This window comes from Lactuca virosa, chromosome 3, assembly GCF_052849685.1.
Source record: "Lactuca virosa cultivar CGN04683 chromosome 3, Lactuca_virosa_CGN04683_v6, whole genome shotgun sequence".
NCBI lineage: Eukaryota > Viridiplantae > Streptophyta > Magnoliopsida > Asterales > Asteraceae > Lactuca > Lactuca virosa.
Genome location: NC_136428.1, coordinates 19,949,449 through 20,021,537, shown reverse-complemented (window position 1 = coordinate 20,021,537; position 72,089 = coordinate 19,949,449). Strand labels below are relative to the sequence as shown.

The window sequence follows — 72,089 nt, the reverse complement described above, 5'->3', positions numbered from 1 at the left end:
ATAAAGAATAAAAAGTGATTATAATCAAAGTACAATCGATACATTCAAATAAACTATTTTGAATATAGTTTGCATACATTACCACGTACTACCCTTGGTTGATAAACTATAATATGTATAGTTTATGATACATTACATAACACATACATTTAAAAAGGGTACATTTATACAAATGATATTTTCATTAAGCAAGGTACGGCCATACGGTACCAAGTTTTCATAACACGTAATTCCGTTAATGACTTTGTGAGACATTTACTTCAAATTACTATTAAGTCCTGTATTGTAACCAGAGTCTCCTTGAGGGAGAGCGTGATACTTGTGTATAGATCTATATTGGGTTTGACAAACCAACACCTAAACTGCATGCAACAGTTAGACCGATAGGTCTGGGGTGACAAATGTCATAACATTTCCGACGCCTGAAGAACGTCGTTTTAGGCAACCTTGGTCATAGTATGGTTATAATAAACTCACATAAAGTATTAATAAACATTGGAATTTACGGGAACTTCATTAAAATTTAACGAGTTTATGTCGATTTAAACTTGCATTGTTTTACTATAAATATGACAAATTACTTGTACATTTCGGTCTTTGGGTTTTAAGACTACATTTACACATTAAGGAAAATATTGGATTTTCTAACACAAATACTACTTTTACAAACGAAAGGCTTTTAATAATACCAAACAAAAGCTTATGAACTCACCAACCTTTGTGTTGACACTTTTTCAAACAACTTGTATTCTCAGGAAATCATTAAACAGGTAATCAAGTGCTTTTGAGGATGGGACGCTAAGGCGTCTACTATTTCATATTTTATCAACATATTGTAATTGATTCGTAAACATGTAATTCATACAATGATGTAACTTTTTCAATTATATATATGTTGGTTGTGTTTGCTTGAATTACTATTACAATTGTTGTTATGATACTATACATGAAGTCCTCCACCCCCGGACGTTTCCGCCATCCTTGGTTTGGGGGTGTGACATTAGGCCCGAAGTGCTGGGCGAATGATGTAATGTAGACAAGGTCGGTGTGATATCAGGAGCATTCCACACATGGGCTGAGGGTCGGGGAGGGCATTCCAGACTCATGTTGTGGGCTCGGAGGCAATCCATACCTATGTTGAGGACCTTGTAGGGGTATTCCAGTCATAGGCTGTGGGCCCAGTGATAATGATTGTTCATTTTTTCCGTTGTGGTGCTTTCGGTATCGGTGCATTGGTGGAAGTCAGGACGCCCGCAATCGGCTAGGTGGATAAAGGGAAAAATTAAAGGATTGTCCGTTGTCAGTATGTGAGTTCTTCTTAGATGGGTTCGATTAGTGGAAGACCATCGTTTTTTGGGTCGACTTTTATCAAGAATCTGGTAGGTGGTCGGGGTATATGCTTTCGGGTATCTGTAAATTCTTGCAGGTCGGATAGGTTGATCGGTTCGAGTTGTGAAGTTGAGTCCTTGTGGGTGCAGTTGTCTTTGGTTCTATCTGTCTTGGAGTCTGTCTTTGTTCATGGTTTTCAATTTCAGGTATAGCAGTTGGGTACTTGTTGGCTTAAGGAAAAGTTGAGGTTCATTCTTAGTTAGGGCTTGTGATATCTTCTATTTTGGGTTCGACATCAGTAAGGGTGGGCGGTCATCTGAGCGGGGTGACTTCTCCAGTCATTTTGGGATTCATGGAGTCCATTCAGGATCGTTTAGTTCGGATAAGGAGATAGCAAGGAATGATTATGAGGAAGAAATCTAATATAAGTGGGGGAGAGTTGTAATACCCAGAAATTTGAGGAGCAACTTTGAATATAATTCCCTTTTGAGAATTTGACATGGCGTGTTGGAGGCACCAACACGTCATGTCTGGATAAGAAAAGGTAAGGGTTTCATTTGGGCAACACGGCGTGTTTCCTCTTGGAACACGGCGTGTTGGTGGCTGGGAATGAAACCCTAATTTTTCGGGTTTTGCCCCTTATTTAAAGGAAAGTGGAGGCTAGGGTTTGTTTACCGTCAGCCCCCATCAGCCCCTAAAACCCTAATAGAAAACCAAATCATCTTTTCCTCCCATTTTGAAGCTAATTTGGTGTTTTTGAGGAAGAAGGTGGAAGAAGGAAGTAAAGATCCAACAAGCAAATCACATCCTTCAGTTTGGCACTCTTCTGGACCTTGTTAAGTGTTCAAGATCCGATTTTTATCATTTAAAGTTGCTAGATCTCGAGTTTTGTCCCTTGTTCTTCTTATTCTTGGATGTTGGAATGGGTAGATCTCATAAAGCTTGCAACTTTATGAATCTCCAGGTCAAGGTGACCTAGTAGTGCCTTGGATCTGATCTATAATCGAGTTATGATGCCATGCTTAGAAGTTAGGTCATAAACCCTCATTTTCACCTAATATGGGTTCAAGACATACATTGGACATGTATTTCTAAAAAGCACCAACCTTTGGGATGGTTTAGGTGTTTAAATCTCTTCTGGAAATGATGGGTTTCAGACTTCAAGGATTTAGTGCTTATTGGATTAAGCCCTTGAATCTTTAAGCCTTGTGGTTGGGTTTTTGGACCCTTGGAGTGGTTCCAAAGGATAAAGTTGGAAACTTTATCCTTCTTGATAGCATTTGGGTCTAGATCTGAGCCTTGGAGTCCTTGGAATCGAAGAATACAACTGAATGTATTAAGCTGCTGGAACTCAGGCAAACACGACATATTTGCAAGCCAACACGGCGTGTTGGCCGGAGTTTTCCCGATCGTCTGAATGTTATCGAAACACGGCGTGTTTTCTAGTAAACATGGCGTGTTGGGTCAACATGGACTGTTGACCTTGACTGTTGACTTTGACTTTGACCAAGTTTGACCTTGAGGGTATTTTGGGTATTAATTGGGTTTTGATGGAATTGGTCACTTGGTGGTTATAGGCATTTGAGTTGAGAACTGAGATTCGGAGTCGGGCCTTATCAGTTATGTGTTGCTTGTGAGGTGAGTTTTCCTTACTGTATTTTCGGGTTTAAGGCACCAAGGTCGGCCCATTGGTTTGGTAACCTAATATTCGTTGATATGTTGAGTATGGAATAGATGTGTATGCTAGTTTTCGATATGTTAGTACGGTAGATCTGTAGGACTACCTATGATTCTATCTGGATATTTATCTGTATATGTTGGTTATCTGTCGGCATATTGTGTTGGTTTGAGGTTGTACTGTTTCGTGCTGTAGCCAACAAACCCTGGAGCATTCTAGATATGAGCTTAGGGTCGGATAAGGCATGCCAGACTCACATTGAGGGCTCAGTAGCATTCCAGATACGAGATGAGGACCCGATGGTATGCCAGAATCATATTGAGGGCTTGAGGGTATTGGAGCAATCCAGATATGAGCTGAGGGTTGGGAAGGGAATGCCAGACTCATACTGAGGGCTCAGTTGCATTCCAGATACGATATGAGGACCCGGTGGTATGCCAAACTTGTAATAAGGGCTTGAGGGTATTGGAGCAATCCAGATATGAGTTGAGGGTCACGTAGGGCATGCCAAAATCATATTGAGGGCTCAGTAGCATTCCAGATACGAGCTGAGGATCGGTTGGTATGCCAGACTCATATTGAGGGCTAAACATTGGTATTCCAGACCGATGTCTGATTGGGTTGGGAGCAAGCCAGACATAAGCTATTGGCCCCGGGGGCAAGCAAGAATTATGATGTGGGCTCAAGAGTAAGCCAGATATGAGTCGTGGGCCCGTTAGGTAAGCCAGACTCATACTATGGGCTCATGGGTAATCCATAATTCTAGTTGTGGACCCAATACATGTTGTTGTTGTATATGTGCTATTTGTTTGTGTGTTGGTACTTTAGGGTAAATCACTAAGCTTCATGCTTACAGTCTTTTTATGGTTTCAGGTTCTTCAGATGATTCGTGGCAAGGAGAAGGTGTGACTGTACACATCCTTGGTTTTACAACAGATTGGATCTTGGGAGACTCTGATTTTGAATCTTGTTCTTGAAACAATTTTTTGTAAACACTTTTGTTAATAAATGAGTTATTTTGAAAAGTTTAAATTTGTTGAGATTTTTGGGATTTTACAATTTGGAATAAAATGTTGCTAATGAACAGGGAGAACGATCAAATGGAAGGACGGTCAAAGCATAGTGATTCATTTTCTGCTTTCGATCCCCTAGCTGCTCCCTTACCACCGATTTGGGTATTTTTTTTTCTATTTCAATTTCGATAAAAATTCCAACTAATCAATCTATAACATTCAAATAGGGTCATTTACTCATTTCAACTTGAAATTGATATTAGTTTCCCCATCAATTACACCATTGAAACTAGAAATTCAAGATTTCTACTCTTTGAATTAATGGAACATCGTGGGGTAAAAGAGTTTAGGGATTTTTTTACTGTTGTCTGTTATTAAGTTGAGTTGATTTCTTCGTGCAGTGTTCATACATGCTCTTTAACGGATCACCTGGAACCGACAAAACCACCACTGCTCTCGTCATTTCTCACTAGCTCTACGGGTACCTATATTCGAACTTCTTTTTTTGTTTTTTTACCTTCTTTCTCCTCATCTTCTCATCAATTTACTTTTGATGATAAGCAAATAGGTAGAATTAGAAATGCAACACAACAGTTTTATCTGAAGAGATAGATGATTGTTAATGAATGTTATTTCTTTTGTTTTATAGTTGATGTTGCTTCTGGCGATCAAAGGTATACAAATACAATTTACCTCAAAGATACTTTAGTTAAATATGACTTTCTCAAAGGTACTTAGTATTGATTTTCATTTCTTGTAGGAGGTAGTCAAAAATCCTGTTAGAAAGTTACAAATGGAAAAATCAAAGAAAAAGGATGATGCCCATGTTAGAGTTAAAATGATCAATAGATTCTATATTAAATGACAAAGTAAGAAATGAACTAATGATTTGAAATGATAATGATTGAAGTGAGACATATTTTCATTCACTCAGCATAAAAACAATTCATTTACAAGTTCGGAACTACTTTGTCTATGTTGTCTAAAAAGCGTATCTAAAAGGTAAGAACAGTACCCTATTTATAGACAAAAAGATAAAGATTCCGAAAACAGACATGCCCCATTTCGGAATCGGAACTAGGCTTAATTCCGAAAACTATCGATTTGACACAACACAAAAATGACTTAACAATCTCCCCTTTTATGTCAAATCAGAATGATGTTGAATTTATTACTTCAGATTTTCAAAAATCTTCGCAATAATCTTCAGAATAGATCCCCGAACAGAGAGATACCAGCGGATCATATCAGAACACATTTCACATCGGCAGCAGAATTGGATTTGTTTGCTTTAGCCGAATATAAGATTGGTTTCAGAGCTTTTGTAGAATACAAGTGTTTATCTCTCAGAAAGAACATGCAGTTCTTAATCACTTCTCCTTCCTTCCTCTTGTAGACAATGCTCCAGCATTTCTTGTTAATCAATCCCCCCTTCAGATTTTCAATGTTTTTAGGTTGATCAGCAGGAGACAATGTAGGTTTTCTTTTAAGAACTGAAGCAATTTCCACATCCATCTTCGCCATCTCCTGGATGTAACTTTTGATCATCCTTCTCAAGTGTTCATAAATTAGCTCAAACTTCTTCACATCCTTTGCAACAATGTAGAATAAAGAAATCCAATCATATAGGTTTATAAATGGCAGATTAGACAATGTGAACTCATGAAGAATATGATTGTGACCCTGAAATCCTTTGAATTGTATATTCAAAAAGTCTTCTATTTGAACAGGTAGCCCAACCTTCAGAGCCATTATTTTGTTCAGACTCCAAGAATCATACTGAAGTTTAGCATATTTCATGTAAAATGAGAAGAGATTTTTGTTTGTTGCGCTGTTGGAGATTAACGATTTCTCTATCTTTTCAAAACATCTGAAGAGAAAGGCCCATGGTGTGATCGGAAAATCAAGCTGACACTCAATTTCAATCTTGATGTCAAAAGAAATTTTTGGTTCTAACCAAAAAGTATTTGGCTCATCAATAGCTTCCTTCTGCACTCGTTCAAGAGTCCAGGCTGGGAATAAGGCTTTCTTATTTTCAAGAATCATTTCTGAATTGCTGGCCTCAGCCTCTTCAGCTTCTAGTTTTTGCCTGAGGGCATTGAGTTATCAAGTTCTTTATCCCTCTTTTCTCTTTCAAATTTTTTTTTTCTGAATCAATGCTGGATCTTCTTCAGTATCTTTTTCCGAAATGATGTTGACATTCCCTTTCCCTGATCCCGAAGAAACATGGTCCTTCGGACCAATCTTGACTTCTTTTATATTTTTTATTTTTCGGCTAAAGTTTTCTTTTCCAGTCTGATCGAATCAGTGTCTTTAGTTTCCATGGGGCCCGTCTAATACAAAATGTTTATGTTTACCTCCTTTTCTCCCCCTTGTTGTGAAAAAGCCTTGTTCTTCGTAACATTCTGAATTTCTTTGAGCATCTCAAATATAGGCTTCAGCTTCTCATTGAGAATCTGACCAACATAATCAGCCAATGCATCCATGATCTTGTTCTCAGCAGCCAAGTCATGTTGTAGCCGGAGGATTCGTTCGAAAAAGGAACTGTAAAGATCAGCACTGTCTTTTTGAATTCCAAATCTGAGGTTAGAGAGAGCTTCTTTTTCTGCTTGTAGAGATGTATGAAAATCTTCAATCACCTTGTTCATATCAGCAGTATTTTTATCAGAGGAGGTTCGGAAGTCAGACATGAACTCTTGAACTTCCTTTATCAGATTATTGACTTTTCGGTGGCTTCTGTAATTTTCTTTTCTGATGCTTGAGCAGTTTTTGTTGTTTGTTCAAGAACCTGAGCATTTATTGATGTTAGCATTTCCACCGTTGCTTTATGATTCATCAACAAATTTTCCCATTTGGTGGAAGAAAAGGCATTCGAGTTTTCCAGAATGGAATCAAGCTTTTTAGGCAGCTCCTTGAATTGACCTTTAGTCATGGGGGCATCATCATTATCACTATCGATATTGACGGTAAATGGGTGGAAGACAAAATCATCAAGAGGTTCCTGATCATCCCCAAACATAATATAAGCGTCCTCATGGAAAGTTGGTGGAACAGAGGAATATGGTTCCGAAGACACACCGATATTGGCATTTGGCCCCATATCAGATGTGTTACCAGGGATGCCTGAAGTCCTAATCTCCTCCGAAACGGATTTGATAATAGGAACTTCTGGTGAATTTGTGACAATGGTTCTGGTAGGAACAGTCGAGTTTGTGAAAATGGGAGTTGAAAATGGGATAGAAATTTAGGGTTCAGATGTTTCAACAGAACTCGTCATTGGTAGTGAAGGAATGGAGGATATCGGAATGGACGTTGTATTGGGTGAGGTTGAGATGGGAAAAGTTGGTGGATTGAAGGGAGGTGGAGGAGGAGGAGTGGTGAGATTCAAAAGTGGTTTCTTCATGATATTTTCAAAAATATCATATTTCGGAATGGATGAGATTGGAGGACAAGATACCTTAAGAACTGTTTTGATAGTGGGTGGTTCAGAAGTATGAGCAGTAGCTTCTACATCGTTTTTGAAAATGTTATCCTCCTGAACTTCTGTTACAGTTCTTTCTTTGGATTCTTCTTGAAGAACCGGAGATGGAGACCTTGGTTTCGGAACCGGCTTCTTTGATTTCTTTGTAACTTTGATGCTTTTGGAAGGGATAGCCTTGGCTTTCCTTTTACCACCTCATTTCGGTTTATCACCTTCATCAATTATCTTTTGTAACTCCGTAGAGATTTGATGAACACCAGAAGAGGGAAATTTTTGATAAGCCCTAATAATGGCGTTGTCCAACGGAACTCTCTTTAGCAATACTTCCGGAATTGATCCAACAAATTCAAAATTCCTGGGATCCGACATGACAAATGCAGTGGTCTGGAGCATCGGAGTTTCAGCAATAAGAGAATCTTTCATCTGAGGAACCTTGTAGTGAAGAAGTGCTTTGTTGACAACAATCGACCAAAAATGAGCACATGAAATTTCGGTATGATGTGTGGATGAATTGGTGCTTTGAATGAATTGAGCCCAAACAACATACCTAAAGTCTAAGTTTATACCATTATATAACCCGTAGATCAAGGTATAAAAGAGCTTGCTCGCACTGTCAGAACCCAAAACCCTTTGTGACAGACTTTTGAACAGTAAAGTAAACAACCCATTCCACATTGCAGGTAAGAATGATTTTCTGAACTTCGATAGTACGGAGATGTCACCAGTGTAGCCCATTTGGAAGAACATCTCGATTAAGTTTGTGGCAGGAATTGAGTTAGGATAAACACTAACATCAGGAGTAATGGGCCCCAGAAGTTTGCAGAAATTGGCTTTTGTAATCGATGTTTTGTGGCTTGAAACTTCAAAATAGATGACTTCTTCAAACCTGTTGTAAATCACAATTGAGAAAGCTTTGGAGAGATGAACGAGAGGAACATCTTCAGACATTGTCAGTGCTTTCATCAATGGAGAGAACTTCAAACACTCGATTAAGGGTCTGATCAGAGCATTGTAGAGGGAAGCATCAAGGTCAATGATAAGATTTTGGTTGGGTTTGACGTTCAACATGATCACAAAGGCAGATTGATCAGCAAAATAAATGTTCTCTAAGGAAGCCATAGAAATAGTGAAGAAGAAGATGAACAGTAAGAGAACTGTGATTTTTCTTGAAAACTCGTGAGCAGTGTTTGCGGTAAGAGACAATGAACCATTTGTGATGCTTAAATATCAAAGATGTTGAGTGGAGAGAGAAACTGTCATTTCACGTTGCCATAACGCCGAAAAATCAGCCAATAAAAATATGCCAGCTCATCTATCTACTGTCAGTGACCGTTATTGTAGACACGCGGATGTCAGGGAAATTGAAAAGTTGCGCCATGATTTGAATTTTCCAATACCATGACAAGGTATTTTCGGAATCACCATTTTCGGAATTATCATGTTCGGAATCTTCGATCTAGCCTCCAGCTTTGCATAAGCTAAAATAGTATCCATTGGAATTACGACCAACATTCGTTCTTCAGAAATCAAACAACCAATCGTAACCGAAACCAGATTTTGTAAAATTACAAGGATTTTAGTGCAAGAGTGTTGCAAAGAAAAATAATTAAGCAAATGCAAAATGTGGGATTTGTGATATCAAACATGTTTGATATGAAAAGCAGGTGGATCCCGGAAAGCGATCTCTTCCTTCTAAGTCAGGAGAGACTCTGAAATGATTGTGTGGTTTCCCGTGAATTACGATCATCAGTTTGTTGAGAAACTATGAAAGGATTTTTCTATAAGGGTTAATGGGTGGCTTCAACTTCAAACATATTTCAAAACTTAACATAAGTACGAAGATCTGAAAGAAGTACTTGTTTGACTAGTGTATCCATAAAAACAAGTAAGCTTTGGATATTCTTTGTAGTAACTTAGTGTTTCGGATAAATGTTCATTCAGAAATCTAAAAAAATTAAAAAACCTGGATCTTATGGGAAGAAATGACTTGAGACAAGAACATTTCATTAAGACCACTCAAAGGAAAAATGAGATTTTGAACATTCAAATGTACAAACCAAATGGTTTTATCCGTCAATGCAGTGGGTAAAATATCTAGAACAATGAATTATTCACCGTCAAATCAGTGGTTAAAACTAGAACAAAAAAAATTGTTCACCGTTAATTCAGAAAAGGTAATCGGATTTTGGGTTTCACTCAAAATCATGGTAATAACGATTTCAAGATCATAAACACAGATGTTGTGTAACCTAAACCTCAATGGCAAAACCTAAGAGTCTAAAGGGTTACAATTGTGAATATGAAATAGATGGAGAATAATAGATTGGGATCATGTTAGCAATGATTTTGCGATCATTTACAAGAATTTTTGTAGACCTATACCGAAACTGATTGTGTTCCGATAATCAAGGGAACTACATGAAAGTCGTGATAAGATATGGTAGAAAGAAGTGATGATGTCATCCGTCAATTCCTTGTTTCAGACTAAAATTCACGAATGAATTTACCATCAATTTCATGAAAATAAAATATTTTTGAGATTTTGATTTTTCAGAAAACTGCGATAAAGAAAAATATTTTTGAGATTTTTGAATTTCTGAAAAATAAAATACAGAAACGAATAAAATATTTTTGGAATTTTGTTTTTCTGAAAAGAATAAGACAAAAAAAATATTTTTTGGATTTTTGCTTTTTTGAAAAGATTTACTAAGATAGTAGATTCCGAAATCTAAATGAACAGTTACTTCAGACCTACTCCGAGGATCAGAACAAGTCGAAAGTGAATAGTTGATTATGATAGCTTCTGAAGATCAGAACCATTCGAAAGTGAATAGTTAATTCTGACAGCTTCCGAAGATCGGAACCGTTCGGAAGTGAACAGTAACATGAACAATTACAGTGTTGATTTCGGAACAGATTCAGATTCGATCATTCCCATACCTTGTAGAATCCGACTGAATGATACTTCTGGTAAAGCTTTAGTGAAGATATCGGCTAGCTGATCTAAGGATCGAACAAAGTGAACTTCCACATTCCCATCTTCAACATGGTCATTGATAAAGTGGTACAGAAGCACAATATGTTTTGTCTTGGAATGTTGTACTGGATTGTGACATATACAAATGACACTTTCAGAATCACAATACAAAGGAATTTGTTTCATATTGATTCCGTAGTCCCGTAACTGATTCTGAATCCATACCACTTGAGATTTGCATGATGTTGCAGCAATATATTCTGCTTCAACTGTGGATAAGGACATACATGTTTGCTTTTTGGACTACCAGCTAACAAGCTTTCCATCCAGAAATTGACATCCTCCTGATGTACTTTTCCGATCAAGACCACAACCTCCTAAGTCAGCATCAAAATAGGCTTGCACAAAAAATCCCGAATTTGATGGATACCATAAACCTAGTGAAGATGTTCCTTTCAGATATCAGAATATATTCTTAACCGCCATCATGTGAGGTTCTCGAGGATTTGCTTGGAAACTTGCACAGTAACAAACAACAAACATTATGTCTGTACGACTAGATGTTAGATACAATAAAGATCCGATCATCTGACGAAATAATGTAATATTCGATGCTGGTTTGTCAAGTGAAGGTGTGAGTTTTGTTCCGAACGCCAAAGGAACTTTGACTTTTGAATCACCCACCATTCAGAATTTGGCCAATAATGTCTTTGTAAAAGCTTCTTGATTCATGAATATTCCTTCCGAACTCTGTCTTATATTTAAACCAAGGAAAAAATTAATTGGTCCCATAAAACTTATTTCAAATTTTGTCTCCATTAATTTGCGGAATTCAGGAGTTAAGCTGGGATTAGTGGATCCGAAAATAATATCATCAACATAAATTTGAACTATCATTAAATGGTCACCCTCTTTCTTCCGAAAGAAGGTAGGATCAACATAACCTTGTTTGAATTTAGATTATTTTAGGAAACAAGTTAGAGTTTCATACCATGCCCGTGGAGGTTGTTCAACGTAGACTATTTCTTCAATTTCTCCATTTAGAAATGCACACTTCACATCCATTTGATATACTTCAAAGTTTTTGTGAGCAACATAGGCTAGAAATATGCGAACTGATTCAAGTCTAGCCACAGGAGCAAACTTCTCTTCGTAATCGATGCCTTCTTCTTGACAATATCCTTTAACTACTAGACGTGCTTTATTGCGAATAACATTCCCTTCTTTATCCATCTTGTTTCTGAATACCCATTTCAGACCAACCACAAATGCATTTTCTGGAGTAGGAATCAATCTCCATACTTTGTTCCGATCAAATTCATTAAGTTCTTCTTGCATCGCATGAACCCAATCTACATGATCAAGAGCAATTTTAATAGTTTTAGGTTTAATTTTTAAAATAAAAGAATTAAACATGCAAAATTCCAATTTAGAAAATAAAGCAGTTTGCTTCTCCTTTTGTTGAGCACGTGTGAGAACCCTTGAAAAAGTATCTCCGATCACTTGTGATTTCGGATGATCTTTAGTCTATTTTGTCAATGGTGGGAAATTTTGATCATAGACCGGATCAATCTCAGCAACGACTTCTTCAAATTCTGATTGAACATATGATTAATTTTGTTCGCTATTCTCCCCCTGGAAATTTGCATTTGAACCATCATTCATATTTGAGCTCCCCCCTGGAGTTCAACATCTAAATTGATATTTGGACTTGAACTCTCCCCCTGGATTCGAACATCATGTGGTTCTGATTGAGTTGGTATTTCAGTTGCATTCGGAATAGGTTGCTTGTTACGAGTCTATATTTCTTCAACAGCATCATCAACAATCTTTAGTAATTCATCCTCATGATTATCCTTGGTGTTTGATTCCAAAGAACTAGCTCTTTCAGGTTCATCAAACAAATTTATAAAATCCTCATATAGATTCATAAGAGGAATAATCTTAGAACTTGTTGATGGAAATTTATTTTCAGATTGACAATCTTCCTTTTGATATTTCTTTATGTAATTATCATCAAACGTAACATAATAGATTTCTTCTATCTTCTTTGATTTCTTGTTCAGAACACGATACGCCTTTGATGTTAATGAGTATCCCAAGAAGATTCCTGCATCAGCTTTCACATCAAATTTGTTCCGATGTTCTTTGGAATTAAATAAAAAGCACATGGATCCAAACACATGAAAGAATTTAACGTTAGGCTTTCGATTGTTCAGAATTTCATAAGGAGTGATCTGAAAATGTTTGTTAATATAAGAGAAATTCTGAGTAAAACAAGCAGTTGCAATAGCGTCAGCTCAGAAATACAGAGGAAGATTTGCAAACGAGAGCATTGTCCTTGCAGCTTCATAGAGAGAACGATTTGGTCTTTGAACTACACCATTCTTCTGTGGAGTGTAAGGTGAAGAGAAATTGTGAGAAATTCATCTGCTTTTCAAGAGTTCTTCAAATGCATAATTTTTGAATTCTGAACCATTATCACTTTGAATTTTCCGAACAGGCTTTCGCAATTGTAGCTCAACTTGCTTGATGAAATCAATCAGCTTCTGAGTCACTTCGAATTTCTATTTAAGAAAAAATACCCAAGTAAATCTAGAAAAATCATCAACAATAACAAGAACGTATTTGTTACCGCCAATGCTTTCAATAGCTGATGGACCACATAGATCAATATGCATTAATTAAAGTGGTTCAATGATCTTGATATTCATTATAGAAGAATGACTTTTTCTGCTTTGTTTTCCTAGCTCACATGCAGCACACAAGTGTTCATTTTTAAATTTTAGAAGAGGACGACCTCGAACTAGATCACCAATTACGAGCTTGCTTATATCCTTGAAGTTCATATCAGAAAGCCTTATGTGCCACAACCAACTATCATCCACAGACGCTTTCGCAAGTAAACAGATAGATGGTTTTCCTTGAATCAGATTTAGATTGAGAGGATACATTTCTCCTTTCCTTTTTGATTTCAGAAGAACAATTTTAGATTCCTTTTGAATGATTTCTGAACCTTCTTCATCAAAAGATACTTTGAGACCTGCACCTACAACAAATTGAGAAACACTTATTAGATTGTATTGCAAACCTTCAACATAAGCTACCTTCCGAATTGAGAATTCCCCATTAGTTATCATGCCATATCCCTTTATTTCTCTAGTGGCATTGTTTCCATATTTCACTTTTCCTCCATTTTTCAAAGTCCAATACTCTCTTAATTCCGATTTACTTCCTGCCATGTGACGAGAACAGCCACTATCAATATACCATTCCGAATCGTACTGTTCGTCAAGCATCACCTGCATAATTTAAGCATATTTAGGAACCCAAACCAACGTGGGTCCATGTGAGAATTTCGTTTTAACATGATAAATCTTTGCTTTGTCAACCCAAAATGATTTTCTGATCAAAGTATTGTTCATCCCTTTTTCTATTTTAAAAACTTCAATTTTGTTATCACAAAGATTTATTTCAACAAAATCAGATTTTCTTTGAATACGTTCTATGTATTTTGAAGCCATCTTTTCCGAAAACTTATTTTCTTCCTTTTTCAGTTTTGCTTCATATTCTTCAAGAGTGATTTCTGGATCCGAAAAAACTCTAGTTTCAACATTAAAATCTTCTGATTTAGCAATCATTTTTGAAAATTGTGACTTAGGTGAAGAACTTGATTTTGGTTTCTGAAATTGAGATAAATCATTACTTTGATTAAAAGATCTTCTTGATTTGACAGAAATTTGATTTGAATTCATTCCAATTTTCTTCCATAATTGTTTTCTTTTATCCAAATTCTTTTTGTATCTCACATTCATTTGTCTTTTCTTTGCTATTATATCCTCAACATATTTCCGATTGTTTGCTTTCGGTCTTTCTTTTATAATAGGTATTTCATTATTTTCCAATGAAGTTTCACTCGAAACTTCTTTTGTACCACTCGGTCCAGCCTCATTATAACAATAGTTCACATGAGTCAATGGTTTAGAAACGTATTTTCCTTTTGATTTCCAGGAAGTCTTTTCTGAAAGACCTTTTGTTTCATTAGCATTGTCAATTGGCTTTGACCAAAAATATTCATCACATCCTTTTGCATTATCAAGATCAACTATGGACGTTAATTCAGAAGTGTCATTTTTGTTCAGTCACTTCTTTTCAAAAACTTGATTTGGTGTTTTCTGAATTCTTGGAAAAACTGTTGCTTCTTCTTTCAAAATTTCTGAACCTTTATTTTCAACAATTTGAACAAATTCGATTGAGTTTTCATAAACTAACTTTTTCTTTGGTTCATCAAGATTTTTCACAAAAGTGAAACAATTAATTTCAACTTCAACAGTTATTTCACTCACTTAGCTTTCATCAAATTCAAAAATATTCTCAGAATTAAGAGTATTATCCGAATTCAATTTCTTTCATAATAAGTTATATTTCTGCATAGCACTCATTTTGATTTCTTATTTATCTTCTTCAGTTAAAATATCTTTCCACATGTTTTTATGTTCTTTGGACTTGATATATTCTTCAATTTTCTCTAGTCCAACTCTGCAAGAATTAGAAATATCATCTCCTGATGACACAATTGATTCACATTTATAACATTCGACATCAATCTCATCTTCTTTTAGTTTAAGAAAATGCAAAATCATCTTATGCAAACCCTTACCTATTTCACAATCTAAATGAAGCTGAGTTATAATGAAGTATAAACGTTTAGCAATTAAACAGAAAATATTTCGTTGTTTCAAAAGTACTCTACTATCTCTCTTAAGCAAAATAACATCATCTCTAGATCTATTAAGCTCAACCACCAAGGCTTCTATTCTTATCTATCTCTCCTCATTCTTAAATGTTATCCTGTTAAGATTATCATTCAGATTAGAATTACTGAGACGAGTCCTTTTCAAGTTATCACTAAAATCAGAAATCGTATAACGCAAATCATTCAATTCGGATTCATAATGTGATGTAGGAATGTTAAGAGATTTAAGAATAGAGTGTATCCTTTCCCTTCCGAACTGCTATTCTGAACCATCAGACACTTTCCTGCATAGCCTTGCTTTTAAGATCCATGAGACACTCACCATGAGCAGGTTTCCTCACTTCATCATCTTCTGAGTCAATGGACCACTCTTCAACTTGTCCACCGTCACTATCCTCTTGTATCATCAGCACAGGTTCCGCAATTGTTGCAGTTTTCTTTCGAAGTTCTTCAATTTTCTGAGTGTAGTTAGCTTCATCTTTATCTTTCTCCTTCTTTTCATGTTGTTTACGTAGCATGCACTCTTTTGCGAAATGATTCTTGTTGGATTAGGTGTCTAAGTCATAACTATAATTGGTATGTACTTGACCTGATAGTAGCATGGTCCATTTTGGGTTGCCTTCCCCAAAACAATTTGATAGGATAGATATTTGAGATATATGTTATTTGTGATTTATTAATATATTATAAGAATAATATATTAATTGAGAAATTATATTATTTAATTGGTATTGATCAAGAATTAGTTTGGAATTACTTTAGTGATTAAAAGAGACTAATTAAATTAACAGGGGCTGATTATGTAAATCAGTGAAACATATAATTTGGGCTAATGATCCATGATTAACTAGTAATGGACTAAGTTCATATAAGAGTCCATGAAGTGTTATTGGATTAAAAGCCTAAGTGTATGAATTAGGGTTTACAAGTGACCCTTGGAATTCTACACTATAAGTATGTTTACTTAGCTCCAAAATCGACACACAAGTGATTCCAAGAAGAAGCTAGTCGATTTTGGTGTCTCCTAAACCTCTATCATATTATTCTAATTGTTCTTGGTGTTTGTGACTTGATTGAGGCATCACACTTGAGGTGCTAAGCTCTTATAAGACCAAGAACTACAAGCTACAAATAAGAGGTATTCTTTTAACTATTTTTTTATGTTGTATATCTCCAATTGCATGCTAGTTAGGGTATATGCTTTGGAAAATGAAATTACATGTATAATTAGAGAAAACTTAGATCCAAAGCATCTAGGGTTGTATGTTCACCATAGGAGTGTTATAGTACATAAAACCCATCAGTGGTATCAAAGCCTAGGGTGTTTTCTGTTATATTGATGCAATTGTGTTATTTTCAAAGCTGAAAAAATTGCAATTCTGGATTCTGCCAGGAACAAAATCAACGAGTCCCATAAGGGAACTCGATGAGTTGGATCTTATGATGATGAACTCGACGAGTCCATTTCCTGGCTCAACGAGTTGGATCATCTGTTAGCATAATTTTCGAGTTTTTTTCCTGCTTTGGATTAGGATCATTACCACAAACTGTTTTGGCTCATAAAATTTGATTTTACTAATATGGTAATGATTATCCCCATCCAATAACATGATGATTGTCAAAATTTTAAGATAATTAATTGATTTTGTGAAAAACTAATTATTTGTAAAATTTGAAATTATTTTGCTATATGAATAGTATTAGGTCAAATTGGTAGATGATAAAATCATATGATAATTCTATTAGTTAAATTTGATCTAAGTGTTTCTTGAAGAGTTTCATAACTTGCCCTCAAGTTATGGAATTTGAAAAGTCTCATCCATGAAACATTAACACCTTAAGTTATGAAATTCCAAAGGTCTTGAAGAGTTTCATAACTTGCCCTCAAGTTATGGAATTTGGAAAGTCTCATTTATGTAACATAAATTCTAAAACTCAAGAGGTTTTGAAGAGTTTCAAAACTTGTCCTCAAGTTTTGGAATTTGAAAAATCTCATTTATGAAACTTTAATTCCAAACCCTAGAATTTTAGAAGTTTAAAATTCAACCCTATACTATTATAATATTAAAAGTTTGATACTTATATATGTATAAAACAACTCAGTCTTACCGTTACTAGGCCTCATTCACGAAGCCGATCTATAAGGGGGTATAAGGAAACTGCCTATAAAACGATAGTTGAATGGGTGTCCGCTCTCACCCAACGCTTCCTTTATTGGTGGAGGGTCGTTAGCCGAACGGGTAGGACAGGGCATAAATCCTCATTAATAAGTGTAATGATATTATAAAGTAACTAAACTTTTATAAATTCCCAATCTTAGTTACTTTAAGAAAAAATGTGAAAATGGTGCTATTCCATGAAATTGCACTTTGCACCTTGCCAAGTCGTTAGTGGACCGTGTGTGGTTAACCGGAACACTAATTTGGGACTAACAAGGGTGGCAAAGGGTAGCTTCATGTTTATCATAGATCAATGGAGCGTGTGTTGTTAACCGGCACATTGATTAGGTGATAAGTAACATCAAGAGTACCAATCACATTTGCATGGTTATTCACACCTTGTTTGTGATCCTGGGTAGTCACAAACTTGAAGGGCATAACCAAGATTTAAACATGCCATTGAAAAGTTCAATGAATCTCAAAGAATCTAGGAATTTCAATTCATTTAAAACCTAATCTTCATTTTCGTTTTTCATGGTGGAAATTGGTAAATCGTCATTTACCTACCTTCAAATATTTTACAATTGGATTACGACATCCCTTTTCCGAATTGTGAAATATTGTGTTAGGTCCTAGCCTTAATACTTCATTTGGGTGTTATATTAAGGATCCTTATCTAATCTAAACTTTATCTTTCTTTTCAGATGTCTACTTCAAACACTGCTTCAAAACCAAACTCTTCCGGATCTTTCTCCCTCATGAACTTATGTGGGAAGGTCATCTTTGATGGATCGAACTTCAATGACTGGATTCGAAACATTCGCATGGCCATTCGATACGAGGAAAAGGAATATGTCCTCGATAAAGAGCTAAAGGAGATTGATGAAAACATTGCCACTCCTGAACAAATTGTTGAATATAAGTCTCATGAGAGGGACGCGACAAAGGTGTCGTGTATCATGATTGCTACCATGACTGCTGAGCTTCATAAGTCCTATGAGGAGTTTTGGCCCAATGAGATGCACCAACACTTGATGGAAAAGTACCATCAAATTGCTCGACAGGAAAGGTATGAAATCATTGCCTCCATGATCACAACGAAAATGAAGGATGGTGAGTCTATCACGGCCCACTTGCAAAAGATGCAAAGGTTTGTGGACCGCTTGCTGAAGCTGAATGTCAACTTCGATGAAGAGTTGTCCATTGACATATCCTACACTCTTTGCCTTCTTGTTATGATCAGTTTTGTATGACTTATCATATGAACAAGGAGGAGGTCACTCTAAGAAAGCTTCAAGGCCTTCTGATAACTGCTGAAAGTAGTTTGAAAGGCAAGTCTGTTGTACCGACTGCTACTGCTGCAGCCCCTGTCTTGGCAATTAGACATGGGAAGGGAAAGAAGAGGAAGGCTCCTTCTAAGAGCCACAAGGGAAAATCCCATGATGAATCCTCTTCAAGTGGGACCAAAGTTGGTTCTGCTAAACCCTCTTCCAATCCAAAGGAAGCGGAATGCTTCCATTGTCATGAAAAAGGGCACTGGAAACGAAGTTGCCCCAAATAGTTGCAGGAAATAAAGGATGGGAAGATCAAGCCCACCTTCGCAGGTATTTACGCTATTCTATCTAATAACTCATCACATGCTAATTCTTGGGTCCTTGATACAGGATGTGGTTTTCATATTTAGTCTGATTTGTAGGGTCTAAAAAGAAGTAGGGATGTGGAGCACGAGAAGATGAACTTAATCATGGGGAATAGGAAAGCGTCGCCTGTCATCAAGATTGGAGTTTATTCTTTATTGCTTAGTAGTTGGTTAAATTTAGAGTTGAATAATTGTTGCTACTCGTCTGATATGGCGAGAAATATTATTTCTTTTCATGGTTTGTATAAACAAGGTTTTACTTTTTCATTTAATAATGAGATTGGTGGTATTAATGCTTATTATAATGGTAAATTTTATTTTGAAGCATTGCCTTGTAATGGTATATATGAAACTATGATGGTTGTAGATAACTTAGGAAATAATGTGTTGCATATCGATTCGTCCAATGGTTTGGATAAAGCATGCTTGTGGCATTTTCGTCTTGGACATGTCAACAAGAAGCACATAGCCCAACTCCAAAAGGATGGAGTGTTGGAGTCATTTGACTTAAAGTTGGATGACACATGCGAATCTTGTTTGCTTGGAAAGATGACCAAGTCACCCTTCACTGGTTCTTGTCCAAGGGGTGAGGGTTTGTTGGATCTCATACACACCAATGTGTGTGGACCTTTCAGATCCGCCACAAGGGATGCTAACCGCTTCTATGTGACTTTACCGATGATTATAGTAAATATGGGTACACCTACTTAATCAAGCATAAGTCAGAAACCTTTGAAAAGTTCAAAGAGTTTAAACAAGAAGTGGATAATCAATTGGGTAGGAAGATAAAGATGCTCCAATCCGATCGAGGTGGTGAGTATCTTAGTATCGAGTTCCACGGCTATCTTAAGGAATGTGGAATTGTTTCACAATTGACGCCACCTAGGACACCTCAGCTTAATGGTGTTGTTGAGAGGTGCAATCGAATCTTGTTGGACATGGTTCGTTCCATGATGAGTCGAGCTTCATTACCTATCTCATTTTAGGGGTATGCCTTAGACACTGCCGCCCATATCCTTAATATAGTCCCAACTAAAAAGGTTGCCAAAACACCTCACGAAATGTGGACAGGGAAGGTTCCCTCGTTAGCACATATCAAGGTTTGGGGTTGCGAGACTTTCGTAAGACGAGAGACTCACGACAAGCTCGAACCTCGTAGTGACCGTTGTATTTTCATCGGCTACCCACAGATATCCTTTGGATCTCTCTTCTATAGACCGGGTGACAATGTTGTCTTCGTTGTGATGAGAGGGGTTTTCCGCAAAAGAGAACTCATATGTCAAGAGGACAGTGGGAGGCAAATTGACCTTGAAGAGCTTCAAGAGTTAAGTGATAAAGGAACCTCAAACACCAGCGCTCAACCCGAGGAGGAAACTCCAGTTGAACCAGTTGACGAGTCCTTATCTCTGAAACGTTCCAGTAGAGTTAGAATGACACCTGAGTTTTATGGTTTCCATATTACTACAGATGGTGATACATTTATCAGTGATAGTACACTGGTAAATTTGGATGAACATAACAACTACAAGGAAGCCATGGCAAGCCCCGAGTCTGCAAAATGGAAAGAGGCTATGAACAGCGAGATTCAGTCTATGTATGACAACCAAGTTTGGAACTTGGTTGACAATGTACCAGGTCGTAAGACGGTCGAGTGCAAATGGATCTTCAAGAAGAAGACCGACATGGATGGGAAAGTACACACATATAAGGCACGATTGGTTGTGAAGGGCTTTACTCAAACTCATGGAGTTGACTATGACGAGTCCTTCTCACCAGTGGCCAAAATTAAATCTATAAGGGTTATGCTAGCCATAGCTGCATTTCATGATTATGAAATATGGCAAATGGATGTCAAAACCGCTTTCCTTAATGGGAAGTTGGCTGAAGATGTTTACATGAGTCAGCCAGAGGGTTTTGTCGATGCAAAGTACCCTAATAGAGTGTGTAATCTTGAGAAATCGATTTATGGATTGAAACAAGCATCTCACAGATGGAATCTTTGTTTCGATGAGAAAGTCAAAGAGTTTGGTTTTTCGAGAAGCGAAGATGAGTCCTGCGTATATGTTAAAGCTAGTGGGAGTATAGTTAGCTTTCTTGTATTGTATGTAGATGACATACTGCTCATAGGAAACGACATCCCAACCTTGCAGGGGGTTAAGTCCTGGCTTGGGAAGTGTTTTGCTATGAAGGACCTTGGGGAAGCTGCTTACATTCTAGGGATAAGGATATTGAGAAACAGGAGTAAAAGACTAATAGGTATTAATCAAAGTACCTACTTGCACAAGGTGTTGAAATGTTTCAGCATGGAGAATTCCAAGAAAGGAGAATTACCTATCCTGAGCAATACAAAACTGAGTAAGAATCAGAGTCCGAGTACTGATGTTGAGATAGCAGAAATGAGTCGAATACCATATGCTTCTGCAGTTGGCTCGATCATGTATGCTATGACATGTACTCGCCCGGATGTGGCTTTTGCTTTGAGCATGGTCAGCAGGTATCAAGGGAATCCTGGTAAAGCTCACGGGACTGTGGTAAAGTACATTATCAAGTACCTCCGAAGGACAAAGGACTGGGTCCTTATCCTCGGTGGGAGTGATGACTTGAGAGTGACAGGGTATAGTGACGCCAGCTTTCATACCGACATAGATAATTTACGCTCTCAGTCGGGCTGGGTATTTACCTTAAATGGAGGATCAGTATCTTGGAAAAGTTCCAAACAGGAGACTGTAGCTAATTCAACGTGCGAATCAGAGTACATAGAAGCGAGCGAAGCATCGAAGGAGGCGATATGGCTAAGGAACATCATCGGAGACCTTGAAGTTGTACCAACTGTAAAGGAGCCTATGGAGATTTTTTGTGACAACGAGGGTGCGGTTGCCTTAACCAAGGAACCAAGGGATCATGGTAGATCCCGACACATCGACATAAAATATCACTTCATAAGACATCGAGTAGAAGAAGGATTCCTCGTAGTGAAGGGGGTATCGTCAGAGGAGAACCCAACAGATCCCCTTACGAAGGGACTGAGTGGGGTTAAGCACTTGCAGCATACTAGGAGTATCAGGCTGAAGGACGATATTAGTTTTAGTGACTAGATAGATATTTAGAAACTTGTAATAGCTAAAATGTAATTGACATTTGATGATTGAATAAAAGGAGTTTTATTTATAAGTAAAGATACTATCTTGTGTCAATTGGTTACCATTGTTTCATTTTTGCATGTTTTGACTTCCAGTATAATAAAATTATTCAAACTATCTACAGTCGATCATACTTTGGAAGTAGGTTATGAGACTAGACTGTCATGAATGGGTTTGTAAGATTGTCTAAGGAGTTAGACATAGCAAAGGTTTGCTACAACATTCATGAGTGCTCTTGAAATAAAATTTGAGTATTGGACTAAATCCACGCTCACATGAATCACTTCATGGAATTTATCAGGAGTGATTGTGAGACGATCATATCATATAGTCTTCAAACCAAAATATATGAGTTGTTAATTACGAGTTGGTTGTGCATTGATAGTACGAAACCGCATCAGTAACTTGATGTTATAAAATGTATTATTGTGTATGATTTAACAAGTAATTAGTACAAGCATATAAATCGAAGTTTATATGTTCCTTTTATCCTAAGAGGATTAAAAGCGATATCTTGGGCCCCTCGATGATTTTGTTTTGACTTATGTATCGGGCCGGGCCCGGTTAGGACTCAATTAATGTGTTCAATTAAGTTCTATGTCAAACAAATCAGAAATTGGGAAACAAAATGTTGGACAATGAGTATGACTTTATTCCATGTCTTTGTCCACACGATATCTTGAAGAATAGAGGATTATATGATCCCTTATCTAATGGACGCATTGGAGTTCGACAACGGCTTTTAAGAGCTACGATTGCTAATCAGATTTTGAAGTCGTGCTTATAGTTATAGTTATTAAACTTATCAAAGTGGGAGACTGTTGGATTAGGTGTCTAAGTCATAACTATAATTGGTATGTACTTGACCTGATAGTAGCATGGTCCATTTTGGGTTGCCTTCACCAAAACAATTTGATAGGATGGATATTTGAGAAATACGTTATTTGTGATTTATTAATATATTATAAGAATAATATATTAATTGATAAATTATATTATTTAATTGGTATTGATCAAAAATTAGTTTGGAATTACTTTAGTGATTAAAAGAGACTAATTAAATTAACAGGGGCTGATTATGTAAATCAGTGAAACATATAATTTGGGCTAATGATCCATGATTAACTAGTAATGGACTAAGTTCATATAAGAGTCCATGAAGTGTTATTGGATTAAAAGCCAAAGTGTATGAATTAGGGTTTACAAGTGACCCTTGGAATTCTACACTATAAGTATGTTCACTTAGCTCCAAAATCGACACACAAGTGGTTCCAAGAAGAAGCTAGTCGATTTTGGTGTCTCCTAAACATCTCTCATATTCTTCTAATTGTTCTTGGTGTTTGTGACTTGACTGAGCAATCACACTTGAGGTGCTAAGCTCTTATAAGGCCAAGAACTACAAGCTACAAATAAGAGGTATTCTTCTAACTATTTTTTTATGTTGTATATCTCCAATTGCATGCTAGTTAGGGTATATGCTTTGGAAAATGAAATTTCATGTATAATTAGAGAAAACTTAGATCCAAATCATCTAGGGTTGTATGTGCACCATAGGATTGTTATAGTACATAAAACCCATCAATTCTTGCCATGACAATAGCTGCAGTCATATCCATAATCACCTAGCAACTTCTTCTCTTTCTTCTCATCGTCATTTTGAGAATTCTTATAACTCTCCTCTCTTGGCTTCTCGTAATTGGAATTGCCTTACTTATACTTGTTTCAAAAACGAGAAACATTATTCTTAAAGAATTTCTTTAGGTTAGACACCATTAGTGCTTTATCTTCCTTAGAGAGATCATCATCGGAAATGTCAGATTTGGAATCATTAGCAACTGACTTATTTTGCTTATCACCTTTAGCAACCAACGCCAACGATCCAACACCAGAGACTAGCTTCGCTTCTTTTATGACTTCATCTTAATGAGATTTCAGAATTCCCACCAGTTTTGCCAGAGAATAGTTTTTGAACTGTTCATGAGCTTTAACAGTAGAAATTATCGATTTCCATTCAGATCTGAGACCGTTCATGAACGTTACTTTTTCTTCAATAACTTGTCGTTTAAGCTTATATTTAAGCATTCTGCTCAACAAGTGATTAAAGCGATTGATAGTTTGATCTAGATTTTCATCTGGTTTCTGCACAAAGGATCCAAACTCTGAAAAAAGTGTCGTTTGCAGAGAATGTTCCAAGTCATCATCACCAGAATATAATTCCTTCAGTCTGTCCCAGATTCCTTTTGCAGTGTCGTATGAAATGAAAACAAAAACGGAATGTGTTAGGTGGAAGAGAAAATCAAATGATTCTCATTGCCTTCAAATTACACAACAGCTTGTCATTCTCATCATTTGGAATTCCTGTATTTTCAGCAATGATTGCATCATAGTCAACCTGAGTTTTGACTTCTTGTCTAGTACCTGAATACTTGTACGTTTCTACCGTCATTGCATGCCAAATGCTAGATCCATGTGTTTCGATTCCCAGCACATAATATTCGAAATGAAGAGCCCAAACTTCGTAATCTTCAGGAAAAAGGATAGGAATCCTTGTTGTTGATCCAATACTACTTGGAAGATTGAATGAAAGAGAGTGAAGATCATCGTTAGGCATTTTAGCGAAAGTTCAATGAAATTGAATATAGAATCGGATGTGTGAGCTTGAATCGAGTCTAAGGGAAAATAAAAGATTTAGATCTGAGATCTATAATCAATATTCAACAAAGAGATTGCAAAATGCGGAAATGATTGAGCGAACAAAAATAGATATGAGAAAACTGAAAAACCCTTAACTCGACAGAAGAATAACGATTAGATTACACTATCTCTTTCTCTGATACCAATTGTTAGAGTTAATATGATCGATATATTCTATATTAAATGACAAAGTAAGAAATGAACTAATGATTTGAAATGATAATGATAGAAGTGAGACAGATTTTCATTCACTCAGCATAGGAACAATTCGTTTACAAGTTCGGAACTATTATGTCTATGCTGTCTAAAAAGCGTATTTAAAAGGTATGAACAGTGCCCTATTTATATACAAAAAGATAACGATTCCGAAAACAGACATGCCCCCATTTCGGAGCTGGAACCAGGCTAAATTCCGAAAACTATCAATTTGACAAAACACAAAATGACTTTACAGCCAAGCCTTTGGAGATCGAAAACTAATCTAAAACCAAGAAATGGCCCAACTTTAGGATGGTATTTGTGTATATATTTGCAGAAATTTGATATGTAATTAGATGTTGTTTGTATATATATTTGCAGAAAGTTGATGTTATTGTTGCCGAAATTATATGTTATCCAAGAAATGGCCCAACTTTTCATTTTTGAAATTTTATTTCCTTTTGGTGTAAGTAGATCAAAATACCAGAGTAAGATTTCAGCATTACACCCCTTGTTGTAAGTTCCTCCCATCCTATTCCTATCAGAGAGATATTAATTTGTTCTATGAAAGCTTTGATATTGATTCATGTTTTTTTTTCTAAAATAAAAATCAGTCAGCCAAGAAACATTTGACCTTCTTCTTAAACCTCTTAGATTTATATAAGTTTTTTCATTTCTATTTAACATGTTTCTTTGTTTAATCCTTGTAGAATGGCAAGATAATGACTTTAGAAGAAAAGCAGGTACTTTGTTTTATGTTTTGGAATTTATAATGTTAATATTTGTCATTCAGTCTCATACTTTCATTTTATTTTTATATATATACATATATATATACTTATGATTCTATGTAAATATGATCTAACCAACCTTGGAGTGTGGTATCTCTGCAACAAGGCTGATAGGAATAAGTTATCTGACAAGGCACATGTGATACATAGATAGATATTGCTGTTCTTTTTTGCAACCTACTTTTAGGTTTTTTTTAATATATTTTTTTGTAATAATTGCATACAGGAACAGCTGAGACTTGCTAGCAAATCCGTTGTTGGTCATGTCACAATCGGGTCCGGGGAATTACGGCTGCTGAATCTTGAGGTTCAGTTCAATTAGTCAACAAACTCTATGTTTTATTTTATAAAGATTCCAATTTCCATCACTCACTATATATTTGTATGTGATATTATTATTATTATTATTATTATTATTATTATTATTATTATTATTATCATTTTCCGGGAAATTGTTGAAACTATAGTCCAACTAAAAACAAATTGCCAAAAAATGGCTTCTCTGCAGATGCTGACAATAAGTTAAGATCAGTGACCATGTATATAGGATGTGTGATATTTTACACCTACTCAACTTTTTCTCTGAGGGGCGATATGGTCCAGGTAGATACTTAGGTGGCTACTTTTGGGAAAAACAACATGTGACATCACTGAATGATTCGTTTTTGTCAAACACCATAGATACTAACAAGAGATTTAAAAAAACGATCATGATCTCACCACGATTGATATTTAGATCTTTGGAGTCTCTGTAGTTGACACCATGTAACATTATCACTTCCTTTTGGGAAGAGACCTTTAGTTTACTTTTTAAATCTGTAAATGTAGATATCGAATTGGTAATGAATTTAATTGTGGAGGTAATATGTAATCCATAAAAAGAAATCAAATTCCCCAAGTCATTGTTTATTCATTTTACCCAACTTTACATATTTGTGTGTAATCCATTGTCAGGTATGAAAAAGATAACAAACAAGGCTTTGTCGAATGCTAATGATTACCATGCAAAATACTTTAGTAAATATTAGTTATATACCGTTTTCGACTTGGTGATATAATTGTTTGGTGTACGTGGAATATTAGTTACATACCGTTTATAAATGAATACCTTCCAATCCCCGCAAAACGGGAAATCTTCCCTAGTTTTAAGAAAATCCATAATTAAAAAATTATTTTGTTTATCCGGTTAACCAAACCGATTAAACTCGATATTATTTCGCTTGACTACTGTTAATTTAAAATAATCTTCTTTCGTTTGATTACTTACAGTTAATTTTAAATTATATTAAAAATTGATTTAACCTAATCAAATAAACCAAAATATGATTACACAAGTATGTTATACTTTCGAGACTATTCTAGCTCTCATAATCTTCTTTACAACCATTTAACCATTTTGAGACTTAAGTTATTTATTGTAGAACGACTTGACATTCACTTGGTCATTTCTAAAAGAGACGAAACTTCCTCCATTGCCATTCTTCACAGTTCACACCTAAATCACATTCTTTACACCCAATATCTGAAAATTCAACAATGAATGTAGCATAAATAGGAACCATATTCATATGACAACTACAAGATACGTTAGTTATACATACAAAGAAGACCAGTTACAATGATTGGTGAAAGATCAAAGGCTGTCATTAATCAACCAAATAGAATTTGTAACTACAACATACCAAAAAACCTCTCACAATCGAACGATATGTTGAAAAACAAAGGCTTACCGGAGACTCTTACCCGTAAATAGTGCTCCATTAGAAATGTTATTTGGCCCAAAAACGCACTCTTTGTGATATATATGCTCAAAAAAAGATTTGACAATTTTTTTTGTTCATTTTGGAAATTTGCATGTACACACAATCAACAGTTATATGGACTGTTGATGAGCACAATCAACAATCACAACTGATGATTGTGCTTATTAGCCGTCCATATGACTGTTGATTGTGCATAAATCCACATTTCCAAAATAACAAAAAAAAATCATCAAATCTTTTTTTTTAGCCTAGATATAGCTTAGACGTGTCATTTAGAGAAGATTGATGTTTTTAGTTTTGAAAAATGATGAGCTGATTATGAGTTCACAAGTTGTCACAAATCTTTTGATTCTCAAAAGAACCTGGATCTCTCTCTCTCTCTCTTTATATATATATATATATATATATATATATATATATATATATATATATATATATATATATATATATATATATATATAAAGAGAGAGAGAGAGAGAGAAGACCTAAACTTTGACTCTTTTAACGAATAAGCCATCATTGTTTTTTTATTTACGATTAAGACCAAAAAAACCAGGCAAACGTACGCGTTAATCACGTACAAAGCTCATTTTTTATTAATAGGGTTAAAGTTTAAGGATTTTTTTTGAAAATTTATATTTGAAAAAAGTGCATATCCACCCGCACATGAAATTTTTTTTTTTTCGATTTTTTTTATACGAGCCATACCAAATGCACATATGGAATTTGATATAGAAATATGGATAAAAAGTTCTTTATTCCCTCCCACATTCTCTATTGAGCTTCGTTCTAGTAATACGTATGTATATTATGGTAATTTAAGAAACCAATGTGATATTTGTTTTTTTAGGAAATTAACTTTTTGACCTCTTATGTCTGCAGACGATAACACATTTAAGAAAAATATCAATGTTTTAAAAACCGGTTTTTTAGTTGAACCGATATGGTGACCGGTTTCCGGTTTAACCGGTTCGACCGCCTGGTTAACCGGTATCTATAATTTTCATATTTTTTTCTATTTTTCTATACATACATACATATATAAATCATGAATTTGATGTTTACAAGTTTAAACATTAAAAATATATATAAAAATAAGTTGTGGATCAATGCAAATACTTTAAAATAACACATAACCATAACTTTTAGTGTTTTACATCAAAATATATACGTCAAAAAGAAAATAAAATATAATGCCAAAACAAAACATAGTTTTAAATTAATACAAACACATCAAAAACTTTATAATATTTCCATATGTTTTTATTTAGAAAAAACTAAATAGATTTGAAAAAAATCACAAAAGTTTATTATGCAAATGATTCTTTTCCATGTAGTTTTATTCGGTTTAACCGGTTCAACCGGGTTTTTTCTAAAAACCGGCCGATTCAATCCGGTTCAGAAATCGACGTAAAACCGTTAATAGTTGAACCGCTCCCTCCCCCTGTTCCCGGTCCAACCGGTTCGACGGACCGGTTCAAACCGGTTTTTAAAACATTGAAAAATATTGTTTGTTTTTCAGAAGACAAAAGACATAAAAGCTTTTTCGACCTTTTTTTTTTCACAGAAAATAAGAAAAATAGTTTCTAATTTCTAAACATGTTTTATAAGTTGTAATCTTAATATGATATTTTTTTTCTGCTACCGTCACCATCACCGTCGCCACCATCTCTGCCACAACCACCACCGCCACCAATAGCCCGTAAACGTTAAAAACAAACATTTTTTTTGAAGATTGAAAATATAAAAAAAAAACTTTTGATCTATATGTTCTTTCGTAGAAATAAAAAAAAATTCCAAAATATTTTACTTGTTCAAAAATAAAAACAAATAACAGCTTGATTGTTTATATTACAAAGCGTTTTTTTTTTTTTTTTTTTTACTTTAGATTATCATCTCATGTAGTGACGAGCACCTTTAGAGTTAGTTTGACTTTTGTAGACGATAACGACTAGTCAATATTCAAAAGAGCGCTACAAATGGTTTATTCGAAGGGTAAAAGAAATCTGGTTACAATATCATAAATTAAGGGAAAACTATTGTTGCTAGATATCTTTTGGTAAAATCTCACTTAAATATTTTATCAAAAAATATAGTACAAATTCTGATGCAAATATTTAAAATGCTATGTTTTGTTTTCAAATTCGTTTTGAATTCCTAAGTCTATCTTTTTTTAAGAATTAAATATAATATGTTGAGAGTCGATACCAAATTACATTGGACTTAACTGAATAACTATTTATTTGGTTTTTAAATGAATTATCTAGTCAAACATATTATTTTTTATAAGATTTATTTGTTTAGAACAACAATACAAGAAAATATCACAAATAACACATATAAAACAATAAATATGAACCAACAAATGTCCATATTTTCAGACTGTTTTACTTCACAGAAGTAATAAATGTCGATGAAAAAACATAATCCGTTAGTTATATTAATGGACAATATTAATAATCCAATATTTTTATCCACTCTATTCGCTGACCCAACATTTGTAATCAATTTATAATATTTTAAAAAAAAAGAAAGAGAGTTAAATAGGCACAAGTGTCGAGATGGATTAGATTAAGGGTTTGATCAAAGCTAATCTAATCGATGGATCTATAAATACGGAAAACCCGATGCCATTCTCAACACAAACATCATCACATACAGCGAGAGGGCACTTCTTGCTTCTCTGTATCATATCACTCTCCTCCCAATTTCTTTTATTCGCTTAATGCTTTGTCAATTAAGAAGAATAAATATATCACAAGAACGACTAATCACCTTATGAAATAAACAAATCCCTTCAACCGTTTCCTCGATTTCCGTCGATTTTCAGGTATTTCTCTCTCCCTCTTTGGGCGTGTTGGCAAAATTCTTTGATCAATGTGTATGTCTGTGTGTATGCATCTGCATGTGCTCATCGATTTGAAGATTGTACGGTTACTTACAAAATGTATGGAGTGTGTTTGTTCTTGATTCATACTTACCGCGTGGGGAAGGGGGGAGTTTTACGTGATTTTTAGGGAAAAAATTTCCATGGTTCCGTGTAGGAGACAAATTGGGATGTGGGTAGTAAGGTAATTTCACAGAGGGAACCCTTTTATTGACTGACATGCAAATTTCGCATTGATTTCAAAGCAGGGTTTTGCCGAATAATCGTGTGAGTAGTTTGCAGTTGTAGAATTCTATTTTAGGGATTGAAAAAACAAGAATGCAGAAATTTTCTTGAACGTCTCTTTCCTTGATTTTTCCAATTTCTTTTCTTTTTTGTTCATCTAGTACGTAAGAAACTCTTTTTTGTGAGAATTTTGATCGAAGTTACTCAAGAACATACTTTACAAATTGAGATATGAATCCATGACTGCATGTTGATCAACCCATAAGTTTAGTATTGTCCTTTAATCTTTACATTTTTTAGAAGCATGTTATTTTATAATCTTGCTTTACATGTGCAGTTAACATAGGATCATATGGATGAATTATATAAATAATAAATTATATGGGAGTCAAAAAGTTCTGTCTTTTAGAGTCTTCAAGAAAATCCCAAGAAAGTGCTTTAAACTTTTTCTTTACATCGGAATTAGTCGCACTTTAATACCGTTTCGATTTCTCAAAGCATGCCCAAATTCAACATATAAGAAGCAAACTTGATGTCCACAAATTTTCTTGAAATCTGATCAAACTCATATATTTCTTGATGCAGGCGGATCTGTTCTTGTGTTCATTAGCAGCGTGAAAAAATGGCGACTGAAAATCCAGGTCAATGCCCAGCCCCTATGAAGGCTACATCAGAAGGGGTCTTTCAAGGAAACAACCCCTTGGATTACGCTCTTCCTCTTGTAATTGTACAAATATGCCTTGTTCTTGTGCTCACTCGTGTTCTTGCCTATCTTCTTAAACCATTAAGACAACCTCGAGTCATTGCTGAGATCATTGTAAGTTTCTATTATCATAAATTCATAATCATCCAGCTGTTTTTATTTTGAATCCTTTGTTGTTTAAGCAAACAATTTAATGAGCTCGTGCACAACTATTTAGCTTACACTTATTTTTTGTGGAACGTGCCATTGATGATTGATTATTATATTGTTTTATCACGATCTTTGTGGGAAATCGTTTAAAAAAAAAGTAGGGGTTCTCCTTTGGGTTTGCTTACTTTTTACACGATCCCTTGATTAAAAAACAAACACCAATAATGCAACATAGGGAACAATAAAAGAAAAGAAACATGAAATCTATTGTATACTTTATAGCATAGTCAAAAGCACTTCCACATGGTCTATTGATGTGATTTCACTTCTTTTATTTTTCATATAAAAAAACGTTACATTTTGACTTCAAATTTTTTGGTTGTTGTACTAGCTATTTTTTTAAGGGTCCAAATACACATTCAAAGAACTTTTCACTTTTTCATAGTTGATACAACAAACTGATTTTTCGAACTATGCAACCATGTTTAGTGAGAAAAATTAATTGTTCTGTAAAAACTTTTTTACCAATTTATGTTCATATTGTTTTGCAGGGTGGGGTTTTATTGGGTCCATCGGCTCTAGGGCGTAATACAGACTACCTTCATGCCGTTTTTCCTAAAAGAAGCTTACCAGTGTTGGACACGTTGGCTAACTTAGGGCTTCTGTTCTTTCTCTTCCTCGTTGGACTTGAGCTCGACTTACAGTCACTTCGTCGGACCGGAAAGAAAGCTCTATGCATAGCTTTGGCCGGAATCACATTTCCGTTCGTCTTGGGAATCGGTGTTTCCTTTATCCTCCAAGACACAGTCGCCAAAGGCACAAGAGAAGCCCCATTTATCGTTTTCATGGGTGTCGCGATGTCCATCACCGCTTTCCCTGTCTTAGCGCGTATCCTAGCAGAACTCAAACTTTTGACCACCGACGTCGGTAAAATGGCCATGTCAGCAGCTGCGGTGAATGACGTGGCGGCTTGGATCCTACTCGCACTTGCAGTCGCACTCTCGGGCAGCGGTCGGTCTCCCCTCGTTGCCCTATGGGTGTTCTTGTGTGGGTCCGCTTTTATCCTTCTGATGTCGTTTATGATCCCACCAATTTTCAAATGGATGTCGAGAAGATGCCCGGAAGGTGAACCGGTGGACGAGCTTTACGTCTGTGCAACTCTCGGTGTGGTTTTGGCTGCCGGTTTTGTGACGGATACCATCGGGATTCACGCGCTTTTTGGGGCTTTTGTGGTGGGCGTTTTGATTCCTAAAGAAGGCGCGTTTGCAGGGGCATTAGTGGAAAAAGTTGAAGATCTTGTTTCGGGGCTGTTTTTACCGCTTTACTTTGTGTCGAGTGGGTTAAAGACGAATGTAGCCTCCATCAAAGGGCTTCAATCTTGGGGGCTACTTGTTTTGGTTATATGTACGGCTTGTTTTGGGAAGATTGCAGGAACTGTTGGTGTTTCTATGTGGTGTAAGGTTCCATTTTCAGAGGCTCTTGCTCTTGGGCTTTTGATGAACACTAAAGGGTTGGTTGAACTCATTGTTCTCAACATCGGGAAGGATCGTGGGGTATGTATTTTTTTTCTCTTTCTTTTGTAAAATGTAATGTTTTTTTTATGTGTTTTTGTTTCTTGATTTATAATTTTTTTTTTCAGGTGCTGAATGATCAAACTTTTGCGATATTGGTTCTGATGGCTCTTGTGACAACATTTATCACGACGCCTTCGGTTATCGCGGTATATAAGCCTGCAAAAGCACCTACAAAATCGGAATACAAACAGAGGACAATTTACAGGAAAGGATTTGCCTCGAGCCAATTCCGTATGTTCTTCACATTCCATGGAATCAGAAACCTACCAACAATTGTCAATCTTATTGAAGCCACACGTGGGACTGGAAAGAAGGAGACGCTTACAGTCCATGCGATGCATCTCATGGAGCTTACAGAGCGATCTTCTGCTATCCTCATGGTTCACAAAGCCAGAAGAAACGGACTCCCGTTCTGGAAGAAAGATCAAAATGTTGATTCCGACCAGATTGTGGTGGCTTTTGAAGCGTTTCAGCAACTCAGTAAAGTGTCAATTCGACCAACAACCGCCATTTCTGCTGTTTCAAGCATGCATGAAGATATCTGTAGTGGTGCAATGGCTAAGAAGGCAGCCATGATTGTTCTACCTTTTCATAAACACATGAGGATCGATGGTCAACTCGGTACAACTCGCGCAGAATACAGGTAGTTAAATTCGTCTTACTACATACATACATATCCAATTAGCGATGGTTTTTTTGACAGTTTTTAATTTCGTTTTCATTTTTTTGTAATTTCAGGCATGTTAATCGGATGGTTTTGGAGCACGCACCATGTTCGGTGAGTATCTTGGTTGACCGTGGGTTTGGAGGGAACTCACATGTTTCTGCAAGTAACGTTGACTCACAAGTGACTGTTTTGTTCTTCGGAGGTCATGATGACCATGAAGCTTTAGCTTATGGAGCTCGTATGGCGGAGCACCCAGGGATCAACCTGGTAGTGGTCCGGTTCATTCTGGATCGTGACATGGCCAATTCAGGCTCAGTGGGTGTTGATATCGATGAACCCACCACTATCGAGGCACGATCAATGGATGACGATGTGATTGCGGATTTCAAGGAGAAGGTTATGAAGAACACCACCATTAAGTATGAGGAGAGGGTGGTCGGAACTGCTTCAGGGGCAATCGAGGTGATTCGTGAACATAGCCGGTGTCACCTGATTCTGTGTGGGAGGATGCCGGAGGGTGAGCTGGTGGCGTCCATGAGGCAGAAGAGTGAGTGCCCGGAGATGGGACCAGTCGGGAATTTGTTGATCTCGCCGGAGATGTTGTCTCCGGCGTCTGTGTTGGTGGTGCAGCAGTATCATACTCAGCTGTCGATGCACTCTCTGGCTTCTTTGAAGGAAGATGAAGTGACCACTGATCAAGGAGAATATGACTCTAATTAACTATAAGTTTGTTGTGGTTGATTCGGTCTGGACCGGGCTGGATCTCGTTAAGATAACTAGACCGGAGTTCTGGTCTGCTTCAAGTTTATGACCGGACCGGTGGTGGTGATCTAGCGTTAGTGTATATGAGAGGAAAATAAAAAAAGGAGGACGTACATGTGTAACAATTTACATTTGTGGGTTTCGTTGGATGTTGGTTTATGTAAATCTTTTTTTATTTTTGTTTTTTTATTCTGAAGATTTCGACTACTCTGTAATTATGCGCAAAAAGTTGTACATTATTCTGTATGTGTTTTATCTCATGGATGAAGCTCAAGAAAAGACAACTTTACATCTTTCGTGTTTCGTCGCTCGAAAAGTTATTCTGTTTGTTTTGTTTTTTTTTTTCCTGTAAAATCCATTTTTTATTTGTGGTTTTATATATATATATATATATATATATATATATATATATAGATTTAGGTTCTATGGAAAACAAAAAACCCTAAAAAAAACCTTAAGAATCATTAAAATTAATAAAAAAATACTTAGAGATCACAAAACTTTTTTTTGAATTTTTTTATCAAAAAATGGCAACTTTTAGGTCAAAATTGCTGAAAAAAATTTGTTTTACAAAAAAAAAATAAAATTGATTTTTTATTTTTTTTTTAGCGAAATTGTAAAAAATGCTGCGATTTTTTAATAAAAAATTCAAAAAAAAGTTTTGTAATGTCTTGGTATTTTTTTTATGCATTTTTATGATTTTTGGTATATATATATATATATATATATATATATATATATATATATATATATATATATATATTTGATAACATTTTAATTTTGTGAAACATGAGACGCAATCATAATCACGAGAGATCAAAAAATTAAAAAAAAAATTGTAAAATGAAAAATAAAAGGAAAAATCTAAGAAAAACAATTTAATATTATTTTCGTTATTTAATTTCTCCAAAAAAATAAAAAAAATAAAAAAATTAATATATTTTTTTTAAATATACATGAAATATTTTAATAGAATATTACATTGTAATTATTCAAATAGAATATTTAGAATGTCAGAATATTTTAATATTCTATTAAAATTGTTAGATATATTTAAATATTTTAATATTTATAAGATTTGTTATATTTATTAAAATATTTTAATATTTTATTAAAACTGTTTGAATATTTATAGTTTAATATTCTACTAGAATATTTTAACATTGTAAAAATTCGATTTAAATATGTACAATATAATATTCTATTAGAATAGTTCAGGCACATTTCTAAAAAAACGTTATATTTTTTTATTTATTTCTTTTTTTGTATAATCTTAATGATGAAAATAATATTTAAAAAAATTATTATTTTTTATTAATTTTGCATTTAAAAGATATATTTTTTTTATCTGCAAAATGAATGGCTAGGATTGCGTCCCAATGTCACACAAAAAATAATTGTCTCATATGAAGGTGTGTGTGTGTATATATATATATATATATATATATATATATATATATATATATATATATATATATATATATATATATATATATATATATATATATAAAAGATTAATTTAAAATTGTGGCTTTTTTATTTTCTGTATCTCAAATAACATGAAAGTTATAATTTAAGCCTTAGAGCAACTCCAGTGACCTGCAAATTTGTGTTTTGCAAACCTATATTCCTTTGATGAACCTCTATATTTACTGCATTTTTGTGTAATGCTACAGTAAGGGCTCGTTTGATAGTTTCTGTCCGGGAAAGGGTTGTTTGGGAAAGTGCTGTATGAGAAAGTTTTCTGAATGGGAAAGAAACCATGTTGTTTGATTGTATATCTCATTGACTATGCTGAATGATGAAAAATGACAATATTACCCTGATGTTCTATACTGTGATGGATGATGTTGCTGAATAATTATAAAAACATACAAATTGTCATACAAAATCAAAATTACACAATAATCATTTAAAAATCCAAATAGAATGTCAATTAAGTTGTTTTTCGTTTTTTTTTTCTAGTTAATTTTACGCCGTTATTATTTCTAACGATTTTAATTTTTTTTTATAACTCAACATGTGATTCTTGACCAGTTTATGTCCGATAGTGGTGTGATTGATGAATTTTTCCAAAATATATTAGGATGATGATAGTGTTGTCCAAAAAAAATAAGAACTAATCCAATAAAAATGAATTAAAAAATTAATTAAAAGAAATTAATAATTCAATAAAGTAATATTTATTAATATATAAATATTATATATTTATAAATAATATTTTTAATATATAATAATCCAATAAAAAAAATTAATCCATTAAAAAGAAATTAAAAAAATTATTTAAAAGAAATTAAAAATCCAATAAAATAATAATAATTAATATATAAATATTATATATTAAAAATAATATTTATTAATATAAAATAATTCAATAAAAAAGAAATTAATAAAATATTAATAATGCAAGAAAGAAAGAGACGGAGTTTATGGCACAATTATCTTTCCGCTTATTCAGCCAGAAAGATATGACTTTAGAGCTTTCTGGGAAAGACATATCTTACCGGGAAAGACCATTTTTTTTTTTTTTTTTGCATATCAAATAGTTTTTCCGGTCCATTCAGTCAGAAAGATCTGTTTGGACTTGGAAATATATCTATCAAACGGGACCTAAGTCAACAAATTTGTATGGAACTATTCATCACAACTAAACATATATCATATTATAATATTACATATATTCGTTTTTATCTTTTTTTAATAATAAGAAAGCATTACGTTTATAATTATAATATTAAAATATGTTTTTGGTGTTAATTTTTAGTGTGTGATAGGAATTGAAAATGGTTTTTATGGGAGTTTTACATAAAAAATGGTGTGATTTATAGTGTTAGCATTGGAGTGGGTCTTATCGGATATTATTTTAAAATAAAACAGATAAATAAAAAAGTAAAAAGTAATATTTTTTTCCCCAAGTTTTGCTTTCTTTCTTTTTACGTGTTTTTCTCTTTCAATAATATTTTATGGATGATTGGATGGCATAGTTGAAAACTTTGACACGTGATTATAAGTTTTGTAATGCGAATTATTTGAGGGTAATAGGAATATTCCATGAACTTGGATCAGCAAAACTTTGAATTGTCGGCATTAAAAGTCTTACATTTTACGTATGTAGGGTTTATAACAAAAAAAAAAAAAAAAAAAAAAAAAACAAATTTGGGAACTATAATACTACTTGTTGATGTTTTACAGCATGTGTGAAGTTCAATTATTGGCCTCTATAAGTTCTTTTATGTCAAAAAGTCAAACCTGACTCTGGGAGTTAATCTACAAATAAAATCTTTCAACCTTTTAAAACATTTTAATAATGAATTATACTTGACATGATCTCATCATAGGTGTACACTGAATAACATTACAATAATATGTTTGACTTTGGCAAAATAAAACAGCAAGACGTCTTTAGATATTTGGTTTAAAGGCCTTATATATTTTAGACAAAATTTTCAGAAAGAAATATGGAATATAGTTATTAAATTAAAAAAATCTTATAGATCGGTTTTAAAATTTACAGTTTCAAAACTTTTAACAAATAGTCCTCACCCAAAAAAAAAGATTGATTTATCATTTTTAAAATATTTTTGATTTTTTTTATTTAAATCTATTTTAGAAGAGAAAAGAAAAAAAATTAAAATCCATTAGGCCCACCTCTCTCTCTCTCTCTCTCTCATCTGAAAAGAAAACCCCATCCTCACCTTACCTCCCCTACTTCCACCCCTGATCTTCTTCTTCCCACCTCATATGTAACTTAAACTACACATACATACACACACTTAAATACGAAGCCATTTAACCATTTCTCCATTCCCAACCAACAATCATTCTCTTGGTGGTAGTAGATGATTCCGGTGGACTTCCGTCGCTCTTCTGCGTAAACCATCAAAACTTCATAACACCCTAAAACCATGGGGCAGGGTCGTAGTTGCAAAGTACAAGATGAACATGGAGATTGTGAATCTTGTTTTGGAGAGAAATCCATCTCTCTGACTCAACAAAAAACCGTTTATGATCATCATTCTGCTCCTCACATAGTTGCTGCCAATAAGCAGATCGAGGCTCATAATTTATCATTTTTGGGTTTCTCTTTGATCGATTCGATTGATAGGTGCTTTTAATTTTTTATCATCGATTTTTATATTATCTATTTTTTCTTCCAGATTCTTTCTATGCTTTTGGAGATTCGATCTATCAATCATGATCCTCTGAATCATCATAACATGTGTAGGAACCACCATAAGCTGCTGCTGATGGTTGTCGGTGGACAACCCATAGAGGAAGCAAGTGGCGATAGTCTTTAACTTGGAGTCATAAATCGATATGGTGTCATGGGGTTGCATACAGGTTTGTGATTCATCTTGGAAATGACAAACGTCGGGACCAAATCTAGTAGAAGCGGCGGTGCCACAGCCGTCTAAGAAGTCTTCCAGTTTTGGGTTACCGTCAGTAAGAACGGTAAGAACATACAAGTCATGATGGGTGGTTGTTCCGTTGACATCTCCTTCATTTGATGTTGGAACATGAAGAAGTGATCCTTATGCAATCCGAGATGAAGACTTCCGAGGTAGCAAGCATTTTGAAGTGAAGATTGTTCCGAAGTGAAGACCAGTCCGAGATAGAGTGTTAGTTTGGAAACATTTTGTGTCTGTAATGCATTTATTGTTGCAAGTACTATTTTGTGTTGTTCTTATTGTTTTATAGTATAGTACAAGAGACAAGATCAACAACAACGGTTGTGTCAGTCTGTTGATCTTCAGAAGTCTCGCAGTCCATGCGCACTTTATCAGATTTGTCTTTTAGTCACTCCTTGACTGATTAAGGAGATGTCTTCCTTGTATCAAGAGAGAGATGTTCAGTCAATCATTCTCTCTTACATTCTTGTTGTTCTTGAATTATTTTATATTGTTCATACCTATTACTTTTCTATATTTGAGCACTTTGTTGATTATCATTATTATGAGACAAGACTGGTTTACCAGATTTGACCAGATATTTATTACAAACAGACATTGATCTTAAGTTAATTCAAGGTTTGAGTTCTCAAACCTTGTCCGCGCAGATCCTTGCATTCACAATTGGTACCAGAGCCTAAGTGGTTGTCCTTTGTATCCATAAGAACATATTATAGTTGGTTGAAGATTACCTTGGTATCTCAATCATTTCTCTGTTCAGGATATAAGTTCTTCTATATACCACTTCAGCTCTAATATCTTAACTTCAATGGCTGCTTCTAGTCAATCTCAACAAATATATTCAATGTAAATAGAAAATAGCGTAGGTTGCCCATCGCGTGCCCCATTTCAAGTTGTTGAAGAGTATGATCACTGGAAAGTTAGAATGTAGAGATTTTTTCTTGGTAAAGAAATATGTAGGTCAATGAAAGAAGGTCCCCTTGTTCCTATAAGACAAGTGGTAAGAGATGTTGTGTAACACCCCGAAAATTCATATACAAATTTTCATTTAATAATTAGAAATTACAACCATATTTGTTTTTTCCAAAATTCCATTACATAAACTCATGTCCAAAAGATCAGAGTATCCAAAAGAATAAGTGCGAAAATACTGGAGAGTGCATGATGCGCCATCAAGCTGGGCCCTTGCCCTTATGTCACACCCCCGAACCAGACGGCGGAAACGTCTGGGGGCTTGTGCGTGACTTCATCTTGAAATATCATTACAGTGAATATAAATGAAACATAACATCATCATTACCATGCATAATATAATACAACTGTCATTGTTTACATCAAGTACAATCTTTTAAATAACATGACCAAAACATTCAATGTATGATGTTTGACAGTACACAAAACAAAATCCCCTATTCTTGTTGATTCTTCTGCTTAACGAGTCCCTGAGAATACAAGTTATTTTGAAAACGTCAACATATATAATGTTGGTGAGTTCATAAGTATATTTGAGAAAATGATTTGTTTAACTTTGTAATCACAAGAAAATCCTGTATTTTCTTAAAATAGTTTGGTATGTTTATGTCTGATCTTGTATTAATGCATGTGTGTTATTGTTTAATAGAATGTCAAAAGTGATTGAAGAGAATGTATATAGAATGTCCCCGGACAACCCGATGTTGCCCGTAAAAGAAGAATAGTTAATGCTGTCGTACCAACACCGAGGTGGGGTACCAGTGTGAGTAAGTTACCGAGTAATCCAATCATAAAAGAAAATAGATAATGATGACGTACCAACACCGAGGTAGGGTACCTGTGTGAATAAGTTTCCTAGTAATCCAACATAAAAGAAAATAGTCTTCCGCAAACTTCATAACGTTAATTCCTCTAAGTGAGCCGTTATAACCATACTAAATAATGACAATTTCACCTGTCTTGGCGTTTGTGAACGCCGACTGAAAAATAGAATAAGGTTATAGTCACCCTAGACCGATGTAGTCTAACTGTAGCGAACAGCTCAGGTGTGGAGTGTCACCCCCGTATAGATCTATACACAAAACCCCGCTCTCCCTCAAAGAGACTCTGATTATAACTACAAGCTACGATCGAACACTTAATAGGTGTCAACCGACAAAAACTCACTAGATCCTTAATCGAATTTACGTGAAGATAAACGTATAAAACTCATTCCAGGCCCAACGAACCATGTAAGTGAGCCACTAGGGCATCGCTAAACATGTGAGTCATTTAAAGGCCTAATAGGAATGAGATTCATATAACATGGGCCCGAAATATATGTAAAAGGACAACTAAGGCCCATTTCACATGTAAGGTATTTACAGGCCCAAATAGCACACAAATAGTATCCAAAATCTATCAAACATATAAATGGGCCACTAAGGCCCAATAACCTAGAAATTATCAAAATTAATCCGTTTGTTAGTTTATTGTTGGTTTTGGTTCAAGTATTCACTAAAATAGCATAAAAGGCCCACTTTTTGTAAAAATGACGTTCTTGGCCCAATAAGCCAAAAATTGACAATTAAGGCCCAATTTCTGTAAAAATAACACTTTAGTCCCCATTTTGTTCAAAACTTGTGTTTATGACTAGTTTGTGGTAAAAATAACATTTTAAACCCATTTTTGTCGAAAGTATCATTTTTGGCTTGATTTTTGTGAAAACACACATTTTTCTGGTTTTTGGCTTTTCTGACCTAGTTGTTGGAAAATTTGTAGAAAAATCATCGTAAGTTGAAATTTGGATCCGTAAATTCTGGAAGTTTGTAAATTTTGTCTACTTTGTTCACAATGTTTCTAATAATTTTTAATGGCATCTAACAAGTGTGAAATTGCTCACCTTCACAGACTGGTCCGAAATTATTTCAAATCTGATAGGCAGTTTTGTAAAATTCGCCAAAAATTGTAGATATGAAAACGTGAGGGTAGTCATTTTAAAGGTATAAACCTGAACCTTTTGCATGTAAAACAGTTTTGAAAAGTATTATCATTTAGGTGGTCAAAACAGTTCGAGATTGGACCAAAGCTTTTCTGTGAAGGGCTGATTTTTGAGTTTAGTTTATAGATCTTTGAACACAACACTCATTTTTACTATTTTAAGTGTATAAATCCCAGATCTACTAGTTTACATGTATTATATGTGATAACACATACTTTTCTCAAGGTTTTCATGTAGATCCAAGTGATAAACTTAATATTCTTAACATATTTTTAGATTTATGAAGTAAATAGCACATAATCACCAAATAAGTCATGAAAAACACACATATTCATGCATATACACATAGATCTACATAAAGCAACTTGTATTCTCCCCCAAAACCAAGTAAAAATCGAAAATAGGGGGGGTATGAACTCACCTTGGGGGTTTTTGAGATGTAGATGAAGAAGAAGAAGAATCTTTGAACCTAGCTTGAGTTCTTTGAGATAATCTCGAAATTGTGGTAGATCTAAGAGTTTTTAACACAATCAAAGGATGTAAACAAGAGTTTTAGCTTGAAAGATGTGATAATCTTTAAGATTAACAAGAGTACTTACCAAGTTATGAAAGCTTGAAGAGAACTTCTTGAAAAACACTCTTACAAGCCCACAAATTTTTGAAGAAGAAGAAGAAGAAGAGAGAATCCTTGAGTTGTTGGGAGAATTTGTGTTGGAGAGGAAATTGTGAATGTGGGTGGAGAGGAAGAAGTGGCCGAGAGTAAGAAGGAAGAAATAGAGTGAGAAGAATGGTCATTACATGGTGGGTTTAGGACCTAGTCATGGAAGTATGTAATGTATTTCACATGGAGAACCTCTAGTTAAAGATGAGGTGTCTTCATCACATTATTCCATCCTTTTTTTTTGTTTTTATGTTGGGCTTAAATTACATGGGCCCATTAGGAATTTTCGATTTTTGTGGGTCCATTTGAGAGTTTATGGCCCAAAAGGGTATAAACAATGAGATTTTCGGCCCATTGGGCCTTGATTATAGTTTCACGGCACAAAATGGTAAAATGAATGGGTTTTAGGTCCATTAGGGTTAATTGGAGTTGTTATGGTCCAATAAGGCCCATTAGGGTAAACTAATCCATTTTAAGCTCATTATGGCCCAAAATGTTAAGTTTTATGAATGTGGGTTCATTTAGAGCCCAATTAGAGAATCCTAGTCCATAATGAACTTGAGCCGGGGTTTCTAGGGTTTCCAACCCTTATTTGAACATATGGGATGTATTTGAACGAGAATAGAGTATAGTATTCACTTAGAGTACAGGCTTCTATACTAGGTGAACGATTACATGTGAGTAGAATTTCTTAGCAAAAATGCCAGTTGTGACATCATCCCCCCGTTAGAGGGAATTTCGTCCCGAAATTCTTTCGAAATATAGGTTCATGAATGAGAGAATAGGTGAGGGTACTTCTGCTTCATATGGCCTTCGTGTTCCCATGTGAATTCCGGTCCGCGCTTGGCGTTCCATCGAACCTTCACAATTGGAATGCGGCTCTGCTTCGCACCCCTGTCCATAATTTCGACCGGTTCTTTGATGAACAGAAGATTCTTGTTTATCTCGATCTCTTCCAAAGGAATGACAGAGTCTCATCTGATAGGCACCTTTTCAGATTCGAGACGCTGAACACGGGGTGTATGTTGCTGAGTTTGGCAGGTAGCTGTAGCTTATAGGCTACCAGACCAATTTGGGCAAGAATCCCGAACGGTCCGATGTATCGTGGGTTCAGTTTTCACCATTTCCTAACGCGAATCATTCCTTTCCCAGGGAAAGACTTTCAATAGTACTCGGCCTCCGACTTGGATTTCCAGAGGTTTTCATCATTTGTCAGCATAACTCTACTGTGTATCTTGTGATGCTTGAATTCGAGTTCTGATTTGGATTATCTTCTCTGTCGTTTCGCGAATGGTTTCTGGTGCCGTGAGAGTACTAGCGAGTGATCTGCATTTATGACCATAAAGAGCCTCGAAAAGAGCATCCTTGATGCTCTTGCGATAGCTGTTATTGCGTGAGAATTCAATCAAGGGCAACCGGGTATCCCATGACTTGCTGAATTCAAACATCCAGGCTCGGAGCATGACTTCGAGTGGTTGAATGGTCCGTTCGCTTTGGCTATGGGTTTGAGGGTGGTAAGAAACGCTCATATCTAGCTATGTTCCCACAGCCTTCTGAAATGATTGTCAAAGTCTTGAAGTAATCCCGTTATCTCGATCCAAGATAGTATATACCGATATTTCATGGAGTCTCACGATCTCCTTGATATAGATCCAAGCTAATCTTTCCGTCTTGTTTGATTTCTATATTAGCAGGAAATGGGCAGATTGGTTTAACCTATCGATGATCACCCAGATAACACCCAACTCAACTCTTATAATAATAAGCTTCGTCCTTCGACTTCGAGAGTTTTATCCATCCATGTAGTGCTTTCTTCGCGATATTCTCCGACTTTGATGCTTTCAGGGCTGGTCGTTGATGTTGACAGTGTTTTGTTCTTGCTTCATGAGCAGATGAGTATGTTATCGATGAAAATAATGAAAAGGCTGACTAGGAATGGTTGGGAAAACTCGGTTCGTAGGGTCCATGCCGTGGGAGCATTCGTTAGACCGAAGGGTATCACAACGAATTTGAAATGGCCGAATCGAGTTCGGACAACAGTTTTTGGAAAATCCTTTTCTCGGACTCAGAGTTGATGATAACCGGATCTTAGATCTATTTTGGAGAAGTAGATAGCTCCTTGGAGCTGGTCAAATAGGTCGTTAGTCCGAGGGAGTGGGTATCAGTTTTTGATAGTGAGCTTATTCAATTCCCTAAAATCGATTCACATTCTGAAGGATCCGTCTTCTTGACGAACCAGACCGGAGCTCCCCAGGGTGAGAAGCTTGGTCCGATGAATCCTTTGCGCAACAATTCTCTCAATGGACTAGATAACTCCTGAATTTCGGCGGGAGCTACTCTGTAGGATGAATTGGCAATTTATATGGTTCCCGGTATGAGGTCGATTCTAAATTCGACCTGTCTCTCTGGGGTATTCCCGAAAGTTCTTTGGGAAAATACATCCGGAAAATCGCATGCTACTGGAATACCTTGTATGCTTACTTCTTCCTTGGCCTTGTCCACAACGTGAGCGAGGAAAACATAGTTCTTCTTGTGCAGGCACTTCTGTGCCTTAATGCACGAGTTAAGACGAGGATTGGCGCCAGGTTTATAACCATAGGTTATTAGAGTTTCGTGATTGGGGAGGTGAAGGCAAACAGCCTTCTCGCGACACATAGTATCAGCACGGTGGGGGCTTAACCCAACCATGCCGATTATCACATCAAAACTCCTAATATTTACTGGCATTAAATTTATTTGAAATGAATGGTTGTTTAGTGTTAAGGTATACCCTACATAAATATCCTAGGTTAATTCAGTTTTTCCCATTAGCCCTCTCCACCGTGAAGGCTTCGTGTAGCTTCTGGGGTTGTTGTTTTAGCAAGTGCTCGAATTTGTTATTAACGAAGCTCCGCTTAGCTCCACTATCGAGTAAGATGCAAGAAAAAGAGTTGTTAAGTGGGAACGTACCAGTAACAACTGTCGGGTCTTGGACTGCTTCGCCTTGTCCCAAGGTCAGGACCCTTCCTGATCCTTCTGCTCCTTGATTGTTAGCCTTGGGGCAATTGCGCCTGAAGTGACCGGTTCCTCCACAGCCATAGCAGGTGCAACTGGTCTCATCATTGGTGTTGTTGTTAAGGTTGTTGCGATTGTTGTTGTTTTTGTTTGGCTGACGATTCTGTCGTGGATAAGTTCTACAGTATTTGGTGGTGTGACTCTTTCGGTTGCATTTCTTACAATGCGGTTCCCGACAGGCTCCCTTATGATGGAAATTGCACTGGTTGCATTTTGGAAGACTTCCAGCATATGCTCTCGCTGGTGTTGATGTAGTAGGGGTCATGGTCGCATGGACAGCAACAACATGTTGCTTCTTCGAGAACCCTTGAGTGGGCTGCCCCTTTCTCTTACTTCCATACTTCCGATTCCTGTTCTTAAGCTTGGGGTTTGGAGTACCTTGATAAGCTGTCACTTGTTAGTTTCCGTGCTCGTTCCTACGACTGGAGTTGTCGATGCTATTTCCACCTCTATTGGTGTTGTTTGCGTTAAGTTGTGCCATAGCAGCGGTTACTGCCGCTGTTACAGCAGCTTGGAATGTAGCAGAGTCCATCTGCAGGAGCGGTGTCTCGTGGGTGTGCTTGTTATTTCTGTGGGATGACATTTTCCTGCTGCATGATGATAATCCAGATCGTAAGTAGTGATCGACATTCCTGGTTGTACTCTATAAATTTCGCGTCTTGTCGTATGATTCTCATTGTTTCCATCTACATCCCTATGATGTATTTACGGTAGTAGGTAATCTCAAATTTGGCACGATCGTTACGTCTATCCTTAGAGTATATGGGTTGTTTTTGGTTCCGAGATCCTTAAGTATCTAGCGGTTTCGAGGGTTCGGTTGTGCATATAATTGAATTTATGCAATAACATGAAATAAAGATAGCACATAATTGTTTCATTGGTAAGTATCGTCTTAGTACATGAAAGAGAGTCATATCGGATAGTAGGGGGAGAAAAGAAAAGACTGATCCTAATTGTGGCGGAAAGTGTCTGGTGGTGGTTCTGATGAAGTGGATGCACCTCGGAGACGAGCTACTTGTCGCTCGGTATTTCGTAGTCGTACCTCCCAAACTAACTGTCTTGCTCGGGAGTCTCCGTTTACTTCCTGTGTTTGTCCCTCATCTCTCTCAACAGCAACTGCATTTGGTCCGTTTGATTTGGGGTGTCCTGAGCTTGGTTGCCAACGTCTCGGGTGCGTCGGACCATGACTGGAAAGCCTGATCAGCTGGTCCTCCATGACTAAGATCGAAAAGATCTCGGGTCATGCCGTAGGGTGGTCGTATCCCCTGTTGGCGAATCTATCTCCAAAATCGAGTGCCTATGAGGCATGGGGCCATCGGGGCCCATACGATAAGCCGGTACTATGGCTCTGTATGGAGGATTGATGACATCGGATTTTGCATCCGAGTCATCATCATCATCGCCCTCGAGCTCTTCCTCTTCGAGGTTCACTACTGGCTCGTGCGGGTTCATCTGTAAGTTCTACTTCATGTTCCTCCTCTGGTTCTTCCTTTGAGTCTTCTTCTGGGTCAAGCCACCCTGCATTCCCCTGGCTAGGGAGATAGGGGTCTCCTGGCTAATGATGCCCGTCCATAGTGTATTGCACGAAGGGGTATAAATACTAGAAACAAATAGCACACCAAATACTCCTATAGTATTTTAATTTTGTTTAGGTTTGGTTCTATAAGCTCTTTGGATAATTAAATGGTAAGTTTTTGATTCATTGTCCATCACAATTACTCCCGAACACATGTTGGTCGTATTTTGAATGAATGTAGTTGATCAGGCTACACTCACCCCCAATACGACTACATAACTGCCCGAGTTTAATAGCGATGTTCAAATCCTCCAAAGACTTTTACTGTTCTTGTTGTGTTATTACTCTAAAATGCACACATAAGTATGTATTTTAATTATTATGTTCAGAGTAGTTTAGTCCCATTGTATTTATAGTTGCATATCTTGTATGGTTAGATATGCCAGTTCACTATAAACAATGCTCCGAAACCAATCTGTCACACCCCCGAACCAGACGGCGGAAACGTCCGGGGGCTTGTGCGTGACTTCATCTTGAAATATCATTACAGTGAATATAAATGACTTCATCTATAAGCTCTTTGGATAATTAAATGGTAAGTTTTTGATTCATTGTCCATCACAATTACTCCCGAACACATGTTGGTCGTATTTTGAATGAATGTAGTTGATCAGGCTACACTCAACCCCAATACGACTACATAACTGCCCGAGTTTAATAGCGATGTTCAAATCCTCCAAAGACTTTTACTGTTCTTGTTGTGTTATTACTCTAAAATGCACACATAAGTATGTATTTTAATTATTATGTTCAGAGTAGTTTAGTCCCATTGTATTTATAGTTGCATATCTTGTATGGTTAGATATGCCAGTTCACTATAAACAATGCTCTGAAACCAATCTGTCACACCCCCGAACCAGACGGCGGAAACGTCCGGGGGGTTGTGCGTGCCTTCATCTTGAAATATCATTACAGTGAATATAAATGAAACATAACATCATCATTACCATGCATAATATAATACAACTGCCATTGTTTACATCAAGTACAATCTTTTAAATAACATGACCAAAACATTCAATGTATGATGTTTGACAGTACACAAAACAAAATCCCGTATTCTTGTTGATTCTTCTGCTTAACGAGTCCCTGAGAATACAAGTTATTTTGAAAACGTCAACATATATAATGTTGGTGAGTTCTTAAGTATATTTGAGAAAATGATTTGTTTAACTTTGTAATCACAAGAAAATCCTGTATTTTCTTAAAATAGTTTGGTATGTTTATGTCTGATCTTGTATTAATGCATGTGTGTTATTGTTTAATAGAATGTCAAAAGTGATTGAAGAGAATGTATATTGAATGTCCCCGGACAACCCGATGTTGCCCGTAAAAGAAGAATAGTTAATGCTGTCGTACCAACACCGAGGTGGGGTACCAGTGTGAGTAAGTTACCGAGTAATCCAATCATAAAAGAAAATAGATAATGATGACGTACCAACACCGAGGTAGGGTACCAGTGTGAATAAGTTTCCTAGTAATCCAACATAAAAGAAAATAGTCTTCCGCAAACTTCATAACGTTAATTCCTCTAAGTGAGCCGTTATAACCATACTAAATAATGACAATTTCACTTGTCTTGGCGTTTGTGAATGCCGACTGAAAAATAGAATAAGGTTATAGTCACCCTAGACCGATGTAGTCTAACTGTAGCGAACAGCTCAGGTGTGGAGTGTCACCCCCGTATAGATCTATACACAAAACCCCGCTCTCCCTCAAAGAGACTCTGATTATAACTACAGACTACGATCGAACACTTAATAGGTGTCAACCGACAAAAACTCACTAGATCCTTAATCGAATTTACGTGAAGATAAACGTATAAAACTCATTCCAGGCCCAACGAACCATGTAAGTGAGCCACTAGGGCATCGCTAAACATGTGAGTCATTTAAAGGCCTAATAGGAATGAGATTCATATAACATGGGCCCGAAATATATGTAAAAGGACAACTAAGGCCCATTTCATATGTAAGGTATTTACAGGCCCAAATAGCACACAAATAGTATCCAAAATCTATCAAACATATAAATGGGCCACTAAGGCCCAATAACCTAGAAATTATCAAAATTAATCCGTTTGTTAGTTTATTGTTGGTTTTGGTTCAAGTATTCACTAAAATAGCATAAAAGGCCCACTTTTTGTAAAAATGACGTTCTTGGCCCAATAAGCCAAAAATTGACAATTAAGGCCCAATTTCTGTAAAAATAACACTTTAGTCCCCATTTTGTTCAAAACTTGTGTTTATGACTAGTTTGTGGTAAAAATAACATTTTAAACCCATTTTTGTCGAAAGTATCATTTTTGGCTTGATTTTTGTGAAAACACACATTTTTCTGGTTTTTGGCTTTTCTGACCTAGTTGTTGGAAAATTTGTAGAAAAATCATCGTAAGTTGAAATTTGGATCCGTAAATTCTGGAAGTTTGTAAATTTTGTCTACTTTGTTCACAATGTTTCTAATAATTTTTAATGGCATCTAACAAGTGTGAAATTGCTCACCTTCACAGACTGGTCCGAAATTATTTCAAATCTGATAGGCAGTTTTGTAAAATTCGCCAAAAATTGTAGATATGAAAACGTGAGGGTAGTCATTTTAAAGGTATAAACCTGAACCTTTTGCATGTAAAACAGTTTTGAAAAGTATTATCATTTAGGTGGTCAAAACAGTTCGAGATTGGACCAAAGCTTTTCTGTGAAGGGCTGATTTTTGAGTTTAGTTTATAGATCTTTGAACACAACACTCATTTTTACTATTTTAAGTGTATAAATCCCAGATCTACTAGTTTACATGTATTATATGTGATAACACATACTTTTCTCAAGGTTTTCATGTAGATCCAAGTGATAAACTTAATATTCTTAACATATTTTTAGATTTATGAAGTAAATAGCACATAATCACCAAATAAGTCATGAAAAACACACATATTCATGCATATACACATAGATCTACATAAAGCAACTTGTATTCTCCCCCAAAACCAAGTAAAAATCGAAAATAGGGGGGGGTATGAACTCACCTTGGGGGTTTTTGAGATGTAGATGAAGAAGAAGAAGAATCTTTGAACCTAGCTTGAGTTCTTTGAGATAATCTCGAAATTGTGGTGGATCTAAGAGTTTTTAACACAATCAAAGGATGTAAATAACAGTTTTAGCTTGAAAGATGTGATAATCTTTAAGATTAACAAGAGTACTTACCAAGTTATGAAAGCTTGAAGAGAACTTCTTGAAAAACACTCTTACAAGCCCACAAATTTTTGAAGAAGAAGAAGAAGAAGAGAGAATCCTTGAGTTGTTGGGAGAATTTGTGTTGGAGAGGAAATTGTGAATGTGGGTGGAGAGGGAGAAGTGGCCGAGAGTAAGAAGGAAAAAATAGAGTGAGAAGAATGGTCATTACATGGTGGGTTTAGGACCTATTCATGGAAGTATGTAATGTATTTCACATGGTGAACCTCTAGTTAAAGATGAGGTGTCTTCATCACATTATTCCATCCTTTTTTTTGTTTTTATGTTGGGCTTAAATTACATGGGCCCATTAGGAATTTTCGATTTTTGTGGGTCCATTTGAGAGTTTATTGCCCAAAAGGGTACAAACAATGAGATTTTCGGCCCATTGGGCCTTGATTATAGTTTCACGACCCAAAATGGTAAAATGAATGGGCTTTAGGTCCATTAGGGTTAATTGGAGTTGTTATGGTCCAATAAGGCCCATTAGGGTAAACTAATCCATTTTAAGCTCATTATGGCCCAAAATGTTAAGTTTTATGAATGTGGGTTCATTTAGAGCCCAATTAGAGAATCCTAGTCCATAATGAACTTGAGCCGGGGTTTCTAAGGTTTCCAACCCTTATTTGAACATATGGGATGTATTTGAACGAGAATAGAGTATAGTATTCACTTAGAGTACAAGCTTCTATACTAGGTGAATGATTACATGAGAGTAGAATTTTTAGCAAAAATGCCAGTTGTGACACCTTAGAACCAGAAGTACCTAAAACACCCAACAAAACTATAAGCACACGCTTAGTGAGTTTTCCCAAAATACACAAAACAGATAACCACATAATGTCATGCAACATATATACATAGGATTGTCATAGACTCCCTCCATGGTCTTCATCTGGAATGCCATAGGCTACCCCCATGGTCTTACATCCAATGGCCATAGGCTCCCTCCATGGTTTTATCAAGTGTCATGGGCTCCCCCCATGGTCTTCACATAAGTCATAACATTCCAAATTACAAAAATATTGCATATTCAACTACCGAAACCTCATAACAAGTAATGGGTCAACATTGGTGCCTTCGACCCATTGGTATAGTGAGAAGACTCACGTCAGTCTGCTGAACACAATAACTGCTTGACTACCAGCCCAAAATCTTACACTGAACAATATACAAATAACCCTAATTAGGATTATGGCACAACCTAGACATGGGCCCAAAATCCTAAGTCCAAGTCTCTCCGTAATGACCCATAGGCCTTTCCTTCACTAATGGGCCTAGCATCAAAATCCAATTCTATATTGGGCCATAAGGCCCAACATGCCAACAATGGCCCAAATAATAAATTTAGGCCCACAAATCCAACAAGTCCAGGCCCAAACAATTAAGGCCTAAAGGTCCGAAGCTCCACCGGAAGCCCAAGGTTCTCTGAGAGTGTACGCCCAACATACCTCTTCCGATACGCTTAGCGTACTGGGTCCATGAGTTGTACGCGCAACGTATAACATAGTATGCCCAACATACAAACTGTCTTGCATCCAACTCCATTAAGTTCTTAATGCATGAAGACTTTTCACTCATACTTCAGATCCTAGTCGTTTTAAGGGTCCTAAGGCATAAAATTGGCAACTTTATGCCTTTGCATGCTATATATGCTCCCAACAACCCATCTATCTTATTAAGACCTTTCTAATGGTCTTAACTCCTGCATGGAGACATAGAAGTCATCAAGTTTGCATTTTTATGCTATAATCAAGCCAAAGGACCTCAGATCTATCCTTCCTAACCTCTGGAGTTGCCCAAACTCCAAGAGAGGATTTATGGACTCAAAAAAGGACTTCTAGAAAACCCTAACTCAACAAACAACAAGGATAAGCAAGGAGAAAGCTTTTTACCTTCCTAAGCTCCCCAAGATACTCTAGATGCAGGATCCTCAAGCTCTTCCCACGTTCAAGGCTTGAACACCACTTCATTCTTCTTGAAAATCCATTAGAATGGCCACCAAGAACACTTTAAGGCACAAAACTCACACTCTCTTGCAAAAATAGGGTTTTAGGACGAAAAGAGGCTATGGAGGTTGATTAGGGTTTAGTCCAAATGATATAAGTGTGTTTAAATAGTGTCCAAGCCAAGAAATTAGGGTTTGGTCATTGGCCTCGTACGCCCCGCGTACATGCTCGTACACCCTACGTACGAGCCTCAGCCACCCGTTGCATTCACACGCGTACGCTAAGCGTACTCATATGTACGTCCAGTGTACGGAGGGTCCCTTTTTTCCAAAAATGAAATACTTTGAGGGTAAAACCGGGATACCTGGATTTGAGTGTTACATGTTGTTTCCACTCCCATGGGTCAAGAAGTGTCTCGAACAACACCACTGACTGCAAATGACATTGAGAAACTTCACATAGATCAAATCACATTCTCTGAAATGGTTTTTGGTGTACCTCCATATCTCTTTGAGCACATTAAGCTGTGTAAATATACAAAAAAGATTTGGGATACACTGAAGGATCTGAGAACATGAAGGATAAGCGTTTGACATCTGTGGTTAACGAATTTGACACCTTCACTACTACTCCTGATGAATCTATAGCCGCTGCATCAAATCGGTATAGGATCATGGTGAACAACATGACAACACATGGAGTAGTCCGAACTCCACTCGAGTACAATCTCAAATTCATCAATAGTGTAACACCCGATTTCTCAGGTAAATTTCTTAACTATAAAGTGTTTATTTATTTTTACATGAAGACCAAGTACGCTGGGCGTAAAAAAGGTACGATGGGCATACCTCGAAGGATCTTGGACACGGGGTTAACCCCTGATACGTTGGGCGTACCTTTGGTACGCTATGCGTACGTAAGCTGGGGGCAAACCCTAAATTTTAGGTTTTGCACCTTATTTAAACACCTTATTCCCTAAGGTTCTCTCATTACTAGCCTCCATTGTCCCAAAAGCATTATCTCGAAACCCTAACCCATTTTTAGTGAGAATTGATCCTTGTGTGTGTTTTGGTGTATGTTTGGTGCATCTTGAAGAAGAAGAAGCTTGGTGAAGGAGAATTGATCAAGTTGGAGCTTGTAGATCCATGATTTATTCATCTTCCTCAAATTCATAGAGGTATATAGTCTCGAACTTGGTTATTCTATGCTTGGATCTAGGACTAGTTGAGATTTAAGCATATTTTGGTCCCATGGATGAGTGCTTGTGAGTAATTGTTACCCTAGAAGTTTTGAGTTGTTCCTTTTGATGTTTCTGAGGTTCCTAGTTCATAAAGTTTGCATCTTAATGGTTGTAGATCAACCGTGCATGAGTTAATGATAATTTGATGGAAGTAGAATGCTAAATCTAGGGTTTGAGTCTCTTTGAGCCATGAAAAGGCATCAAGTTGGTGAATTTATTGTTAAAGACATTCCCCAAGGGCTAGATTTGCAATCTGGACGTTTAGACCTTAAGAATTAAGTGCTTAATGATATTTTGGCAAGTTAGGGTGTATGCGGGGCGTACATAAGCGTACGCTGAGCGTACGCACCTAAGTCCCCGTTTTCTTTTTCGATGAAAGCTGGTATGCATGGCGTACTAGTGGTACACTTAGCGTACTCACCAGGAACCCTTTTTTGGCTTTAGGACATTTGGGCCATTATTGGGCCTTATGACTTTTTGGGCCAATGTTGGGCTTTAGGTCTCGTGGGCCTTGTTGGACCTTAGGTCTTTTGGGATTGGGTCATGAGTTGAGGGGCCCATTAAAGGAAGGGTAAAATGGTCTTTTACCCCTTAGCATGTTGGATGGTAATCTGAACCTTTTATGGGTTATTACCCTGAGTATTTATTTGGGTTATTTGGAATGTTCAATGTGAGGAACCGTGGTAGTAGCAGTACGGGAGCGTGATTTGTCTATCTTCAGACTAATAGGAGTTTCCTCACTGTACTTGTGGGTCCAAAGCACCAATTCTGACCCACTGGATTATGATGTAGGATAGTAGTGATCTTTGTGACACTCACTGATATATATGTATGAGCTTGTTGTCTTTGTGACTTTTGCTGGTATGACTGTATGCTTAGCTGTAGGGGCTGAAACAGACCCATGCTAGTTGAAAGATACTAAAGGAGTCGGAATGGACTCAGAGAGTAGGAAGGGACTCACGGGTGAAATAGTCTCGTACATGTTTTGCTATGATATGTATAGAAGATGTATGGTATGTGGTATTTGGGGAACTCACTAAGATTTGTGCTTACAGTTTAAGTTTATGTTTCAGGTACTTCTAGTTCGAAGGGGAAGGGCACGACTTGATCGCAGCGCATCCACCAATGTTTTTCGCACTTTTATGATTTTGGGAATCGTACTCTAATAAATATTTTACTATCACATACTTTTGGATGGTTTGATATGAATATTTGATGGTTTTGGGTTGAACTAAAAAAGAAATTTTTAACCATGATTTTTGGGATGTTACAAGTTGGTATTAGAGCCTTGGTTTGAGGTATCCAGACACACTCTCGGGTGTGTCTGAGCTTAAACTGAGGATTTAGTAAAGTTTTCATAACAAGAAACGATTTCTAAAAAGGATTACTACTAGAAAGGAGGGGTGTGATGCATGCAATCGGCCGAGCTCAAGTAAGTGTTCCAAATTACCCATACATGTTTATTGAGTCAGTATGTGAATATGAGAATAGCATGCTAGATTAGGGCTAAGGATCTGCTCAGAATTATGGGATAATAGAGAATTCATGTATATGTTTACTGTATGAGCCTCTAGAACTGCATGCTAGTTTGGATTGTAGATGATATGTTAGGATGGCCAGTTAGATAGGGCTCTGGTTAGAACTCGATGCTCGAATGTTGCTTACTTTGTGCTTTTTTTTACGAACCAATGTTAATACTAGTTAAATATTAAGCGAATATGCTAGGTTACATGTTAAAGAAATTAGGTAATTTTAGAAGGGTAGGTTTAACTCTATTGCGTAGCTCTTGTTTGAGTCCGACCGATGTAGTGTGAGACCTTGTAGTCGAAGAATTATCTAGTGTCTGTGGCATGTAATTGTATTCGTCAGGTAGTTAGCGAGTGTTAGTGGGAGTTACTATTGCAGCAGATGGCGGAGAGTGGCAGGAAGGGAATCCTAGGAGAACCTAGGAAACATGTTAGCATTGGTTGATGTGTGGGTTAGCGGGGTTATGGAATGTTGAGGTTAGGAGAATCAGGATGACTCTTGAGGAAGGTATGGATAAGTTTGGAAGGTAGTATTGTGCCCGTACTACTGAAAGCACATGATCCATACCCGAGTCAAGGGAGTCACGAGGTGACTAAGGAAGCTGTTTGGTGTGAGATTCTTCAAGTGTTTTCTAATGGTTTGTATGGTTTATTTTCAGGTTCTGGTGAGGGATCGTTCGGGATCTGAAGCCGGACCCTTGTATGATCAGATGCGGGAGTTCATTTCATCTGAGATTACCCGTAACATTTTGGAGCATTTTGGATGAGCGTCTGGGCGGATTTTTTGACGAGATGGTGGCTATGGTGGGTGCACACTCTTTAGATTTTTGAGAGTTTTGTGCCTGTGGGGCTCCTTAGTTCTTCGGGAAGAAGGACCCCATTGCTAGTAGACGGTGGTTGAAGGACATTAAGAATGAATTACGATCTTGCCTCTGCTCGAGGAGGCAAAGGTCAGACTTGCATCCTATCTTCTGAACGACAGAGCTCGTGATTGGTAAGAGGAGATAAGTCACACTTTGGGAGGTGATGCTGTTGAGGAGATGACTTGGGATTATTTTGTTACGAGGTTCAGGATGGATTTTTCACCAGTGATCGAGGACCAACAGCTGGCAAGGGAGTTTTAGGACCTTCGCCAGACTACTGTGAAAATGGCAGAGATTACCACTATGTTCAGGGAGAGGGCCTTGCTAGTTCTGCAGTATGTGGCGGATGAGGAGATGAAGAAGGCCCAATATCATGATATGTTGAAGGATATGATTCGAGAGTTTGTGAGTATGTCTAGTTGGAAGAAATTGGATGAAGTGATCACTCGGGCTCGCGAGCGGGAGATTGATTTAGAGACCGTGAGGAAGCCGGTTCAGGCTCAGGTATCAGAGGGCTCAGGCATGAAGCCCAAGGTTGTTGATTCACGATCGAGAGGCCATCAAGGCCGGAGCCGTTGTGGCAAGTGTGGTAAGGCGCACGATGGGCTTTGTAGGATGGGTGGGTCCGACTGCTACAAGTGCGGCAAGACCGGACACTTTAGCAGGGATTGCCCCACCATCCAGGTATCTAATATGATTTGCTTCCATTGCAATCAGAGGGGCCACAAGAAGGCCAAATGTCCGAGTTTGGATGGAGGAGCGGTTGCAACACCTGCTCCGGTGACATTGAGGATCACTGACGACCGCCAGGGCAAGGCGGACGCGACAGTTGTAAGGTGTCGAGCTTTCCAGCTGTCAGCCGAAGAGGCTCGCACGACATCATATGTGGTTAGGGGTATCTATTTTCTCCTTATTTCATTTATTGTTTTGATGCTTATGCTTATTACTATATGATTGGTGTATATAGGGACGTTCTTAGTGTACGGTGTTCCAGCTAGTTCTGTTTGATTCGGGTACCACCCGATCATTTGTGTCTCTTGCACTTAACAAGTGGTTCAGGGATTCTCTAAGAGAGCTTTATTATCCATTAGAGGTAGATATTTCCGATGATAGTCTAGTATGGGTATCGAGGGTACATCGAGGTTGTGTTCTGGAGCTACTTAGCGAGAGGTATTTGATTGATTTGGTTCCAATTCCTTTGCGAGAGAGAAAGTTGATCGTGGGGATGGATTGGTTGAGCCCTAATGGCGCGATGATTGATTGAAGGAACTAGTTAGTTAGGGTTCGAACCCCAAGTGGGGGAGAACTGGTTATTCATGGCGAAGGTGCTCAGCGTGGACCAACTCTTTGTTCAGCTGCGAGATCTTGGAGATATTTACAGCAGGGATGTTCTAGTTTTTTGGCATATGTGTTGGATACCAGGGAGGAAAAGAAATGGACGATTGATGATGTTCTCGTTGTTCAGGATTATGCAGATGTGTTTCCAGAGGACTTGCCCGGAGTGCCTCCGGAGAGACAAGTGGAATTTCATATTGATCTAGTTCCTGGTGCAGACCTGATAGCCAAGGCACCCTATCAGCTGGCACCGTCGGAGATGCATAAATTGTCAACTGCAAGAGCAATTAGAAACAATATTTATCAGACCGAGTAGTTCACCCTGGGGAGCACCGATATTGGTGAAGAAGAAGGATGGCTCCCATAGGATGTGCATTGATTATCGGGAGCTGAACAAGTTGATGGTGAAGAACCGCTATCCACTTCCGAGGATTGATAATTTGTTCTACCAGCTTCAGGGTGCATCTTGGTTCTTGAAGATTGATTTTTGTTCAGGCTATCATCAGATGAGGGTTCAAGATGAAGATGTTCAGAAGACAGCCTTCAGGACTCGTTATGATCATTACGAGTTGGTAGTGATGCCTTTTGGGCTCACCAACACACCAACAACGTTCATGGATCTCATGAACTGGGTGTGTAGACCGATGCTGGATCGGCCAATCATTGTGTTTATTGATGACATCTTGGTCTACTCCATGACCAAGAAGCAGCATGAGGATCATCTGCGAGAGGTTCTGGAGACTATGAGGAGGGATAGGCAGTATGCCAAGTTTTCTAAGGGCAAATTCTAGTTGCGCGAGGTGCAGTTTCTTGGGCACCTTGTTAACTGGAAGGGTATATTGGTCAACCCGACCCAAATCGAGGCTATGATGCAGTGGGAGGTCCCGAGGTCTCCATTTGAGATTCGGAGTTTCCTTGGTTTAGTTGGGTATTACCGGAGGTTTATTGAGAATTTCTCCAGGATTGCAGTTCTGTTGACTAGGTTGAACAAGAAGTCTACTACTTTTCATTGGGAGCTTGAGCAACAGATGACGTTTGAGACTTTGAGGCATAAGTTATGTGAGGCTCTGATCTTGACACTTCCATAGGGTGTGGATGATTTTGTGGTGTATTGTGATGCGTCGATTTCAGGACTAGGTGCAATTTTGATGCAGAGGGGCCGTGTGATAGCTTATACTTCGAGGCAAATAAAGCCTCATGAGGCAAAGTATCCCACTCATGATTTGGAGTTAGGGGCGGTTGTGTTCGCCCTCAAGATTTGGCTTCGCTACTTGTATGGAGTTCGTTGTATCATTTACTCGGACCACAAGAGTTTGAAGTATTTGATGGATCAACCAAATATGAACATGTGGTAGCGCAAATGGCTTGATGTGGTGAAGGATTATGATTGTAGAATCCATTATCACGCAGGGAAGGCCAGCGTGGTGGCAGATGCTCTTAGTAGTAAGTCAGCTAGCGCACCTATCAGGGATGTTTTTTTGAGGATGACGATGATTACCCCACTCCTAGAGTAGAGTCGGGAAGCTCATGTTGAGGCTACGAAAGAGGAGCACCAGAAGAGTGAGAGCATAGTAGGACAGGTGTCTTCTTTTGCTTATGATAGGCATGGATCATTGACCCTTCATTGGAGAGTCTGAGTTCCATACTGCGGGGGTGTGCGGCAGATTTTGATGGAAGAGGCACACAAGTTGATATTTTCTATTTATCCGGGATCGACAAAGATGTATCGAGACCTTTGGCTCGATTATTTGTGGCCATGAATGAAGCGGGATGTGGCCTAGTATGTGGAGAGGTGCCTGACTTGCAGGAAAGTCAAGGTCGAGCATCAACGACCTCACAGAAAAATGCAGCCGTTGGGTGTTCCCATTTGAAAATGGGAAGAGATTATGATGGATTTTATCACGAAGCTACCCGAACCACGCAAGGGGTGGATTCGATTTGGGTCATCGTGGATCGATTGACCAAGAGCGCACATTTTATTCCCATTCAAGAGAGAATCTTTGTGGAGAAGTTGGCATACATTTATATCCGAGAGGTTGTGGCACGACATGGGGTTCTGGTATCGAGGATTTCGGATCTGGATTTTCGGTTAACTTCCAGGTTTTGGAAGAGGTTTCATTAGAGTTGGGTACTTACCTTCACTTTAGCATGGATTTTCTTCCGCAGACCGATGGTCAGAGCGAGCGGACTATCCAGACCTTGGAGAAAGTGCTTCGGGCATGTGTGCTGGATTTTAGTGGTAGTTGGGATACCTATCTCCTATTGGCTGAGTTCTCTTACAACAACAGCTACCACGCCAACATTGATCGACCTCCTTTTGAGATGCTTTATGGGAGGAAGTGTCGGACCCTGATTTATTGGGTCAAGGTCGGTCAGCGAGTTATGGGTAGCACGGAGGTGGTGCTCTGGACCACCGAGTTGATTCAGCAGGTGCGCGGGAGATTGCAGACCTCACAGAGCCGACAGAAGAGTTACGCAGATAGATGCCAGTCAGATTTGGATTTTTAGGTTAGGGATATGATACTCCTGAAGGTGTCACCTTGGAAAGGTGTCATCCGGTTCAGGAAGCAGGGCAAGTTCGGCCCCAGATACATCGGTCATTTCAGGGTTATTTCCCGGGTGAGTAGGGTTGCTTATCGATTGGAGCTACCGAGGAGATCAATCAGACTCATAACACTTTTCACGTCTCTCAGCTACGGAAGTGTTTAGTCGATGATTGCATAGTGGTTCCTTTGGAGGATATTTAGGTGGATGAGTTCCTGAATTACATATAGAGACCGGTTGCGATCTTAGACAAGAAGACGAAGACTTTGCGAAGCAAGGTTTTGGATCTAATGAAGGTGAAATGGCAGCACCGTAAGGGTTCAAAGTGGACATGAGAGCCTGAGGAGGAGATGAGAGAGCACTACCCAGAGTTGTTTGCGGAGGCAGGCTTCGAGTACGAAGTTTGATTCAAGTGGGGGAGAGTTGTAACACCTGGTTTCTTAGGTAAATTTCTTAATTATAAAGTGTTTATTTATCTTTGGTTGAAGGCAAAGTATGATGGGCATAAAAGAGGTATGATGGGCGTACCTCGAAGGATCTTGGATACGGGGTTAACCTGCTGGTATGCTGGGCGTACGTAAGATGGGGGAAAACCCTAAATTTTAGGGTTTGCACGCTATTTTAAACACCTTATGCCCCAAGGCTCTCTCATTACCAGCCTCCATTGTTCCCAAAAGCATTATCTCGAAGCCCTAAACCATTTTTAGAGAGAATTGATCATGGTGTGTGCTTTGGTGTGTGTTTGGTGCATTTTGAAGAAGAAAAAGCTTGGTGAAGGAGTATTGATCAAGTTGGAGCTTGTAGATCCAAAGTTTATTCATCTTCCTCAGCTTCATAGAGGTATAAATCTTGACCTTGGTTATTCTATGCTTAGGTCTACGACCAGTTGAGATTTGAGCATATTTTGGTCCCATTAATGAGTGCTTGTGAGTAAATGTTACTCCAGAAGTTTTCAATTGCTCGTTTTGATGTTTTTGAGGTTCCTAATTGATAATGTTTGCATCTTGATGGTTGTAGATCAACCATGCATGAGTTAATGATCATTTGATGGAAGTAGAATCCTAAATCTAGGGTTTGAGTCTCTTTGAGCAATGCAAAGGTATCAAGTTGGTGACTTTATTATTTAAGACATTCCCCAAGGGCTAGATCTGCAATTTGGATGTTTGGACTTTAAGCATTAAGTGATTAATGAAATTTTGGCAAGTTGGGGCACACGCAGGGCATACAAATGCGTATGCACCTGAGTCCTCGTTTTCTTTTTCGATGAAAGCTGGTACGCGGGGCATACTAATGGTACGCTTAACATACTCACCAGGAACCCTCTTTGGGCTTTAGGACATTTGGGCCATTATTAGGCCTTATGCCTTTTTGGGACAATGTTGGGCTTTAGGTCTCATTGGCCTTGTTGGACCTTAGGTCGTTTGGGATTGGGTCATGGGTTGAGGGGCCCATTAAGGGAAGTGTAAATAGGTCTGTTACCCCTTAGCATGTTGGATGGTAATCTGGACCTTTTATGGGTTATTACCCTGATTATTTATTAGGGTTAATTTTGAATGTTCAATGTGAGGAGCTGTGGTAGTAGCAGCGCGGGAGCGTGATTTGTCTATCTTCAGACTGAGGTGAGTCTCCTCACTGTACTTATGGGTCAAACGCACCAATACCGACCCACTGGATTATGTTGTAGGATAGTAGTGATATTTGTGACACTTACTGATATGTATGTATGAGCTTGCTGTCTTTGTGACTCTTGCTGGTATGACTGTATGCTTAGTTGTAGGGGTGAAACAGACTCGTACCAGTTGAAAGATACTGAAGGATTCAGAAGGGACTTAAGGAGTCGGAAGGGACTCAGAGAGTCGGAAGGGACTTAGGGGTAAAATAGACTCGTACATGTTTTGCTATGATATGAATGTATGATGTATGGTATTTGGTATCTGGGGAACTCACTAAGCTTTGTTCTTAAGGTTAAATTTATGTTTCAGCTACTTCCAATTTGAAGGGGAAGGGCCTGACTTGATCGCAATGCATCCACACATGTTTTCCGCACTTTTATGATTTTGGGAATTGTACTCTAATAACTATTTTATTATGAAATACTTTTGGATGGTTTGATATGAACATTTGATGGTTTTGGGTTGAATTAAAAATGAAATTTTACCTATGATTTTTGGGATGCTTCAAAAAGCCTCGGAAAAGGATGGGGAAATGTTAAGTCCTGTCTTTAGAGCAATGGATCTATGAAGAAACTGAAACTCTATCAGTCGTTTGACGAACTGCACGGTCATGAATCCAACGTTGCTCAAATGTTGAGAGAACTCTCAGGAGGTCCTCCCACTTTAGTCAGCTTGATCAATCTACTGATTCTGAACCTATCTATTTCGAATCCTTTTGAAGGCATCCCCTCTGTTCAACCTACATGGCCTACTCCACTTGTTGCACCTGTTACTCCAGTTCCAAACTACCCATATGAAGAAAACTTTGATCCAGAAGTCGCTGACTCCGAACTTCATTTCCAGCAAGAGTTTGCACTTCTATCTATGAAGTATAAACGTCCTTGGAATCCCAATCAAAAACCTTATCAAAACAGATTTCAAGCTCCTCACCAAAGGAATCCTCAACCTTACCCTAAACCTACCGAAAATCCACCAGCATATCGGCCCAAAATTCCGAATCGCTCGTTGAAACCTCAGGAAGTTCCAAACTCAACCAAGCCAAATATTTTCTGTCACAAATATGGTCTCGGAAAACAGTATGCAAAGGATTGTTTGGCTGATGTTTCTCAAAAACCAAAGGTGAAAGACTCTGCCTACTATGCTCGTCGAGCACAAGAACTTGCTGAAAGTGAAAAGGCTTTTGTCACCACGGTTTCAAGGAATGTTGATGGGTACTGATCATCTAGTGATGAGGGTGAAGGAAAATATGCATGAAACTTGTGTATTATGGCTAGAATGTGATGGAGGTTACCGGTCTTCCGGTTCGGAAGTTGGTGATGAAAATGCTCAGCCTAACTACTGCTTCATGGCAACCAATGATCCACCTGGCCAAAGCATCATCCAGCAGGTAAAATCTATGATCACTGATAATAACTTTGATTTGTCTGTTTGTGAACCTTATCTAACTCAAATTCAATCAGATATGATCGTTATTCATAAGGCATACGAGTCTTCCATTGAAGTTAGTGAAAGCTAGATAGTGAGTTGACACGCCTTAGATTACGATTTGAAGACCACAAGCTTAAGATAGAATCATTAGAGAGAGAACTTGTAATGGCCAAATATGAATGTATTATTCTGAATGAAAAATATGAAATCTCTATTAGTGAAAGAAATCTTTTGGTTAATGATAACAAGCGTCTTAATGAAAAAATTGTTAGTTCATATAATTCAATTGATATTCTTTAAGCTAATGAAAGGATGACACATCATTTTCGTCACCCTTGGCCCATAGCACCAGGTCTCAGAAGCGAGTTTCAGAAACCTATTGGTCATCCCCTGAAGGAACTTCAAAACTTAACGTTCATGGGAGATATTCCGAATAACACTTATTTGGATTCCCCTGTATCGTCATTGTCGTCCCTTCATGGGACCTCAGACAAATATCAATCATTAGTTCTTGAGTTCAAGTAGATCACTATTACATGTCCTGATTCCATGCAATTTCCACCTCTGATATCCCTGGACCTGAATCTGTCTTTGGAGCCTTCACATTGCACGGTCAATACTGGATTTTTTGTTCCTAACTCCGGTCCTCCAAACAATTGTGTTATTGAGGAAATCGTTCCTAAGACAAACGAACATGACTCAGACCAATCCAAATATTTTGGGCATCCCTTGACAGTGATCTAGAACTTAAGACTGATGACGACACATTGTCTGATTCTTGTGTCTCTAAATCTAATGTGGTTTCTAAGTCGACTCTAGTTCCAGTTAACCCTCGTTTTAACAATCCATCTGTTGAACAAACTTCCAAGTCATCATCTGACTCTCGGAAGAAACCTTGGTTGAACAAGAAGGACATTGTTCATCCAAAGACTGAAGCTAGGAAAGCTCTTGAAAAAGAAACTAGGTCTAGGCAATGCTCTAGGTTCTTAGAGGGATCCAAGAAGAAAGTGCCTCCAACAGTCAGTCCAGCTACTAGGAATCACAATACTTTCATGCCTGTTAAAATTTTTAAGGGACCATCTATTCCTCTTAGCTCGGATATTCGTAATACATCTATCAAAAGTATTGTGAAAACTTTTACTGTTGAGACCTCATCTAATAAAACTAATTCTCCTTGGAAAGTATCTTCTTCTATGTTTATTGCTACCTCGGATGGTACAATTTTTAAACCGAAACAATTTCCAAAATCAAATGTGCCTACGAATGCAGTGAACAATGGAAAAGATGCTCGGAACACTGTTGTTCAGAAACCTTCCAAAGGTTCAAACCAAAATTTTGAATGGAAAGCAAAAGAGTTTGAAAACTCAATTGAAACACCTCGGAACACAATTCTTCCTGAAACATCTCGGAAAACTGTTCCTCCGAGGAAAGGAGTGCCCAAACAACCGATAGTTGAGCATGATTTTTGGATCAATGAAAAGACTTTGGCATTCTGCATTTTCCCAAAAGAATCTCGGAAAAATCCTTCTGAAGTACTAGTTGTTCAGAAATCACAAGCCAAGTCCAAAGCCCATGCTAAAGTCCCTAAATCTAACTCGGAGCCTAAAAACTCCAAAACTCACTGATTTTGTAGGATTTTTGTGCTTTGGAACAATATACAATATGATATATTGAAATTCTTGTTCCATGCACATGACTGGGTAGAAGGATTTTCTGGTTGATCTGAAGCTTACTCCAAATATTCGTTATGTTACTCATGGTAACACTTCAAATTCTCAAATTCGAGGTTATGGCGTCTTGACCAACGACAATTTTTCTGTCTCAAATGTGGCTTATGTGGCTGATCTCAAGCATAATCTGATCAGTGTGGCCCACACTGATGCAAATCGTAGAGTTGAAATCTGTAAGAAGCATAACTATATTCTGATAGAAAACCGAAAAGAATGTCTTATCAAATCATATCACATCAAAAATATGTATCCTGTAACATCCCAAAATCATAAGGTAAAATTTCATTTTTAAATCAACCATAAACACCATTTATCATTTTCAATCATTTAAAAGTATATTAGAGTGAAAATAGTTATCAGAGTACAATCCCAAAATCATAAAGTTGCGAAAACATGGATGGATGCGCTGCGATCAAGCCAGGCCATTCCCTTTCGAACCGCAAGTACCTGAAACATAAACTGAAAACCATAAGCACGAAGCTTAGTGAGTTCACCAAAATACCCCATACCATACATATATATAACAACCAAAAATGTACTGGCTCTATTTCACCCCCTTCAGTATCTTTCAACCGGTATTGGGTCTATTTCACCCCCTTCAGTATCATTCAACCGGTACTGGGTCTATTTCACCCCCTTCGGTATCTTTCAACCGGTACTGGGTCTATTTTACCCCCTTCGGTATCTTTCAACTGGTATCGGGTTTATTTCACCCCTACCACTACACATATAATCATAACAATAAGATTCACAGAGACATTAAGCATATACAGGCACAACAAGTAATTGTCACGAAGATAATCATAATACTACAAACATAATCTAGTGGGCCAACATTGGTGCCTTCGACCCACGGCTACAGTGAAGGAAACTCACCTCAAACCGCTGGAAATTAGATAAAACTCCAATTAATAATTGGGCCATAAACCATAACTAGGAATCTGATTCAATTGTCCAACTCCCAGGGTAAACATTTTACCCTTTCCTCACTTGGCCCAATAACCGAGGCCCAACCTAATGGCTCCAAAAAGCCCAAAATGGCCCAAATTCCTAAATGAGGCCCAATACCCATTATGGGCCCAAATCCAAGAAGACTTAAATCCTAACAATGGCCCAAAGTCAGAAAGACTATTGGCCCAACAAGGCCCAAAACCATAACAGTCCAAATATGGCCTAAATCGCAAAAGTCAACAAAAGTCAATGGCAGCTGAGTACGCCCTGCGTACTCAGACTTACGCCTCGCGTACACTTCCTTTGGCCAGTACGTGCTGCGTACGAACTTGGTACGCCCCGCGTACTCCACAACCAACCCAACTCACAATTAAGTGCTTAATCGGTTAAGCCACTATGTCCAATTCTCAGATCTGTTCCTAAATGATGCCTTAACAGGCAAAGTTGGCAACTTTACTCCTTTTCATGTATTAATGGGACCCAATACTCAATAATATCCATAATAAGTACGCAAACCCATGCATAGTCCAGTATAACTCATCAAGATTGCATTTTTATGCATAAGGAACATTAGAGAGGCTAAGATCTAGCATTTCCAACTCCTGGAGTGACTTATACTCATAAGGAGGACTTATGGGGCCAAAACATACCAAAAAAAGCCCTAAACTAGATCTAGCAATTGGAGTTACCAAGGTAGAAGCTTTATACCTCAGAAATATTGCAAAGTTGTTGAAGATTCTAAATCATCAAGCTCCAATTCCACTAAATCTTCACCTTTTTTCGAAGTAATGAAAAACACCTTAATACCATAATAATGGCTCATAAACACTTAAAGGGAGGATAAGGTTTTGTTATTAGGGTTTGGAGAGGTGGAGGCTAGTCATAAGAAACTCCCAAAGCAACTTAAGGTGTTTAAATAGGGCACACACCATAAAAATTAGGGTTTGCCCCTGCTACCTGTATGCCCCGCGTACTCCCACGGGCGCCTCCGCGACCAAACCATCGATTAAGTACGCACAATGTACTCATAGAGTACGCCCAACGTACTTGGTTAGGGACCAAAACCACCAATCTTCCGAAGGCCATAACTTCTTTGTTCTAAGTCGATTTTGATGTTCTTTATATCTATAAAATGGTAATGAGAAGATCTACAATTCTATCAATTCTCTTTTGCCTTAAAACTTCCCGAGATTAAATCTAACATTCATAAAGGGCCCGAACTATCACTTTACGATTATACCCTTGGGCTCCAAAACACAAACCGAATTCTCAGATCACCTAATCCACATTATCCATATCCAGGGGGTCTAAATCTCTCCTTCCCTAAGGCCCATATCCTTATGATAACTGACCTTCGAGTCATGACCCGAATTAGGAAGCGATTCGAAATAGGGTGCTATATGCAACGACCGTCACCCGAGGTAATAATTATTAAACATTTCTTAGTTAATTGTTGGGCTAAGTGTTATTACTAGGACTAATTGAGTGGAATTTTAGTAAGTGGGCCGAAGACTTGGGCCGCCCATAAGACGTACGCTGTGCGTAACCTTGGTGTACGCGGGGCATAGAGAAGCATTGGATGCGGGGGACGCATGCACGTACGCGCAGCGTACATGAGCAGATTCTAAACCCTAATTTTAGGGTTTAAGCCATATAAATACCACATTATGACAGAAACCCTAGCCTCCTTACCAGCCCCTTATTCTCAGAAACCCTAGATAGCCTCCCTTTCTCATTCTTGTGTGTGTTTTGGCCTTGTGAAGCTTGTTTGGAGATTAGAAGATTGAAGGGAGGAAGGAGAAGATAGTGAAGAGGAACTTGAGTATCTTGAGCTCATAGATCCATGATAACATCAACTTTTGGGACTCATTGGAGGTATAAAGCTTTCAACTTTGCTTTTGAATACTTAGATCTAGTGTAGTGTTGTTTTGGGATATTTTAGTTCCAAGAATGGACCTTCATGACTCAAGTTTGTTTCTAGGCCAAGTGGTGCCACTCTCAGTGATATTCATGTCCCATAAGCAGTAAAGTCTCGACCTTTAAGGTCCTTTTATGACGATGCATGAGTTTGGAGTCATTCCATGGAAGTTAGTTGCTATTTTACAAGTTTGGTCTCACTTGGTGGGTTGCAAGCCACCAAGTAATCGACTTTATGGGTTATGAAGGGTTATTGGACTCAGATTATTAATTTGGACTTAGTGTCTTAAGGGATTAAGCAGTTTTGAAGAAATGGCTTAACAGAGTAGTACGCTGGGCGTACACGCCAGTACACGCAACGTACAAGCCATGCAAGTTGTATGCGTAGCGTATAGAGGAGTACGCTCAGCGTACTCTCAGATTCTGGGCTTTGCTACAAGTGGGCCTCAGTTTGGGCAAATCTTTGGGCTTAGCAGATGTTGGACCGAAATGGGCCACAAAAGTCAGATAATGGACCAAGGACATGTTTGGACTTAAGGGAAGGCCCATTTGAGGAGTTGGGCCCAATTTAGAAAATTGGGCCATTAGTGGGCCTTTAGTGAGCAATTAGTGAGTTTGGAAAGATGAGAAGGAATTGGGCCTTGGTCATGGTCCAAATTAGATCAGGGGGTATAATGGTCATTGTACCCTTTGAAGGATTCTCAGTTTTTCACTAAGTGTTTATTGTGATAATGATAGTCGGGGAGTCATTGGAGCCGCTATCAGAGATTCCCTCACACGAGTTTTTAGCAGCCAGCTTGAGAGGTGAGTCCTCTTCCAGTAGGAACGGGTCTAAGGCACCAAGACCGGACCGTTTATGTATGTTAGCATTGTCGGGGTTAGCCCGATGTAGTTATATGGTTCTGGACTTCGGTCTGATGTCGGGGCAAGCCCGAGGAAGGTCTAGCTTATATGTTATGTGTTTTGTGTTCCGGATTCCGGTCTGATGTCGGGGCAAGCCCGAGGAATGTTTATATGTTTATGTGTTATATGCCTGTTGATATGTTATATGTATACCAGACTTCGGTGCCGGGCGGGGCCCGATGTAGCAGCCAAGGCCCAATGTATGTTATTATGTTATTATGTAATTATGTGTATGTTATATGGTAGTTTGGGCAGACTTACTAAGCTTCGTGCTTACAGTTTTTAGTTTTGGTTTCAGGTACTTCCACTAGCAAGGGGAAGAGCTCGGGATGACTGCATGGCACACACCACAACTTTTAGCCTGGGATGTTTAGACACTGATATTGGGCACATGATTTTGATACAGTATTTTATGATTTGAGATATATTACTTATATTTTGTGATATGACAAATGGTATTTATGGTTTTTATAATAAATCAAAACGAAAATTTTGGACTGTATTTTTAGGATGTTTCAAGTTGGTATCAGAGCCTTGGTTTGAGGGATTCGGCACACTCTCGAGTCTGTCTGAACTCAAACTGAGGACTTGGTATGAAAATTTTCAAAATAAAATTTTTTGATAAAAAGAACTTTGAAAAGAGAAAAGATTTTTAAAAAGAGAAAAGGGTGTGGTGCATGCAATCAGCCGAGCTGAAGTAAGTACTCCCAAATTACCCATAAAAGTTTATGTTATGATATGTTATGAGAACTGCATGCTAGAGTAGGACTAAGGATCTAGGAAGGATGCCTTATGTGCATGTTATATGTGTATCAGCTTTATGATAACTGCATGCTAGATTAGGGCTAAGGATCTAGGAAGGATGTCTTATATGCCTGTTATATGTATCTCGACATTATGAACTGCATGCTAGTACAGATTAGTCAGGGATAGCCTGAATGATATATGCTTTATAATGTTTACTCGATGCTGGAATGCTGCTTGCTTTGTGCTTTTAGGAGCTCTAGTTATCTTTTACTAACTAGTAAACGAATATGTTAAGTTACATATTGCGAGGACTAAATAATTTCAGAAGGTTAGGTCTAGCTCTATTGCACAGATCTTGTCCGAGTCCAACCGTTGTAGGGTAGGACCTCTCATTCGAAGAATTATCTAGTCTTAGTAATATGTAATAGTATTCGCGAGCTAGTTAGGGGGAGATAGCAGGGACTTCTTATGCGGCTGATGGTGGAGAGTGGGTCAGTGATTACCCTAGGGCAAGCCTAGGATGAGATTAGCGCGTGAAGAATTAGTAGTAGAAGGGACTTGGTGAAGTCAAGGAAGTTCCTGAGGAAAGTACGGATAGATGTGGAAGGTAGTATGGGCCCGTACTACTGAAACCAGAGGATCCATACTCGAATCAAGGAAGGCTGAGATGAAACCAGGGAACTTGTAGTATGTGTGATCCCTCGAGTTATGATGAGTATTCTGATGTTTGTTGTGGTGTATTTTTCAGTATGGTGACACTACGTACTAGACCAATCAACAGTTCAGGCGCCGGTGAGGGATCAGGCTCAAGCGCAGGAGCCGGGCAGCTAGACGACCAGATTAGGGAGTTCATCTCCTCTGAGATCACGCGCAGTATCCTGGATCAGACTCCTGTGATCTTCGACACGATCAAGGAGGGTATTTTGGAGCTTCTAGATGAGAGATTGAGTGATTTCCGCACCGAGGTGGTAGCCATGATGGGGTCGCGCACATTGACATTCAGGGAGTTCAGAGATTGTGGAGCTCCCGACTACCATGGGGCTCGCGACCCCATTGCGAGCACTAGATGGTTGGCGGATGTCGCCAACGCATTCCACACTAGCAGATGTCCTGAGGGGGACAAGGTTTGAATTGTGTCCTGTCTTCTGAAGGACATGACACGTGACTGGTGGGAGGAGGTCGGATGAGCTATTGGAGATGACGCAGTTCTAGATGCGATGACTTGGAGTGATTTTTCGGCCAGGTTTAGGGCCGAGTTTGCACCTGTTATTGAGGTGCAGCAGCTTACCAGGGAGTTCCAGGATCTCCAACAGACGCCGAAGACGGTGACTGAGATCACCACGATGTTCAGGGAGAGGGCCCTTATCATTCCGCAGTACGTGGCGGACGAGGAGATGAAAAAGGCCCGATATCATGAGATGTTGTGGAGTGATATCTGCTAGTTTGTGAGCCGCTCCAGCTGCAAGACGCTGGAGGACATGATTGCTAGGGCGAGAGAGAGAGAGAGAGAGAGAGAGAGAGAGAGAGAGAGAGAGAGAGAGAGAGAGAGAGAGAGAGAGTTGGATTTAGAGATTGAGAGGAAGAGGAAACCCGAGGGGGTTCAGACAGGGAGTTCGGGCAAGAAGCCCAAGGTATCAGACCACAGACCTAGGATCCAGCAGGGACGCAGCCGTTGTGGCAAATGAAGCAAGATGCACGATGGGACGTGCAAGGTAGGGAGTTCAGGCTGCTTCAAGTGCGGCCGGACTGGGCATGTGAGCAGAGATTGTACAACTACTACCACCACCACCACAGTATCAGATCCGATTTGCTTTCAATGCAATCAGAAGGGACACCAGCGGTCCCAGTGCCCGAGTTTAGCAACAATAGGGCAGGTGGCAGCACCCGCCCCTGCTACATTAAGGATTATAGAAGGCCGTCAGGTCCGGGGTGAGGTGCCTATGGCGAAGAGTAGGGCCTTTCAGTTGACAGCAGAGGAGGCACGAGTAGCTCTCGACGTGGTGACGGGATCGTTCTTGGTGAACGATATATCAACTTTGGTACTGTTTGATTCGGGTGCCACCCGATCTTTTATGTCGCTCGCGCTCAGCAAACGATTCAAAGGAGCTCCTGGGAGTTGGATTGCCTACTTGATGTAGAGATAGCAGATGATAGGACCGTCATGGTTTCGAGGGTTCACCGAGGATGTACACTGTATTTGTTCGATGAGCAGTTTTCTGTGGATCTAGTCCCTATTCCCCTGCGAGGGAATAAGGTTATAGTTGGTATGGACTGGTTGAGCCCCAATGGGGCAGTGATTGGCTGCGAGCAGCAGCTAGTGAGGGTTCGGAATCCTAGTGGGGGAGGGTTAGTGATTCAGGGTGAGAGGCCACAGGATGGACCGTCTCTATGTTCAGTAGTGAGAGCGAGGCGCTATCTTCAGTAGGGTTACGCGGTTTACGTCGCGTATGTTATGGATACCCGAGACAAGGGTAAGACGACAGTGGATGATGTACCTGTAGTGTGAGAGTACCCAAATGTATTTCCATAGGATTTTCCTAGGATACCTCCAGAGAGACAGGTCGAGTTTAGGATTGACCTAGTCCCTGGTGCGGCTCCGATAGCCAAGGCACCATATCGTTTGGCTCCTCCCGAGATGCAGGAGTTGTCTATGCAACTGCAAGAGCTGCTAGAGAAGGGATTTATCAGGCCGAGTAGTTCGCCATGGGGAGCCCCGATCCTATTTGTGAAGAAGAAGGACAGGTCGCATCGCATGTGTATAGACTACCGGGAGTTGAATAAGGTAACGGTGAAGAACCGTTACCCCTACCGAGGATT

At 37.9% G+C, this 72,089-nt stretch overlaps 2 protein-coding genes across 2 annotated transcripts; one reads left to right on the top strand and one right to left on the bottom strand.

The window, feature by feature from the left end:
* Positions 1 to 10,940: 10,940 nt before the first annotated feature.
* On the bottom strand, positions 10,941 to 12,143 carry LOC145163329 (putative mitochondrial protein AtMg00820). The gene is made up of 4 exons (XM_079082169.1): positions 12,134 to 12,143; positions 11,595 to 11,830; positions 11,470 to 11,531; positions 10,941 to 10,995 (listed from the first exon to the last, which is right to left on the bottom strand). The coding sequence occupies exons 1-4, from the start codon at positions 12,141 to 12,143 to the stop codon at positions 10,941 to 10,943; spliced, it is 363 nt and encodes a 120-aa protein (XP_078938295.1).
* Positions 12,144 to 30,220: 18,077 nt separating this feature from the next.
* LOC145165313 (cation/H(+) antiporter 18-like) lies at positions 30,221 to 34,879 on the top strand. Its single transcript, XM_079084028.1, has 5 exons — positions 30,221 to 30,448; positions 31,316 to 31,547; positions 32,135 to 33,136; positions 33,223 to 33,800; positions 33,896 to 34,879. The coding sequence occupies exons 2-5, from the start codon at positions 31,353 to 31,355 to the stop codon at positions 34,542 to 34,544; spliced, it is 2,424 nt and encodes an 807-aa protein (XP_078940154.1). The 5' UTR covers positions 30,221 to 30,448; positions 31,316 to 31,352; the 3' UTR covers positions 34,545 to 34,879.
* The last annotated feature ends 37,210 nt before the right edge of the window (positions 34,880 to 72,089 follow it).

Coding starts and splice junctions, on each gene's coding strand:
- LOC145163329 (XM_079082169.1), bottom strand. Junction 11,532..11,594: donor CTGTGGCTAGACTTGAATCA/GTTCGCATATTT, acceptor ATGGATGTGAAG/TGTGCATTTCTAAATGGAGA. Junction 10,996..11,469: donor GAACAACCTCCACGGGCATG/GTATGAAACTCT, acceptor TTACTGTGCAAG/TTTCCAAGCAAATCCTCGAG.
- LOC145165313 (XM_079084028.1), top strand. CDS start 31,353: ATGGCGACTGAAAATCCAGGTCAATGCCCAGCCCCTATGAAGGCTACA. Junction 31,548..32,134: donor GAGTCATTGCTGAGATCATT/GTAAGTTTCTAT, acceptor ATTGTTTTGCAG/GGTGGGGTTTTATTGGGTCC. Junction 33,137..33,222: donor ACATCGGGAAGGATCGTGGG/GTATGTATTTTT, acceptor TTTTTTTTTCAG/GTGCTGAATGATCAAACTTT.